The sequence below is a fragment of the Erinaceus europaeus genome, chromosome 13, assembly GCF_950295315.1.
Source record: "Erinaceus europaeus chromosome 13, mEriEur2.1, whole genome shotgun sequence".
Classification (NCBI taxonomy): domain Eukaryota; kingdom Metazoa; phylum Chordata; class Mammalia; order Eulipotyphla; family Erinaceidae; genus Erinaceus; species Erinaceus europaeus.
The window spans coordinates 89,458,718-89,530,806 of record NC_080174.1 but is presented as its reverse complement, the minus strand read 5'-3'; the positions used below and the strand labels follow the sequence as shown (position 1 = coordinate 89,530,806).

The window sequence follows — 72,089 nt, the reverse complement described above, 5'->3', positions numbered from 1 at the left end:
TTCTGCATGTCTCTCTCCAATAAATAAATAAATAAAGACTAAAATCAACAACAGTTGAGAATGTTCCATCCTCCAAAGCGAGGCTGGACAACATACTCTGTGCTACACCTGAGGAAGATGTGTCCTGGTATTGGGGCAACTTGGTACATTCCTACTCAGGACCACAGAATGTGAGCTCAGATCTCAGGGATACAAGGGTCACATAGGCTCCTAAGCTGAATATGGGCCCCCAGATCACATCAAATCGATGGGATTTACAGTCAACAATATTTATACCCCTTTCCCATATTTGGGAACTACTTTCTTCTCTGATCCAGCTTTCTGGTCCTTTTTACAGCCATGACATCACCTCCCCAGACAATAACTTGGATCCACCTGCATATCAGATTTCAGGCTCAGTGTAAAAAAAAAAAAAAAAAAGAAAAGAAAAGAAAAAGAAACTAGTATAGCCCTTTGGAATATAACTAAAATATGACTACTACCTATCTATAAATTAGTCAACTATTTGTTTGGCTTTATATGTTAACTTTCTTTTAGCCACCAGGTCCAGATGCTAGCATGATGCCAACCAGACTTCCCTGGACAGACAGCCACACCAATGTTTCCTGGAGCATTGATTCCCCAGAACCTCACCCCATTAGGGAAAGAGACAGGCAGGCTAGGAGTATGGATCGACCTGCCAACATCCATGTTCAGCTGGGAAGCACTTACAGAAGCCAGGCCTTCCACCTTCTGTGTCCCTGAATAACACTGGGTCCATACATCTAGACAGATAATGAATAAGAAAGCTATCAGGGGAGGGGTTGGGATACTGAGTTCTGGTGTTGGGAATTGTGTGGAGTTGTACCTCTCTTATCCTATGGTTTTGTCAATGTTTCCTTTTTATAAATAAAATAAAATAATATTGGGGAGAATACAGGTCCATGAAAGATGATGAATGACATAGTGGGGGTTGTATTGTTAAATGGGAATCTGGGGAATGTTATGCATGTACAAACTATTGTATTTACTGTTGAATGTAAAACATTAATTCCCCAATAAAGAAATAAATTATTTAAAAAAATAAAATAATAACTCCAAAAATAATAAGATAAAGAATAAAAAATAAAATAAATTTTGCATTAGTGGTTTAATAATGGCTTACAAGATCACACAATTGTTGCAGAATCCCTAATTGTAATGTTTGTTATTTCTCTGGCGAACTATTTTTTTAAATTACTTATTTATTCATGAGAGAGATAGGAGGAGAGAAAGAACCAGACATCACTCTGGTACATGTGCTACCAGGGATCAAACTCAGGACCTTATGGTTGAGAATCCAGTGCTTTATCCACTGTGCCACCTGAATGAACTATTGTTTTTAATGACTAGCAGCTATGCATTATACCAAACATGTCAAATTATTATTTTTTATTTTTTTAATTTATTCCCTTTTGTTGCCCTTGTTGGTTTATTGTTGTAGTTATTGATGTCGTTGTTGTTGGATAGAACAGAGAGAAATGGAGAGGGGAGGGGAAGACAGAGAGGGGGAGAGAAAGATAGACACCTGCAGATATGCTTCACCGCCTGTGAAGCAATGCCCCTGCAGGTGGGGAGCCGGGGGTTTGAACCGGGATCCTTACAGTGGTCCTAGCTTGGTGCCACGTGTGCTTAACCCGCTGCGCTACCACTCCCGTCAAATTATTTTTATTCTCTGCTGTGCTGTATGCAGCTTCAAGGAGATGTTTGGACAACATCAGGGTAAACACAGATAGTCATCAACAGGCCTTCAGGCTAACAGGAAGCTAACATAGACATCTGTAGACCTGCTTCATCTTTTGTCAAGCGACCCCCTGCAGGTGGGGAGCTGGGGCTCCAACCAGGATTGTCATGCTGGTCCTTGTGCTTTGCTCCACATACACTTAACCCGCTGCACTACCGCATAACTCCCAATCTTAGCGTTTTCACCCCCATTTTACTGGATAGGTCAGAGAGAAATGGAGCGGGGAGGGGAGAGAAAGAGCTACCTGCAGACCTTGGAAGCACACACACACACACACACACACACACACACACACACACACACACACACACACACCCGTTGCAGGTGGGGAGCAGGGCTTGAACCTGGGTCCTCTCGTATGGTAACAGATGCACTTTATGGGTCTGCCCCCACCCAGCCCTTCCTAGTTTCTTCGTGCCTGCCTGTGAGTGCTATCACTCAGTATTGATTCTTCTCCATCTGGCTTGCTTTCCTCAGCGTGATTCCGTGCACATGAGGACATGTGTGGACGAAAGAGCAGAGGGTGGGTAAATCACATAATGGTTATACAAAAGGACTATCATGCTCCAAATTCCCAGGTTCAACTCCCCACACCCCCATAAGCAGAGCTGAACAGTGCTCTGGTGAAAAAAAAAAAGACAAAAAAGCAGCAAAACTAAAAGCCTACTGCAAATTGAAGAAATCACCACTAGGGCGCAGGCTTGAGCCATCAATGGATGAGCTCCATGGATGTAACCCAGGCCCAGAGATTTCTGGAATAGTTTTCGGTTTTATTTTAATCTCTCCCTCTCCCTTTTTCCATATATATATATTTTTTTTTTTTTTCAGAGAAAAGAGGTAGAGAACAGAGAGACACCTTCAGATCTGCTTCACTGCTTGCAAAGCTTTTCCTCTGCAGATGGGGACCGGGGGCTCAAACTTGAGTCCTTGTGCTCTGTAACATGTGCACTACCACCTGGCCCTACAAATGTTTATTTCCACATCCCCCCTCCTCCCACTCCCAAGATATGTATCAGTAACTTCCCTCTCTCTTTTCTTTTTCCTCCTAAAATATTTTTCAATTTTATTAGTGACTTCATAGTGATTTACAAAATGATAAGATAACAAGGGTATAATTCCACGTTGTTCCTTGAGTTCTCTGTCCTCAATCCTTCCATTGGAATCAATAGCAGTTCTCACAAGGTTGCAGATATGGGTTAATTATTATTTCTACCACTAACTGTCTATATTGTCATTATTTTTTTTTTCTCATGGTCCCATCTTCTCCTGATTCCACAGAAAATCCTATTTTTCTTTCTTTTTTTTTTTCTTTAATAATGAACAAGATAGGAGGAAAGAGAAAGAACCATACATCACTCTGATACATGTGCTGCTGGGGATTGAACTCAGGACCTCACACTTGAGAGTCCCATGCTTTATCCACTATGCCACCTCCTGGACCACTCTTTTTCTTTTTCTTTCTTTCTTTCTTTCTTTCTTTCTTTCTTTCTTTCTTTCTTTCTTTCTTTCTTTTTCCCCCTCCAGAGCACTGCTCAAGTCTGGCTTATCCTTGGGCTGGGGATTGAACCTGGGACCTCTGGTGCCTCAGGCTTGAAGGTCTTTTCCATAACCATTATACTGTCTCCCCAGCCCTTCTATTCCTCTCCAAGCCACACCTACCCTACGACTATAACCAAATGCTCTTCTTTCCTTGCTTTTCTCTCTCTGGGTGCTGATGGAGTTGGAGTCCAGAGCCCTTTGGTCATTTTCCCTCTATCATGGACCTCTGGGAGAATGGACCAAAATTCTTTCTGGGGTGCAGAAGATGAGATCAATAACTTCTCTCAGGGGCCAGGTGGTGGTGCACCTAATTAAGAACACACATTTAGTGCACAAAGACCAAGGTTCAAAGACCTGGCCCCCACCTGCAGGGGAAAGCTTCACGAGTGGTGAAGCAGAGCTGCAGGTGTCTCTCTGTCTCTCTCCCTCTCTATCTTTCCCATTTCCCTCTCAACTTCTCTCTGTCTCTATCCATTACTAAAGAAATAAAAAATATTTTTAAAAAATAAAGATAAAAAATAACTTCTCTCTCCTTTTCTTTTTAAATATCAGGCTCTAGGATACAAAACAGTGTGGTCAAACATGTCCTGAGCCATTGGGCATTACGCCAGCTCCCCCCTGTTCCATGCTGCATTGCTTGATTGTTGTTAAAATTTGTAGGCTCTTGCTGGCTGGGCTAGCTTCACGGGTGGGTAACAGAGACACGGAAACAACAGCTGGGCAGGGAAGCTGTATTTCTTTATTCAGGAACAACAATTCACAAACTAAGACAAACTAATCACCAAACAGAACTCTGCTGTCTCTTTGCGGCGGCACAAGCACTCCCTCTTACTCTGTAACTCGGGAACTCTCCAACTCTCGAACTCTGGAACTCTCGTACTGGGGAACCCTCTGAAACTCTGGCACTCTCGAACTCTGGCGGGGTCCCTAGGGGTGGGGCCAAGCGGGCCCGCGAAATTAACAAGACTGATGCAATTCTCTTGGTGGGGGAGAACTACCCAATGTAAAGCATACAACACTTGATGCTGTGGTCTATTTACATAATCATTGTTTTGCCTGAGACTCACCCTGCCTGCAGAGTATAGGTTCATCCCCTTGATTAGAACCTTTGCAACAGCTGCTATGGAAGCTTTCTACCTTAACACTCTTTTCTTTTATCCACTCCCCTCTCCTAGCCATTTCCTTTTCCAACCTGCACTTATGATGTCTTCTCCCTGCAGGTGGGGACCAGGCAATTGAACCCAGATCCTTGTGCACAGTAATGTGTGTGCTTAACCACATGAGCACTAGTTAAGCCTGGTGCCATTTTTTATGTTGTCTGTTTTTGTATATTTATTTATTTATTCTCTTTTGTTGCCCTTTTTTATGCTGTTGTAGTTATTGTTGTTGTTGCTAATATTTTTGCATTATCTTTATTTATTGGATAGAGACAGTCAGAAATCGAGAGTAAAGAGGGTGATAGAGAGGAAGAGAAACAAGAGAGACACCTGCAGCACTGCTTTACCACTTGCAAAGCTTTCCCCCTGCAGGTGGGAACAAGGGGCTCAAACCTGGGTCCTTGAGCACTATAACATGTGCACTCATGTGTTGCTATTGATGTCGTCATAGTTGTTGGATAACACAGAGAGAAATGGAGAGAAGAAAGGAAGACAGAGAGGGGAGAGAGAGACAGACACCCCTGCAGGTGGGGAGCCAGGGACTCAAACCCGGATCCTTATGCTTTGTGCTTTGTGCCAGCTGTACTTAACCTGCTGCACTACCGCCTGACTCCCTCTGCTTGCTTTTTAATGCTCTATCTTTGTATAAATCTCATTCAACAAGTATCTAGCAGGCACCTGGAATGGTGGAGAGAGGAAGGAAAGAAAGCAAGAAGAAAGTCTCTGCCCCTCATGGAGTCAGTGTTCCAGTGAATTTTGCCTGTAGGAAACAGTCAGCTTCCAACTCTGCAATCCATGGAAGGTTTCCATTCACTCCCAGGTCATCAGGAGAAAAGGAAGTTATTTTGTTATTTAGATCATCATTTCTGGGTGGTGATAGATAGCATAATTGTTATGCAAAAAGACTCTCAAGCCTGAGGCTCTACAGTCCCAGTCCCCCACACCACTATAAGCCAGAGTTGAGCTATGCTCTGTTAAAATAATAACAATAATAATCTTTAAAAGAAAAAAAAGGAAATCCCTCCTGAACTAGTCAGCCCCTTCAGCTAAGGCATGTTCTTTGCTCAGTGACCTGCAAATCAGCAGCTGGCATGCAGGAGGCTTGGGCACAGACAGGGGTGGTCAGCCCAGGGACTGCCCCCCACCTCACCCCCACTCCCTGAGATCTCACTGTAAGAGGTCAGACTGGGAGTATGAATCGACCTGTTGTTGGAAGATGGAGGTCCAAGCCAACATTACATTGTTCTCAGCATGGGCAATTTATGGGAATAAGAAAAGAACCAGGTGGAACAGTTTCAGGGAAATGAGGCGGAGGAATGTAGTTTGGAAAACAGGTAGTTACTGAAACTTAGATGAAACTGATAGGAAGTTAGAAAATTTTTAGAAACCCCTTGCCCTGACGGGAACTGTATGATGTTAGCTCAATAATTACTGCTTGCTCATTGTGCTTAGAAATTCCTATAAATGAAGCTCAGTAGTTGGGGTCTGGGTCGTCGGCACCTGGAGCAGCTGAGTCTGTGTCCATGACGGGGCGGGACCCTAGCCTGGGCAAGAAATAAAACTCCTTTGCGCTTGCATACTCAATCTTGTCTCTTGGTGGTCTGTTGGGAAGCCTACCCGACACAACATTATCAACGCCCATGGTCAGTGGGGAGGCAATTACAGAAGCCAGACCTTCAACGTTCTGCATCTTACAAGGATCTTAGGTCCATACTCCCAGAGGGTTAAATAGTAGAAAAGCTGTCAGTGGAGGGTTGGTATATGAAGGTCTGGTGGTGGGGATTGTACGAAGCTGTAAAGGGACTAGACTGCAGCAACTCCATGACAGACTCCAAAAACTGCAGAAATAGAATAGGCCTCAGTTTCTTGAAAAACAAGTCCTGGAATTAAGGGTGGTTACTAGAAGCTTGAGCAATTACTGGAAACTAGAAGCAGTTTACCAAAAGTGGTATGAGGAAAACAAGCAGTTTACCAAAACTGAGCTAAAACCTAATGGGAAACTGAAAATTTTGCAAACCCCCTGATATAACCAAAAATAGCAAGATGTTTGCTCAATATATTTGGACACTCCTATAAAAGAGGGCCAGTTGCTGGGGCCCGAGGTCAGCACCAGGAGCAGCTGTGTCTGTGACCCTAGCCGCTAGCAATAAAGATTCCTTTGCATTTGCATACCTAAAAGTGTCTCTTGGTGATCTTTGGATGACTATTCCGGTTCAACAGCTGTACCCCTCTTATCCTATGGTTTTGTCAATCTTTCCTTTTTATAATTTTTTCTTTTTTAAAAATATTTTATTTATTTATTCCCTTTGGTTGCCCTTGTTTTATTATTGTAGTTATTGTTGTTGTCGGTTGTTGTTGGATAGGACAGAGAGAAATGGAGAGAGGAGGGGAAGACAGATGGGGGAGAGAAAGAGAGACACCTGCAGACCTGCTTCACTGCCTGTAAAGCGACTCCTCTGCAGGTGGGGAGCCGGGGGCTCTAACTGGGATCCTTATGCTGGTCCTTGTGCTTTGCGCCACCTGCGCTTAACCCGTTGTGCTACCGCCGGACTCCCATAAATAATTTTTTTAAAAACAATGAATAAGTAAATAAGGAAAAGGCTGGCAGCTTTATCTCCTTTTGGGGGAAGGTGCTCACATGGGCATGGCCCTCCAGGGAGTCGGGGTGAGTGGGCTGCTGCAAGAGGGGTTTGGGCACCCCAATCCAAGCTGGCTTCCTGAGGGCCACAGGCAGCGCCCATTGAGGGGGTTACTGAGAGGCCATGGGACCCCAAAAAGCGGCAAGGGGCATGTGCCAGCCCCCCCATACACCCCTTACTTCCTGGTTTATCAAGCCAGTCTCCCAAATCTCAACCAGGTGTGCCAACACCTGGCCCCTGGAGACCATATTTTATGCTGCATACTATATCTGGTTGGCAGGTTACAGGTGTTGCAAGTTCTGCTGCAGACTATGGCCAAGGAAGTGACTTCACCTCCTACATGTTGTTTGCTATCTTCACTATGAGCATATTTATATCAATATAGTCATTGTGACAGCTCCCTGCTAAGTTCTGGGTGCAGAATATTCAATCCAATGACAGATAATGAACCTAAGACAGATAATGACACTGAGCAACTTCTGAATCTAAATCTTTCTGAGACAAAGTGAATATAATGCAGACACCCAATGAAAGGAGAACCTTTGACTTGCAGTCATTAACAAAAGGCAATCTCTGATAACTGACATAATCACATTGGTCTCTTGTATTGTACCTTTTAGTTAATTTTATGAGGTCTACAAATAGCTTGTTTCTGAATAGTTTCTTTTTTACTTTCTTTATTAGTGATTTAATGGTATTTTAAAAATACCATTTAAAAATTTAATGGTATTTCACAAAAGAGTAAGATTTGGGGGGTATAATTCCGCATGCACACATGTTTATAAATCACCACACTCTGCACCAGTTTTCTTATCTTCCACCTGACAACCCCCATAGTTCTCACAGGAGGAGGACAACCAAAAATGGCTGCCAGATTCAGTGAATATGTACTATTGGTACCAAGTCACAATGATAACTCTGGTGGCAATTAAAATTTAAAAAAAAAAAAAAAAAAGGAAACAAGGTGGGGGAGATAGAATGGTTATGCAAATAAATTTCCATGCCAGAGGCTTCAAAGTTCCAGGTTCAATCCCCCAACCACCACAAGCCAGAGCTGAGCACCTCTCTGGAAAAAAAAAAAGTGTATGTTTTAAGCCAATGCAATTTAATAAAAATATCTAAAAAAAAAAAAAAATTACAGTGCCTGCAGTCATTGTTCTTACACTTAAAAACTAACTCTCCTTATATTTCCACATCTGTAGAATTTGTACTTATATACCTACCCCCACCCATAAGATAGTTATCATCCATATATATATTATTATATATTATCATAACATTTGTGGTGCTTTTTTAGGTCACACATAAGCTGTCTGATCCTTTACTTAGTGATCAAAATCAGTTTCCATCACTCTACCATATAGCTATTAATGACAATTTCCATATCAAAGAAGTGATCTAATTACTACATTATTTTCATTGGGTCTAGGTGGGAATCTTTTAGCTTAGCAGATGTAAAAAATGAGCAATTGTGGTCCAGGAGGTGGTGCAGTGATAGGACTCTGGACTCTCAAGCATGAGGTGCTGAGTTCGATCCCCGGCAGCACATGTGCCAGAGTGATGTCTGGTTCTTTCTCTCTCCTCCTATCTTTCTCATAAATAAATAAAATCTTTTTAAAAAATTAGCAATTTCTCTTAGAGTTGCAGTCAAAGATGTGGATGAAATATTTCTGTGCGGTCTTTACAATGACTTTACCTAACTTTTAAATAAGAGATCTGACAACAACAACAACAAAAGTATAAACCTTAAATGAAGCCATAGATACGACTCTGGCTTCTGGTGGTGCAGGGGATTGAACCTGGCACTTTGGAGCTTCAGGCATGAGAGTCTCTTTGCATAATAACTATTATGCTATTTCCATCCCCCTACTGGCCTTCCTGTTAAATGCAGAGCCAGGTGCATGGAAGTAACGCACTTGTTAAAGAAAAAACTTTAAGCCCGAGACATCATGTTTGAGGGTCAATCACTGGCACTATTGGAAGTGAAAACCAATACGTGCTCCTATGAAAAGAAGAAAAAGAAAGAAATAGACTAAAGTGTGTGGTCTGGGAGGTGGCGCAGTGATAAGGCTTTGGACTCTCAAGCATGAGGTCCTGGGTAGCACATGTGCCAGAGTGATGTCTGGTCCTTTCTCTCTCCTCCTATCTTTCTCATTAATAAATAAATAAAATCTTTAAAAAAAAAAAAAAAGAAAGAAAGAAATAGACTAAAGTGTCGTGAAGGGACCAGGGGAGGAGCAGAAATGTATTAATGCCAATCATGTATGCTGACCCTGCCCACCCACCCCTGGGGCAGCTTCACACCTTCTGGGTGGAGTCCATCGACTCACATTATCTAGAGGCGTGTCAGTGGCTGTTCACTGTGGAGAGCAGCTGGTCTGTCCTCAGAATCAGTAGAGGCACTTCTCCAGGTCTGTGGGTCTAATGCATGTTTGAGCATGGATGGTTGGCCCCCGGAAGCTCGAAGCTCATCTATCAGTCTCCCCCTTGGCATGCCAGCCTTGTGGTCTATCGAGATGGGCTGGAGTACCCTGGGGAATTCCAACCTTCCTATCAGCCTCACCGCAACTCCCCACCCCTCCTCCCTCTGGTGGGATTCACATTCTTTAAATTTCTATTTCCTGTTCCTGCATCACCATCCGTACCTTCTCATTGCCTTGCTCTCTTTTTCCTTATAAGGGGATATTGGTTTCATTGGCCAGCCTGGCTGCTTCCCCTGCACAGCTGCCCCTTTATAAACTTGTAACTGAAACAATAAAGTGTTTTGTTCACCACCATGATGCCCTGAGGTGGTTTGTTGTATCTTCCGCTGCCACGGTACACTGGAAGACCACTCAGCAAGCTCACCCCTGCTGCTGCTGGCCCGAGGCCCCCCGCTCTCTGCATGTCTCTTGTGGCCAACAGGCCAGATGGTGAGCCAGGCTGGCCCATTCCCCCAGGAACCCGACATCTCTCCATTTCTCTCTGTCCTATCTAACAACAAGGACATCAATAACCACAACAATAACTACAGCAACAATAAAAAAATAAGGGCAACAAAAGGGAAAATAAATAAATATTTTTAAAATTTTTTTTAAATGACTCCATGTGTCAGGTGAAAATAACTTAACCTATTGAGATACCAAAAGAGGACAAGGCAGTTGAGTCAGTCTCCTCACTCACCCAGTAAAATGCCTGTTTTGGGTTTGTACTAATGTTTGAGCATAATCCACAAGATTATGTTCTCTCACTGGAATATAGTCCATTTTCCTGTCTTAAAAAAAAAAGAAAAAAAGAGGGAGTTGGGCGGTAGCACAGCAGGTTAAGCACAGGTAGTGCTAAGCACCTAAGGATCCCGGTTTGAGCACCAGGCTCCCCACCTGCAGGGGAGTCGCTTCACAGGAGGTGAAGCAGGTCTGCAGGTGTCTATCTTTCTCTCCCCCTCTCTGTCTTCCCCTCCTCTCTCCATTTCTCTCTGTCCTATCCAACAACGATTGTTATGTCCAGATTTTAGACCCCATTCCCATAGAGTGGAGGCCAGAATCACATGTAAAAGCAAAGAACCTTTATTCAATCAAGCTTAAGCCTGGGCTACATAGTGGCATGTGAGCTCCGAAGAGATGAAGACAGATTTCTTTTATCCACATCAGGAGGGGGACCTTAGGGGTGGGGGGGACTTAGGGAGGCACTTAAAGTTCAGACCTGTTTGTCAGGGAATCTTTGACCACAGTCCCTGGCAGTTTTTGTCAGTTAAGCAAATTTTGGGTTTCGGGGCTATCATGACCTCCGTCTACAGAACTACTGCTGATAGGTAGAAACGTAGAGACTGTTTTTTCTGGGGTAAAGTGCAGCTGTACTGCAGCAGTTGGATGATGAGGTTTTTCTTGGCTGCCTTAGACAAGATGGAGTAACAGTGAACCTCACACAATGACAACAATAATAACTACAACAACAATAAAGACAACAAGGGCAACAAAAGGGAAAATAAATTAAATTAAAAGAAAAAAAAGATTTAAAAATTTTTTTTTAAGTTCAGTGGTCCAGAGATTGGCACAGTGGATAAAGCATTGGAGTCTTAAGCATGAGGTCCCAAGTTCAATCCCCGACAGCACATATACCAGTGATGTCTCGTTTCTTCTCTTTCTCCTATCTTTCTCATAAATAAATAAATAAAATGTTTTTAAAATAAATTCATTTATTATGAATGAGAGAGAAAGCCCAAGCACTATTCTGACATATACAATGCCAGAGACCAGACTCAGAATCTCATGCCTGCAAGTCCAATGCTTATCTACCACACCACCTCCTGGGAGCCAGCAAGCTGAGGAAACTTCAGTGCTGTTCTCGCTCTCTCTCTCTTTCAGAGTCTACTCAGTCAAGTAAAGTCCCAGCAATAACAAAGAGAGAGAGAGAGAGAGAGAAAGAAGTGAAAAGAAAGAGCAGTGAAGTCCCAACAATGACAAAAAAAAAAAGAGAGAGAGAGAGACTCTCATTATGTATTTGCTACATATAGGAAAAAATTTATATATAAATATTTTAATATTTATTTATTTATTCCCTTTTGTTGCCCTTGTTTTATTGTTGTCATTGTTGTTTTTATTGATGCCATTGTTGGATAGGACAGAGAGAAATGGAGAGAGGAGGGGAAGACAGAGAGGGGGAGAGAAAGATAGACAACTGCAGACCTGCTCCTCCACCCCCCTCACACACACACCCCACAAACCCCCCCGTAGTGGGGAGCCAGAGCTCAAACTGGGATCCTTACTCCGGTCCTTTTGCTTTGCAGCCACCTACGCTTAACCCCCTGCAGTTACCACCCAACTCCCATAAATATTTTAATTCCTTAAGTTCCTTAATAGAAACATGATTAAAGATATGAACCCGTGGTCCGGGAGGTGGCGCAGTGAATAATGCATTAGATTCTCAACCATGTGGTCCTGAGTTCAATCCCAGTAGCATATGTACCAGTGATGGCTGGTTCTCTCTCTCTCTCTTCCTATTTTTCTCATGAATAAAAAATTCTTTAAAAAAAAAAAGATATGAACCCAAATGAAAAATGGCCAAAGATAATTTTTAAAAAAATATTTATTTTTTAATTTTTTATATTTATTTATTCGCTTTTGTTGCCCTTGTTGTTTTATTGTTGTAGTTATTATTGATGTCATTGTTGTTGGATAGGACAGAGCGAAATGAATAGAGGAGGGGAAGACAGAGAAGAGGAGAAAGATAGACACCTGCAGACCTGCTTCACCGCCTGTGAAGCGACTCCCCTGCAGGTGGGGAGCCAGGGACTCAAACCGGGATCCTTTTGCTGGTCCTTGTGTTTGGCGCCACCTGCGCTTAACCTGCTACACTACCACCCAACTCCCCAAAGATAATTTTTTTTATTTCTTTTTTATTTAAGAAACGATAAAATTGCTATCCCCATCAAGATCCCAAGCACATTTTTTAGGAGAATAGAAAAAATGCTACAAATGTTTATCTGGAACCAGAAAAGACCTAGAATTGCCAATCTTGAGAAAAAAAGAACAGAACCAGAGGCATCACACTCCCAGATCTCAAACTGTATTATAGGGCCATTGTCATCAAAACTGCTTGGTACTGGAACATGAACAGACACACTGACCAGTGGAATAGAATTGAGAGCCCAGAAATGAGGCCCCACACCTATGGACATCTAATCTTTGACAAAGGGGCCCAGACTATTACATGGGGAAAGCAGAGTCTCTTTAACAAATGGTGTTGGAAACAATGGGTTGAAACATGCAGAAAAATGAAACTGAATCACTGTATTTCACCAAATACAAAAGTAAATTCCAAGTGGATCAAGGACTTGGATGTTAGACCAGAAACTATCAGATACTTAGAGGAAAATATTGGCAGAACTTTTTTCCGCATAAATTTTAAAGACATTTTCAATGAAACGAATCCAATTACAAGGAAGACTAAGGCAAGTATAAACCTATGGGACTACATCAAATTAAAAAGCTTCTTCACAGCAAAAGAAACCACTACCCAAACCAAGAGACCCCTCACAGAATGGGAGAAGACCTTTACATGCCATACATCAGATAAGAGTTTAATAACCAACATATATAAAGAGCTTGCCAGACTCAACAACAAGACAACAAATAACCCCATCCAAAAATGGGGGGAGGACTTGGACAGAATATTCACCACAGAAGAGATCCAAAAGGCCGAGAAACACATGAAAAAATGCTCCAAGTCTCTGATTGTCAGAGAAATGCAAATCAAGACAACAATGAGATATCACTTCACTCCTGTGAGAATGTCACACATCAGAAAAGGTAACAGCAGCAAATGCTGGAGAGGGTGTGTGGTCAAAGGAACCCTCCTGCACTGCTGGTGGGAATGTCAATTGGTCCAACCTCTGTGGAGAACAGTCTGGAGAACTCTCAGAAGGCTAGAAATGGACCTACCCTATGACCCTGCAATTCCTCTCCTGGGGATATATCCTAAGGAACCCAACACATCCATCCAAAAAGATCTGTGTACACATATGTTCTTGGCAGCACAATTTGTAATAGCCAAAACCTGGAAGCAACCCAGGTGTCCAACAACAGATGAGTGGCTGAGCAAGTTGTGGTATATATACACAATGGAATACTACTCAGCTGTTAAAAATGGTGACTTCACCGTTTTCAGCCGATCTTGGATGGACCTTGAAAAAATCATGTTGAGTGAAATAAGTCAGAAACAGAAGGATGAATATGGGATGATCTCACTCTCAGGCCGAAGTTGAAAAACAAGATTAGAAAAGAAAACACAAGTAGAACCTGAAATGGAATTGGAATATTACACCAAAGTAAAAGACTCTGGGGTGGGTGGGTGGGTGGGGAGAATACAGGTCCATGAAAAATGATGAATGACATAGTGGGGGTTGTATTGTTAAATGGGAATCTGGGGAATGTTATGCATGTTAAAAAAAAAAAAAAAAGAAGTAGAAACGCAAAGCAGAAATTGACTGAGTTTGGAGTATGGCACCAAAGTAAGAAAGCAGAAGTACACTAGAGTTTGCAGTGAGTACCCCCCTAACACTTCCTCTCCACTATTCCAAGCTTTGGGTCCATGATTGCTCAACAATTTGTTTGGCTTTGTATGTTAACTCTCTTTTCAGTCATCAGGTTCCAGAAGCCACCAGGATGCCGGCCAGGCTTCCCTGGACTGAAGACCCCACCAATGTGTCCTGGAGCTCAGCTTCCCCAGAGCCCCACCCTACTAGGGAAAGAGAGAGGCAGACTGGGAGTATGGACCGACCAGTCAATGCCCTTGTTCAGCGGGGAAGCAATTACAGAAGCCAGACCTTCTACCTTCTGCAACCCACAATGACCCTGGGTCCATGCTCCCAGAGGGATAGAGAATGGGAAAGCTACTGGGGAGGGGGTGGGATATGGAGATTGGGCGGTGGGAATTGTGTGGAGTTGTACCCCTCCTACCCTATGGTTTTGTTAATTAATCCTTTCTTAAATAAAAAAAAAAAAAAAGAAAGAAACGATAAATTAACAGAACCATAGGGTAGGAGGGGTACAACTCCACACATTCCCACCACCCAATCTCCATATCCCATCCCCACCCCTGATAGCTTTCCCATTCTCTATCCCTCTGGGAGCATGGACCCAGGGTCATTGTGGGTTGCAGAAGGTGGAAGGTCTGGCTTCTGTAATTGCTTCCCCGCTGAACATGGGCGTTGACTGGTCGGTCCATACTCCCAGTCTGCCTCTCTCTTTCCCTAGTAAGATGGGTCTCTGGGGAAGCTGAGCTCCAGGACACATTGGTGGGATCTTCAGTCCAGGGAAGCCTGGCCGGCATCCTGATGGCATCTGGAACCTGGTGACTGAAAAGAGAGTTAACATACAAAGCCAAACAAATTGTTGAGCACAAAGATATTTTTTTAAAAAAATATTTAATTTATTTTATTTTTGAGAGAGATGCAGAGAGAGAACGACACAGAGAGAAACACCAGAGCACTGCACAGCTCTAGCTTATGGTGGTGTGGGGGACTGAACTTGTGACTTTGGAGCCTCATGCATGAGTGTCTCTTTGTATAACCATTATGCTCTCTACCCCTGCCCTAAAGATAATTTAATTTAAAAATAAACAACCAGGACAGAGAAATAGTTCATCTGGTATAGTGAACTCTTTACCAGGTGTGAGTCTGAGCACCACAAAGCCCGGGGAGCTCGGCATAGTGGAGCAGTGCTGTGATGACTCACCTCTCTCTATATGTATCTGAAATGAAGAATGAAAAACAAGTTGGCAGGGGTCAGGTGATGCTTCACATGGCAGAGCACACATGTTACAAAGCACAAGGACCTGGGTTTGAGCTCTCAGTCCCCACCTGGAGAAGGAAAGCTTTGCTACTGCTAAAGCAGGGCTGCAGGTGTCTTTCTCCCCTACCCTCTTGATTTCTGTCTGTCTCTATTTTTTTTTTCCCCTCCAGGGTTATTGCTTGGCTCGGTGCCTGCACCATGAATCCACCGCTCCTGGAGGCCATTTTCCCCCTCTTTTTGCTGCCCTTGTTGTTGTAGCCTCGTTGTGGTTATTATTATTGACATTGTTGATATTGTTCGTTGTTGGATAGGACAGAGAGAAATGGAGAGGGGAGGGGAAGACAGAGGGGGAGAGAAAGACAGACACCTGCAGACCTGCTTCACCGCCTGTGAAGTGACTCCCTTGCAGGTGGGGAGCCGGGGGCTCTAACCGGTACCCTTACACTGGCCCTTGTGCTTTGCGCTATTTTTTTTTAAATATTTATTTATTTATTCCCTTTTTCTTTCTCTTGTTGTTTTATCATTGTAATTACTGTTGTTGTTGTTATTGATGTTGTGTTTATTGGTTAGGATAGAGAGAAATGGAGAGAAGAGGGGAAGACAGTGGGAATGAATGACAACCACAGAAGTGCTTTTTTCTTTATTCTCTTGCTATTTTCTATTAATTGAATTGTCTGAATATAAGAGAACTCACCATATAAAATTCTAACTGTGATATATGTTGCTGAAATTGACATTTTCATGGCTTTTCTCATTTGACCTGTAGGTTTTCACAAGTGAATCTAATATATATATTTTTTAAAATTTATTTATTTCCTGTTGTTGCCTTTGTTGTTTTATTGTTGTTGTCATTGTTGGACAGGAAAGAGAGAAATGGAGAGAGGAGGGGATGACAGAGAGTGAGAGAAAGACAGATACCTGCAGACCTGTTTCACCACCTGTGAAGCGAATCCCCTACAGTTGGGAGAGCCTGGGGCTCGAACTGAAATCCTTATGCCGGTCCTTGCGCTTTGCGCTTAACCTACTGCTACCTCCCGATTCCCGATCCAATATTTTTTTCATACGTGACCCAGCAAGGTTATCTGAGATTCAGAGAGAACAAGCCTAACCGTCCCTACTCCAAATGCCTCGGTGATCACGATTCCCTTTGGATCTAGCTGGAGTAGGACACATCTGAGAATTTCATTACAGGTTTAAGTTGATGTAGCAACTGAACAGTAAGAAGTTATTTTAAGAAACAGTAAGAGTTATTTTAGGTGTATTCCAATGGTCCCATGACTTTATTAATTTTTGCCTGAGCCTGACAGCTAACATGTAAGTAGACTAAAGGTATTGTCTGGAAAGATAGTGTTAAGAGTTGGAAATAGGACTAGAAAACTAGATCAGGGTAGACAGTAGCTCCGAAATATAGGAAAAGTATATAAATATTGTTAACTGTACTAGCTTTTTCCAAAATGGAGACCCCAAATTTCATCTGCTATATTCTTACTTTTAGGTTCCCGATTATTAAACAGTTGGTTTTGCTTTTTTTTTTAAAAAAAAATTTATTTATTTATTCCCTTGTTTTATTGTTGTAGTATTATTGTTGTTGTTATTGATGTCGTCATTGTTATGGATAGGACAGATATTTATTTTATTGTAGTATTGTTGTTATTTATGTCATCATTGTTATTGGATAAGACAGAGAGAAATGGAGAGAAGAGGAAAAGACAGAGAGGGGGGAGACAACAACGATGACAACAATCATAATAACTACATAACTACAACAATAAAACAACAAGGGCAACAAAAGAGAATAAATAAATAATAAATATTTTAAAAATTATAAAAAAAGAAAGACTTGCTGGCAAAGCATATATATGTGTTTATATATATATATACATATATATATATATTATCAAAATGTTGACAATTTTACTCAGGAGCAAGGAGGTCTTATTTTTTTAATTTAAAATCCAAGCAGAATTCACCAAAGCAAGTTTAAAATCGACCACCCACAAACACTGCATACATAACTGAGAAGCACAGTATTCTTTAAAAAGTTATTTTGATACTCTGGAGTAAACAGATAAGCAGTCATTTGTTTGCCAAATATATTCAAAGAAAGCATAACTTTTGGTAAGAGACTATTAATGAAAGCTTGATCCTTAAAGACTGGATTTTTACTAAGTTCATAATCAAAGGCTAGCTTGTAATAAAAGTTCTAAAGGAGGAAGCAAGATGACATTCTGTGGAATGAGAACCATGTAGAACATAGAGAACAGAGCTAAGATAGAACTTGAACAGAACATTCTCTCTGTTGCAAGATACTGGGTGTCACAGATTCTTAGCAAAGGGAGTTGGGTGTTATTTGTAAAAACTATTGGGAACTGTTTGAAATCTGTTATACACAAGTTGGTGAAATTTTTTGTGTGTTACAGATTGGGCTTATTTGGCCCCCAACAAAATAATTTTATGATATTTATTTTTTAAATTCTATTAGTAATTTAATGATGATTAATAAGATTATAAGATAACAGGGCTACAATCCTACCACCAGAGTTCCATGTCCCATCCCCTCCATTGGAAATTTCCCTATTCTTTATCCCTCTGGGAGTATGGACCAAAATTCTTCATGGGGTGCAGAAGGTGGGAGGTCTGGCTTCTGTAATTGCTTCTCCACTCAACATGGGTGTTGGCAGGTGGGTCCACACCCCTAACTTGTTTCTATCTTTCCCTAGTGGGGTAGGGTTCTGGGAAGGGGAGGTTCCAGGACACATTGCTGAGGTCTGCCTGGGGATGTCAAGTAGGAATCATAGTAGCACCTGCAACTTTGTGACTGAAAGGAGGTAAGATATAAGGAAGAACAAATTGTTTAATAAACAGGAACCCAAAGGCAGGAAAAGAGCAGGTAGAATTAAGGATCTTCACATGGGAAGAAGCTAGGAAGTCTACTTTAGATATGTTCCATGTGGCCCATGACTTTAGTAGTTTTTGCCTGAGCCTGATAACTAACCTACAGGTGGACTAAAAATATTGTCTGGGAAGATGGTGTCAGAGTTGAGAATAGGATTAGAAAGGGGATCAGGGCAGAGAGAGCATCTCCCAAACAGGAGGAAGGCATATATTAAGTTCCTAGCTGAAGTTATCAAAGCAGTGCATAGCAGGGCTGGATGGTGGCGTACCTGGTTGAGCGCATGTTACAGTGCTCAAGGACCTGGGTTGGAGCCCCTGCTCCCTACCTGCAAGGGGAAAGCTTTGTGCGTGGTGAAGCAAGGCTGAAGGTGTCTCTGTCTCTCTCCCTCTCTCCCACCCCTTCCCTCTAGATTTCTGATTGTCTCTATCCAATAAATAAAGATAATTAAAAAAAAAAAAGCAGTGCAGTGGTCAGAAAAGCATTCGACTCTCAAACATGAGGTCTTGAGTTCAATCCCCAGCAGCACATGTACCAGAGTTATGTCTGTTGGGTAGTATGCCAGCTCCCCCGGTTTAAAGCTTCTGTCTCTAATCCTGCTTAACTAAGCACAGGCATGCCTGCAGGGCATTGGTTTGATCCCATTTAAAGCTGCGTTAACTAAAGCTGCCTTAACTAAAGCTGAGTGGTGTTAACTAAACACCACCCTCCCTCCAGGGCATTGATGGTTCAGTGGTAGAAATCTTGCCTGCTATGGCCCCTCTCCTTGTCACACCCAGATTTTCACCAATCTCTTTTTTCTTTTTGCTCCACCCTCTCTATGTCACACCCTGTTTCCACCACCCTACTTGGCTAGTATATATACAAGCTGCTTTTCTGAGTAAAATCACTTGGAATTGCTTTCCAGCTCTGCAAGTTCCAGAGTGAATGTTCCAGAGTGAATCTCCTGTGACGATGTTAGCTCGGCACGAGTTCCTGATCCCTCTCCCACGCAGCAGCCTAAATTGGCTCCAGTTGAGTACTCTCCAACCCAGAGAGCACTTGCTCGGGAAGAAGCACCCTCGGGCTATCCCGGCAGATGTCTGGTTCTTTCTTTCCTATCATTTCTCATGAATCAATAAATAAAAATTTTTTAAAAAGCACAGTGCATATCACCTGTTAATTACCTTTCAAATTCTGGTGACCTTAATGGGAGGAAGCAAGACACACAAACATGGACTTCAGTGGTCCGGGATTTGGCGCAGTGGATAAAGCATTGGACTCTCAAGCATGAGGTCCTGAGTTCAATCCCCAGTAGCACATGTACCAGAGTGATGTCTGGTTCTTTCTCTCTCCTATCTTTCTCATTAATAAATAAATAACTTATTTTAAAAAACAAACAAACATGGACATCATGAGGTCTCTCCTGCATTGAAGGAACTAAGATTGCATCCTTCAATGACATTTCAAAAAAAAAAAAAAGTCTGTTTTTCCAAATTAGGACCTCATCCAGACTGCTTTTTCATTCAGGTGGGGCAAAGGAGAAGATAGCACAGCACTGGAGTTTCCTCAATACAAATGTGGTGTGGGGGCTTTTCCTGGGAGGTATGAGAGGCAAAGCATATGCCAGACCTGGTGAGTTATCTCTGCAGATCTGGGGGTTTTGGGGTTCCAGTGTGTGAAGAGGGAAAAGGACTAAGCTGGGGGTGAGAGTGTTTTTGCAGATATTTGTCATAGGGAGACGAGAATTCATACCCATGTGTTAAAAACTATACTCTAAGGAGTCGGGTGGTAGCGCAGCAGATTAAGCACATGTGGCGCAAAGTGCAAGGACCGGCATAAGGATCCTGGTTCGAGCCCCAGGGCTCCCCACCTGCAGGGGAGTTGCTTCACAGGCAGTAAAGCAGGTCTGCAGGTGTCTATCTTTCTCTCCCCCTCTCTCCATTTCTCTCTGTCCTATCCAACAACGACAGCAATAATAACTACAACAATTAAACAAGAGCAACAAAAGGGAATAGATAAATATTAAAAACAAACAAAGAAAACCCTATACGCTATGCTCCACCTGAGGAAGATGGGTCCTGATATTGGGGCAGCTTGGAACATTTCTACTTATGACCACAGAATGTGAGATCAGATCTACAGGGATGCAGAGGTCACATAGGCTCCTAAGCTGAATATGGGCCCCAAATCACATCAAATCCATGGGGTTTACAGTCAGCAATATTTATGCACCTTTCCAATATTTGGTAGCTACTCTCTTCCCTGATCCAGTTTTCTGTTCCTTTTCCCAGCCATAACGTCATCTCCACAGACAATAACTTGAATCCACCTGAACAATAGATTTCAGGCTCAGGGGAAAAAAAGAAAAAAAAAAAAGACTAGTATAGCCACAGACCCTTTGGAATATAACTAAAATATGCCTACTAGCCATCTACAAAATGGAGACCCTCCCCCCGAAATCTTCATCTGCACTATTCCAGCCTTTTAAGTTCATGATTAATCAACAATTTGTTTGGCTTTGTATGTGAACTCTCTTTTCAGCCACCAGGTTCCAGATGCTACCATGATGCCAACCAGACTTCCCTGGACAGACAACCCCACCAATGTGTCCTGGAGCTCCGATTCCCCAAAATCCTGCCCCACTATGGAAAGACAGAGATAGGCTGGGAGTATGGATCAACCTGCCAATGTCCATGTTCAGCAGGGAAGCAATTACAGAAGCCAGACCTTCCACCTTCTGCATCCCACAATGATCCTGGGTCCATATTCCTAGAGCATTAAAGAATAGGAAAGCATCAGGAGAGGGGACGGGATACGGAGTTATGGTGGGTATTATGTGGATTTTACCCCTCTTATCCTACAGTCTTGTCAATATTTCCATTTTATAAATAAAAATAAAAGAATCAAAGCAAATGAACAAGTAAAAGAAAAAAGAAAGAAATTCATGTGACATACAAATTAATCTTTTCAGCTCTTCAAGAACCTGAGGAAATGTGCTTTACACAATGATTTATATGCTGAAGCTACTATTTTGAGGAACCTAACTCAGGGTATTTTCTGTTTTTTTTTTTAATTAATTAATTTTTTTATTGTTGTAGTTATCGTTGTTGATGTCATCACTGTTAGGACAAAGAGAAATGGAGAGAGGAGGGGAAGAGAGAGAAGGGGAGAGAAAGATAGACACCTGAAGATCTGCTTCACCTCTTGTGAAGCGACTCCCCTGCAGGTGGGGAGCCGGGGACTCTAACAGGGATCCTTACTCCGGTCCTTGCGCTTTGCTTAACCCACTGCCTCCTGATGGGAGTCAGGCAGTAGTGCAGTGGGTTAAGCACATGTGGTGCAAAGCGCAAGGAGCGGGTAAGGATCCTGGTTTGAGCCCTGGCTCGCCACCTGCAGGGGAGTCGCTTCACAGGTGGAGAAGCAGGTTAGCAGGTTAGCAGGTGTCTATCTTTCTCTTCCCCTCTCTGTCTTCCCCTCCTCTCTCCATTTCTCTCTGTCCTGTCCAACAACGATGACAAGAATAATAACTACAACAATAAAAAAACAAGGGCAACAAAAAAGAATAATAATAATAAAAATAATAGGTATTGAAGCTTGGATTGTTTAAATAAGTCATCAGAATAAGGTCAAGTAGCTGGTTAACATCTGAACTAGATTTTCAATTCAGAACAATTGACTACCACCACCAAATTTTATTTCCTGGAAGTAATCTTGACTAAAAAAAAAGATGATCTAGGGGCCAGGCAGTGGCGCACCTGGTTAAGCACTCACATTACAGTGCACAAGGACCTGGGTTGAAGCCCCTAGTCCCCACCTGCAGGGGGAAAGCTTTATGAGTGGTGAAGCAGGGTTGCAGGTGTCTCTCTGTCTCTTTCCCTCTGTCTCCCCCTCCCTTCTCAATTTCTCTCTGTATCCAAAAATAAAAAATAAAATAAAAACATGATCTTTGGCACTAATTCATTTAATATTGCATTTATGTCAAGTAAGTGGCCATATAAATATGTTGAGAGTTTTGAAAAAAAAAAAAAGATTTTTGACATTATGTCAAAGGAAATAGCGGAAGTGAGTGTGTTGTACCACGTTAAGACAAATTTTATTTTTACTGCCACCAGGGTAATTGCTGGGGCTTGGTGCTGGCACTATGAATCCACCTCTCCAATTGAGCATTTTTTTCTTTCTCCTTTTTTACCTTCTCTTTCTTCTTTTCTTTCTTTCTCTCTTTCTTTCCTCCCTTCTTCCTCTTTCATTTTGCAACCCTGAAAACCTAGCTTTAGTCCTTTTTAAAAGAAATCTTTTTTTTTTTGTTATCTTTTATTTATTAATTGGATAGAGACAGCCAGAAGTTGATAGGAAGGAGGAGACAGAGAGACACCTACAGCACTGCTTCACCACTTGTGTAGTTTTCCTGCTGGTGGGGACTAGGGCCTTGAACCCAGGTCCTTGTACATTGTAACATGTGCACTTAACCAGGTGTGCCACCACCTGGCCCCAGCCTTAATCCTTAGATCCACCCAAACATGACCAGGCTGTACTATGGTCTTGCACTTTCTCTCAAAGAAGAATATTTTTCAAATTCACGTTAAATGGTTAGGCCCTCTAAGAGCTGGGAATTAAAAGGGCCCAAGAATAAAAGTTAATACCATATAATCCAGGATTATCACAACCAAATATTTGATCACTAGATTTTTTAAAAAAGAATTTATTCATTTATTCATGAGAGAGATAGGAGGAGAGAAAGAACCAGACATCACTCTGGTACATGTGCTGTCGGGGATCAAACTCATGACCTCATGGTTGAGAGTCCCCTGCGCACCTCCCAGACCACAGGTTTTTTGTTTGTTTGTTTTTTAAATTCATGAACAACCTTAAGTCACTAAACCTTTACAATGGGTCTTTTCAAGTATTTGATTTTTGGTTTATGATAATTAAGTGTAAGCCACCATATGAGTCTTGTTTTCAACAAATATGTAAAAAATCACACTCATTGAATAATTTAAGAACACTCATTTAATAATTTAAATTCTTCAGAAAACACCAAAAACAAAATCACCATACCATTATATTGTAAACACGACTGTTTACAGCTACAGAAAGAAAATGCTTCCCCAAAGCAGCACTAATCTCCTCCCTGAGCCAAGTGTTCATGAAAATGAATAAAGCCTCTAAGAGAATTGACCTTTCCATTACAATAAGAGAAACCATTTTTGAAGGATTGTTCCCAGAATATTACAGTTGTGAAAAGCAATGAAGTGTCTTAAAATTTTCACTTGAAAATTCTTCAGAAGACTCGTTAATGGTCCAGTTATTTAGAGTATTTGATCTTCTCAGGAAGTCACTAGTTTCGACTTGCATTTGGAGAGTGCTGTGTGAACAACACACAAGAAAAATGTTATTAAATCTGCTGTGAAGACTTCACTTCCTCCCAGTATGCTTTTATGAATGCTACCTTTTATATCTGCACTTTGCGCTCTACACACTTTATCCACCCTGCCTATGGTTTAGACACTATAAGGACATTCTTTATAAATACAGTGGTCTCCCCTCCCCTCAAAATTAAGCATAAGCACTGGGCAGTGGTGTTCATAGCAAACACATTATAGCACATGGATTCAAGCCTCTAGGCCCCACCTGCAGGGGGCAAGCTTCACGAGGGGTGAAGCAGGGCTGCAGGTGTCTCTCTGTCTCTCCTCTGTTCCTCTTCCCTCTGAATTTCAATCTGGCTCTGTTCAAAATAGAACTATTTTTAATTATGCATATATACAGGCATACAATAAAATGTTAAAGTTTGCAAAAAGACTTTCATGCTCACTACACCAAAGGTCCAGGTTTAATTCTCAGTACCACTGTAAACAGAACTTGTTCCAGTAATAAAATAAAAATAAATAAATTAAAACTTACTGTTTCCCCTTCAACCTAGGAGCTGGCATAGTGGACAAAACACTGGACCCTTGAGCATCAAGTCCCATCCTCAGCAGCACATGTGCCAGAGTGATATTCTAGTTCCTTCTCATTAATAAATAAATCTTAAACAAATATTGGCTGAGGGGTGGCGGTAGCACTGGGATGCATTGGATCGACCTTCTCGTGGTGCATCCCGTGAGTACCCATTCATTGGGGAAACTGACGATCCTTCCTAGCCCTGAATCCACATGGATCCCAGTCACTTTCAAAGCCAGCAACAAGCAACTCCTGACAGCTTTCAACCTGACGCTGTTGACTGGCTACGGAAGAAGGGCAAACGCTAGAAGAAGAAGCGCAGCAGCGGGCTAAGCGCACATGGTGCGAAGCGTAAGGACCAGCTCAAGGATCACAGTTCAAGTCCCTGGCCCCCAAACTGCTAGGGGGCTGCTTCACAGGCAGTGAAGCAGGTCTGCAGGTATCTCTTTCCATCCTCCTCCTCCTCTCTCCATTTCTCTCTGTCCTATCCAACAACAATGACAACAATAACAACAACAATAAACAATAAGGGCAACAAAAGGAAAAAATGGCCTCCAGGAGCAGTGGATTTGTAGTGCACTCACCGAGCCCCAGCAATAACCCTGGAGGCATTAAAAAAAAATAGGGGGCACTGGGTTAAGCACACATAGTACGAAGCACAAGGACTGGCTCAAGGATTCTGATTACAGCCCTCTGCACTCACCCTCTTTTTCTCTCTGTCCTATCCAACAACAACAGCAGCAGCAGCAACAACAACAATGGGGAAAAAAACTGGCCTCCAAGAGCAGCAAATTCATAGTGCAGGCACAGAGCACCCAACAATAACCCTAAAGGCAAAAAAAAAAAAACACCAAAAAACCAAAAACCAACTTACTGCAGCCTTCAAAGCTTGGTCCAGGTCTTCTATTAGATCAGCTTTATCCTCTAGCCCCACAGAGAGTCGAATCAACGTGTCACTAATCCCCAGGATATCTCTGTCACTCTTAGGTACCGAGGCGTGAGTCATGATTGCCCTGGAAGAGACCGAGCATGTTTAGTTACAACAGTAGAGTAGTCTTCAGAGAGGACTAGGGCGGTAGCATAGTCGTTATGCAAATAGGCATTCGTTTCTGAGGTGCCAAATGTCTCAGGTTCAACCCCCTGAAGCACCATAAAGCAGAGGTGAGAAGTGCTTTGGTAAGATAATAAAATGAGGAATAGTCTACAGTATATGCCAAACAAATAGGAACTTGAAAATACCAGAGCTCAAGAGAGAGAAAACTCTCCCAACTGATGTATGATGGAAGAGAGGATTATAACCTATTGGGACGTAATTCATAACATCAGTCCTAATACTCGTCACTTCTCTGCATGTCTCTGCCTGATTGTTACGCTGTACACAGTACAGCAGTTGTAAACACAAAATGAGGGTCCTGGCAGAGACAAGCCCTGACCTACATTCCCCAATCAGTGGCACTGGAATTAAGAGTCTAGCTGGACTGAACACCTCATGGCCAAGAAACTAAATCAAATCCCTAAACCGGTTGGGAGAGGTTGTTTTTCCCCCCCTGCTTTATTTTCTTTTTTCTTTTTTTTTTCTTTTCTGTATTTTGATAGGACAGAGAGAAATTAAGAAGGGGGAAGAGTGGGGAAGACATAGAGAGCTGCAGCCTGGCTTTACCACTCACTCATGAAGCTTTCTCCCTGTAGGTGAGGACCAAGGGCTTGAACCTGGGTCCTTTGAACACCGTAATGTGAGCACTTAAGCAGGTGTGCCACCGCCTGGCCCCTGGTTTGCTTTTTTCTTTGTTTTATGTCATCAACAAGGCTTCACTGATCTGCAATAACTAAGAGAAGGCAGAGGGAGGGGGAGGGATGGGGGACAGGAAGGGAGAGGGAATCAGCACAGATATTTCCTTCAGTATGGTAGGGGCCAGGCTAGAAAACATGCTTTAAAAAAAACATGCTTAAATTTTGTAACTCCTCACACTCTTCATCAAATATAGTTACTTCCAAATATATAGTTACTATAAAATGTCCATAAAAATTAAAAGACAGGCATATCATGCATCTATGATGGGTTCAAGCCCTCAGCTCCCCCACCTGCAAGGGAGTCACTTCACAGGCAGTGAAGCAGGTCTGCAGGTGTCTCTCTTTCTCTCCCTCTCTCTGTCTTCCCCATCTCTCTCCATTTCTCTCTGTCCTATCTAACAACGACATCAATAACAGAAATAACTACAACAACAATGAAAAACAAGGGCAACAAAAAGGAATAATAAATAAATATATTTTTAAAAAGTGATGAGATAGCTTTCTATGTTTTTCTCTGCAAAAGTGTGTCATGACTTTTTAATAATCCAATCTATTTAGCCATGCAGTACTTCAAGTAAGCAGTCATAGGGATATACAATAAAGCTAGGGTGTAGTTTCAGAACTTTTGATGGGACAGATAATTAATGAGTGGAGGATGCCATTACATTAATTATAAACTACATTATTATTATTATTATTATTTTAATTCTCAGTGCTGCTTAGCTCTGGCTTATGGTGATACAAGGGATTGAACCTGGGACCTTGGAGCCTGAAGGTAGTAGAGTCTGTTTACATAACCATTATGCTATTTCCCTTGCCCATAAACTAAATTTTTTTTTTTCCTCCAGGGTTATTGCTGGGCTCGGTGACTGCACCATGAATCCACCGCTCATGGAGGCCATTTTTCCCCCTTTTTGTTGCCCTAGTTGTTGCAGCCTCGTTGCGGTTATTATTGCCATTGTTGACGTTGCTTTGTTGTTGGATAGGACAGAGAGAAATGGAGAGAGGAGGGGAAGACAGAGAGAGAGGGGAGAGAAAGATAGACACCTGCAGACCTGCTTCACCGCCCGTGAAGCGACTCCCCTGCAGGTGGGGAGCCAGGGGCTGGAACCGGGATCCTTATGCCGGTCCCTGCGCTTTGCGCCACGTGCGCTTAACCCCCTGTGCTACCGCCCGACTCCCCATAAACTAAATTTTATACATGGAAAATGTGGACACAGGTGTTAAATCTAGATCCAGATTCCCTTCTTCTTCCTCCAGTGTTTCTTACACAAAAGGCAAAAGTGTAGAAAACTTATCCGTAAAATAAGTCGATAAGTTGTGAAGCTGCCTGCTCTTAAGTTGCTTCATGTTCTAAGATTCCCCTGGGCCTTTGATAAAACTGAGTGAAATCACTGAGTCTGGTATGAAAGGGTCAGGAACATCAAGGAGATTTTGAGGTTATGAGTCAATATAAGTAATCATGGGTGGGGAAGACAGCACAATATGCAAAAACACTTTCATGCCAGAGTCCCAAGTCCAGCCATCCCCTCCCATCCACCCCCCTCAGAAACCAGAGTGGAGCAGTGCTCTGGCAAAAAATTTAAAAAAAAAAAAGCAATCATAAAGCATATAGCAGTCTGACTAGCTTAGATTTGGGGTTTATATTGCAGGCAACATAGTTATTTATTCAAGGTTTACAAAAAGCAAATGGATTTGACAGGATCCTTTTCCGAAAATCAAGAGTGTGTGGGGGTTGTTGAGCCTTAAAGCAGTTCTTAAAGTCTAAAGTCTCCAACCTTTCAGGGCCAAATGGGGTAAGACAAACAGAGCTGCGTCAGAGACCAGAGATCCTTAATTAGAATTACCGTTGGAATGTCCTTCAGGTAGAAGAAAGAAAGGAAGAGAATGGAAGATGCAGCCTATGGCTAAGGAGGTTCCAACAGAGCATACTGAACTCTCCATTTTATTGTGTACTGTCTTCAGTGAATCCCTGATTTTACCATATTCCTCTTCCAGGCAATCACAAAAGCTGACATCCAAGTCAAAATAGTGAGAAAAACAGAAATATACTTACGGAAGCTCAGCAAGACTCTCGTATCCTCCCAAGCTCTCAGCAAGAGTGAATAACTATGACAAAGGAAACATCAATTCAGATCTTCCACTAAAAATAAATTTTTTTATTAAAATGACCATGAAACTAAGAATGTGGAATGACAGCGATCATGTGTGAACTGAAAACTGGGGGAAAAAAAAAAAGGTCCACAGGTGTAATTTCACCAGTCAGACATACTATTAATGTATACGGACTTTTAAAATAGTGTGGCTGAGGGAGTTGGGCGGTTGGGCGGTAGTGCAGTAAGTTAAGCGCATGTGGTGCAAAGCGGAAGGTCCGGCAAGGTCCCTGTTTGAGCCCCTCACTACCCACCTGCAGGGGAGTCACTTCACAGACTCCCCCGCTCTGTCTCCATTCCTCTCTGTCCTATCCAACAACGATGACATCAGTAACAACAGTAGTAACTACAACAATAAAAAAAAAAAGGGCAACAAAAGGAAATAAATAAATGAATATATATATTTTTAATTTTAAAAAATAGTACGGCTGATCAAAGTGAATTCCCTGTATCTTCCTGATTAGGCCTTCTCCTTAATGGTTTCTTTTTTTTAAGAAATAAAGATTCATTAAGCAAAAGAGAGGGAGAGAGATAACTAGAGCAGGACACTCTGGCAGGAGACACTAGAGACTGAATTTGAGATCTCATGTTTGCAAATTAGATGCTCTCTTGGCGGCTACACCCTCCAGGGTCATTACTTGAGCAATTCTTACTTATTTATAGGACAGAGAAATTGAGAGCAGAGCAGAGGGGGAAGGAAGGGGGAGGGGGAGAGAAGGAGGGAGGGAGGGAGAGAGAGATGGGAGAGAGGGCTGGGGTAGATAGTAGATAATGGTTATGCAAAGAGACTCTCAAGCCTGAGGCTCCACAGCCCTAGGTTCAGTTCTCTGCCCCACCATAAACCAGAGCTGAGCAGTGCTCTGGTTAAAAAAAAGAGGGAGAAAGAAAGAGACACCTGCAGACCAGCTTCGCCACTTATGAAGCGTTCCCCCCTACAGGTGGGGAGCAGGGGCTCCAACCTAGACCCTTGTGCTAGTCCTTGCACTTAGTACTACATGGCCCTTAACCAGGTGTGCCACTGCCTGCCTGGTCCTCCACTTAAACAATTCTTAACATAAAATTCAAAATTTCAGGATTACTACATTTGAAACCTACCTCTACGGTTGGTTTTAAATAAAAAGAATTTACATGTCAACCAAGTTACACTTACTTAACAAATGGGCCACTTATGACATTAAAATAACCCCATAACTCTTTCTAACAGTTGAAGGGGAAAGTTCAGTTTTTGTATTTCGTGCTAGTGTTATAATTTTTGGTAAAAATTAATTTTACTAATGAGAAAGAGACACAAGTAACAAAACTTTACAGTAGCTTTAAAAAAAGAGTACTCTCGTAACTATTAAATTTAGTGTCTTTCTGATTTAATTAAATTAATTAATTTATTTACTTATTTACCAGAGCACTGCTCAGCTCTAGTTTATGGTGGTGCAGGGGACTTTGGAGCCACAGGTTAGAGAGTCTCTCTGCATAACCATTATGCTATCTAGCCCCTGCCTGCTTTCTGATTTTAGAGGTAAACTAATTTTAGGTTGATTCTGACCAATATGGCAGCATCCCATTCCTTAGGCCTCTAGTATTTCTGAGTCTGCTGCTACATGAACTGTTTACATAACCATTATGCTATTTCCCCTGCCCATAAACTAAATTTTACACATGGAAAATGTGGACACAGGTCTTAAATCTAGATCCAGATTCCTTTCTCTTCCTCCAGTGTTTCTTACACAAGAGCCAAAAGTGTAGAAAAATTGTCTATAAAATAAGTCGATGAGTTGTGAAGCTGCCTGCTCTGAAGTTGCTTCATGTTCTAAGATTCCCCTGGGCCTTTGACAAAACTGAGTGAACTCACTGAGTCTGGTAGAGTTACAGTCAGTGCAGTTACAGCCCTTGATCCCCAGGTCCCTGAGCACTTTCAGCCACAGTGAAAACAAGAGAAAGCCTCCTCCCCTTGTGCCAGGCAGAAGCAGCATGGGAGGAGGCTTAGGGACTAGAAAGCCACCCAGGCTTCTCAGCAGCTTTGGGACAGCACTCACCACTATGCAGTTTCCTCTGACATTTTATTTGAAGAAGAGATTGATTCACTCTCATGTAAACTTGAAAAATTAACATCTTATCTCACAGTTTGGGAGCTGGAGCCATGAATTGTGGTGTTGGACACTCTCTGGCATAGAAGTCCAGAGCTTAAACTCTGACGATGCATGTAGCAGAGCGATATTCTTCCTCCATTAAAAGCAGAACATTCTCCCACCCCCCTTTCTTCCTCTCCCTCTCTACCTCTCTCCCATGATGGCAGAGCCCGAAGAGTAAAGTAAATAATACAATGCAGTTGTCTGCCACTGTGCTGGGATCCCAACACATATTCTGTGATAGAAGTTTGTAAATAAATAAAATAAAAATAAAAAAGAGGTTTGTGGTTCAGCCTGCAGAGATGAAGAAAACAATTCATCTGGGCTGATAGGAGCAATGGAAAACTCCACATGGTAAGGAGGGCTTCCTGGGACTCGGGAGGTAGCACAGTGAGTAAAGCGCAGGTGGCGTAAAGCACAAGGACCGGCAGAAGGATTCTGGTTCAAGCCCCCACTCCCCACCTGTAGGGAAGGTGCTTCATAGGTGGTGAAGCAGGTCTACAGGTGTCTCTCTTCCTCTCCCCCTCTCTGTCTTCCCCTCCTTTCTCCATGTCTCTCTGTTCTATCCAACAACAATATCAATAACAACAATAATAACTACAACAATAAAACAACAAGGGCAAGAAAAAGGGAATAAATAATTTTTTTAAAAAAAAGAAGGGCTTCCCTCTGCATTTTAAAACCCTATTTTGAAAAATTACCATAAGTTCTTTTTAACTTTATTAAAAAATATTTTTATTGTGTGGGGAGATACCATAATGGTTATGCAAACAGACTCTCATGCCTGAGACTCCGAAGTCCCAGGTTCAATCCTTCTGCACCACATCAGCCAGAGCTGAGCAGTGTTCCAGTGAAAAATAAATAGGTGGGGCCAAGCAGTAGCGCAGCATGTTAAGTGCACACGGCACCAAGCACAAGGACCGGGTAAGGATCCTGGTTCGAGCCCCCGGCTCTACACCTGTAGGGGGTTGCTTCACAAGTGGTGAAGCAGGTCTGCAGGTGTCTTTCTCTCCTCCGTTCTCAGCTTCTCTCTGTCCTACAGTAACAACAACAATAATAACAACAACAACAGCAATATAGACAAAAACAATGATAAACAACAAGGGCAACAAAAATGGGAAAAAATAGCCTCCAGGAGCAGTGGATTCATAGTGAAGGCACTGAGCTCCAGAGATAACCCTGGAGACAAAAGAAATAAATAGTTTTATTTATTATTGGATAGAGACAGAGGAATTGAGAGGGGTGGGGGAAACAGAAGGAGAGAAAGACAGAGAGACTCCTGCAGCCCTGCTTCACCACTCCTGAAGCTTCCCCTCTGCAGGTGGGGAACAGGGGCTTGAACCTACGATCTTGTGCACTGTAGTGTGTATGCTTAACCAGGTGTACCACAGCCTGGCCCCTTACCTTAATGTTCTTGAGGAAATTCTCAGCATGCTGCAGGGCTCCCTTAATATAAAAGGTGACCATCCCCGGGCAGCCTGTGCACTGTCGTTTTGCCAGCTCATGCTGAGGATGAGAGGAAAGCCCTGGAATTGCAACGTTTAAGAAACATCTTATTGCAGAGTCAAACACGTCAGTTCAGAACAACAAAGTGCACTCTCAAGGGCCCGGCCGTGGTGCACCTGGTAGACTGTTCGCATAATCATGAGCAAGAACCCAGGTTCAAAACCAACTCCCTTCCTCCTCGGCCCTGTCCCCACCTGACAGGGAGGAAGCTTCATGAGTGGTGAAGCAATGCTGCAGGTGTTTCTCTTTCTCTCTCCCTCTTTCCCCTTCTCTCTCAGTTGCACTCTATGCTATCAAAAAGAAAGGAAAGAAGGAAGGAAGGAGCACTGTCTGCTTAAATCAACCCAATAGTTTCATGACATTTTCTTTTTTAAAATATTTATTTAATGGATAGAGACAGAGAGAAATTGTGAGGGGGGAGATAGAGAGAGACAGAAAGACACCTGCAGCCCTGCTCCACCGCTCCTGGATCTCTTCCTGGAGAACTACAACAATAAAACAACAAGGGCAACAAAAGGGAATAAATAAATAAATCAGTAAGACCCAGTGTAAGCATATATGCCATAAATTAACGTACCAGGATAAATAACCTTCTCTACCAGAGGGTGTGATTCCAAAAACTGAGCAACCGCCATTCCATTCTCAAAATGCTTCTCCATTCGAATTTGTAGGGTCTTCAGTCCTCTGTTGCACAGGTAACAGTCAAGAGGAGATGGAATTGCTCCGATGGCTGTGGAGTGAAAAAGCACAGGCCAGGTAACAGGTGTATAGGGGAGGCAGGAACTCCTGGGCCCATCTTTATCATGACAGTGATGCTGAGAAGCTAGTTACAAATAAACACCATTTCCGAGGAGAGCATTTAGTCCTCATCTGCAGCCCTACTTTACCACTCGTGTAGCCTCCCCGCCTGCAGGTGAGGACCAGGGGCTTGAACACTGGTCTGTGTGCGCTTAACCAGGTGCACCACAGCCTAGCCCCAAGAAATGGTGTTTAAATATCAGTTTAAAATGTCTACATCGGGGGAGTTAGGCGGTAGCACAGTGGGTTAAGCGCATGTGGTGCAAAGCACAAGGACCAGAGTAAGGATCCGGTTCAAGCCCCCAGCTCCCCACCTGCAGGGGAGTCGCTTCACAGGCGGTGAAGCAGGTCTGCAGGTGCCTATCTTTCTCTCTCCCCTCTGTCTTTCCCTCCCCTCTCCATTTCTCTCTGTCCTATCTAACAACAACTACATCAATAATAACTACAACAATAAAACAACAAGGGCAACAAAAGGAAATAAATAAATATTAAAAAATTTTTTTTTAAAGTCTGTAACTTGGGACTGAGTGGTGGCACACCTAAGTGAGTGCACACAGTACAGTGTTCGAGCCCCTGTCACCACCTACAGGGGAAAAGCTTTGTGAGTGGTAAAACAGGGCGGCAGGTGTCTCTGTGTCTCTTTCCCCTTCCCTCTCGATCTGTGGCTCTCTCTATCCAATAAATGAATAAAAATAATATATATATTTTTAGATAATAAATATTTTAATATGTATTTATTTATTACCTTTTGCTGCCCTTTTTTTTAATTGTAGTTATTATTGTTGTTATTGATGTCATCCTTGTTGGATAGGACACAGAGAAGTGGAGAGAGGAGGGGGAGATAGTGAGAGGGAGAGAAAGACACCTACAGACCTGCTTCATTGCCTGTGAAGCGTCTCCCCTGCAGTTGGGGAGCTGGGGGCTCAACTGGGATTCTTATGCTGGTCCTTGAGCTTTGCGCCACCTACACTTAACCCGCTGTGCTACCACCTGACTCCCCCTAGATAATATATATATATATATATTTTTAATGCCTGTATCTTAAGTATGATTTAAAATGAACCACCGGTAAGAGGCCAGGTGGTGGCACACCTGGTTGAGCGCACATGTTACAGTGCACAAGGACCCTGGTTCAACCCCCCAGCCCCCATCTGCAGGGGGAAAGCTTTGAGAGTGGTGAAGCAGTGCTGCAGGTGTCTCTCTGTCTCTCTGTGTCTCTCTCTCTCTCCCCCTCCCCTTTCGATTTCTGGCTGTCTCTATCCAATAAATTAAGATAATAAAAAATAATAAAAAAGAACCCCCAGCCCAGATAAAAAGAGAATAGTTTTTAAAAAAATCATTACAAAAAAAAAAAAAAGTACATGCACACACACATACATAATATATATGGAGAGAGTAAGCGAGAGAGAGAAATCTACCCTGCCTTAAGACTAAAAAATTCAGTTGGGCTTTACCAAAATTATGATAAAAATTCACATGGGTTTAAAAAGAATATCAGAAATATCCTCTTTATCATGTCAAACAGTCCTGTTACATTACAACTATATTTTCATAAACCTTTTTTTTTTTTACTTTCCTTTTAAAGAATTAGAATTTTCTCAGTGTATCTTTGATTTTTCCCTAAATCAGTAGAATGCTGTTACTTCACATCATTTAGAGGAGCTAGAGAGATAGGCGGGTATAGATACAGATATCAGATGTAGTCTTTCTGGAAGCATCCATCCAACTTTTCAATACTTACAGTTCTGTAGGAAGCGGAGCTTGTCATGGAGGCTCTCAGAATTAAGTGACACTAGGCCCATTACAACATCACTGTGGCCTAAAACAAAACAAAAGCTTCTAAGTTAAAAGTAGTACATGTCTATTCATCACATAATTTCTTTGCTTTTTTTATGATTCCCATGATTTATTTTTTATTTTTTATGTTCTTCACACATTTACTTTGGGGCAACATGAAGTAGGTTCAATATACAGTGATTTAAAAATTATACAAGTTCTCATGTTTCTACTACTCTTTCATGTCTCTTGTATGCTGATAAAAATGTAATCAGACTCTTCTCAACTTTTTTTTTTATTAGTGACTTAATGTTGATTTAAAAATTATAAGATGACAAGGGTATAATTGGAAACTGGAGTAGTTTTTCCGCAGTCACTAATAGGGGTTACTATTACAACTATCTGTCTCTGTCTATAGATATACTTAGCCCACCCCTCCACAATGATCCTGCTTTCACTTCCTTTCTAAGTCACACCTACCATAATTTCTCTTTTCCTTTCTTCTTCTTCTTTTTCTTTTTTTTTTGTTACAGAGCACTGCTCAAGTCTGGCTTATAGTGCTGGAGGGTTGAACCTGGGACTTCAGAGCCTCAGGCATGAGAATATCTTTGTATAACCATTACGCTATCTACTCCTGCACATTTCATGATTTTTAAAATGTGACCTTCACTTGGGAAAAAAAAAAAAAAAAAAGCAAAGCCAAAAAACAAAAGAACTCCCAGGGTGGGGGCCACAAACCCCTATACAAAAAGCTCAATTTAACAAAAATAAATTTCTTCCTAAACTGTTAGTAAAACAAAGTTTAGTTAATTTTAATCTTATGCTTTTAAATCACAAGCATGGTTTTAGCTGCCATAATGAAATTTCATATTTAATCAAAGTTTTTTGTTTGTTTGTTTTTAACTTTCTACATGAGTCACAGGAAAATTCTTGAATAACAGTAGAAGGTATCAAAATGTTAGGGCTAGGTGGTTGTGCATCTGGTAGAACATATGTTACAACACACAACAGTCAGTGCCCCCAGACCCCACCTTTAAGAGGGTACCTTCATGAGTGGTGAAGCAGGGCTAAAAATATCAAGATGAAACTATCTTCAGGAGCCAGGCAGTGGCACACCTGGTTAAGTGCACATGTTACAATGCACAAGGACCTGGGTTCAAGCCCTTGGTCTCCACTTGCAGGGGGAAAGCTTCATGAGTGGTGAAGCAGAACTGCAGGTGTCTCTCTGTCTCTTTCCATCTGTATCTCCCCCTCCTTTCTCAATTTCTTTCTCTATCCAATAATAATAAAAATAGTAAAAAGTACATATTTTCTTTTCTTTTCTTTTTTTAAATATTTTATTTATCTCAATGACAGGCTCAGAGAGAAAGAGAAGACACCAGAGTCCTGCTCAGCTCTGGCTGATGGTGGTGCTGGGGACTGAACCCACCGTCCTCAGAATCTCGGGCACAAAAGTCTTCTGCAGGGGCCAGGTGGTGGTGTACCTGGTTAAGTGCACACACTACAGTGTGCAAGGTCCCAGGTTCAAGCCCCCGGTCTCCACCTGCAGGGGGAAGCTTCACAAGTGGGGAAGCTTCACAAGTGGTAAAGCAGGGCTATAGGTGTCTCTCTGTCTCTTCCCCTCTCTATCTCCCTCTTTCCTGTCAGTTTCTCTTTGTCTCTATCCAATAATAAATAAATAAAATGTTAAAAACAAAAATCTTCTGCAGAACCTTGATGCTGCCTTGCCTCTCCAGCCCAAAGGAACTACTTTCATCTCTCCACGGGAAAAGCATTCAAAGTATAGACTGTGTATGTCTTACCATTCATATATTTTGTTGCTGAATACATGCAAATATCAGCTCCCAGAGCCAAAGGTCGCTGAAAGGAAAAAAAGTCTCCATTTGAATGGGAAACCTTTGCAAAATGTGTTTCCTCACCCACCTGTTTGCTACAGTAAATCCACCTCCTCATTCCCCATTTGAATTTTCAAATAAAATTAAAAGATGAAATTTTTCTAGAATCTCTGATATTACCTTTCCCTTTCACCCTTCTACTGAATACAAATACAAACTATCAGACCTAATATTCTACCCTAAGGCCCAAGTTTTCTGACAATAACATGGAAACTCAGACTGGCAGGTCTCCTGAACCTGTTTCTTTAGATCCTCTGCTGATTGTTCCTTGATATACTACCTACAGCACAGACCTGAGCCTTTTATGACTCAGTGTATGTATATAAAAATGGAGATATAAGCGTTCTCAATTGTTACATCCAGTAAAAACCAATCTTTGATGTTCAATTAACACCTTATAATGTATGCCATGATCTTGACCTTTAATTACAAGTTGTGCCAAGCACAGCCACTTATATACATCTTTATTTCAATTGTTTCACTCACCCAATTGTCCTACAAATTGATCCTTTAGCGTTTCCATTTTCTTTTTCTTCTCTCCCCTCCCCCATTATTGATTATTGTGAGAAAGAGGGTGGAGAACCAGAGCGTAACTATGGCATCAGCAGTGCTGGGGACCACACCCAGGTCCCTGCTGCTTGAGGTTCCAACACCCAGTCCACTGAGCCATCTCCTGGGTCACTCCATTTTCTTAAAAGTGTGTGTGTATGTGTGTGTGTGTGTGTGTGTGTGTGCCATACATGTGTTAACTTCACTAGCTGCTTAGTCTTTAGAAGGTATTAGAATAAAGCGCTAAAAAGGTTGAACATCGAGTGTTTAATGAATTGAATGCAAGATGATGTAAGATGATGTAATGCAAGATAATGTAAGATGATGCTTAAACTACTCTACATGTGTTTGCTCATCTCTAAAGTGATGGGGGGGACAAAGTAATGAGGGCAAAAAAAAAAATCAGTCTAAGTTCTATTTTGACACTGATTTCCTGTAAACTCTGTGGTCAAAAGAAAAAACTGTAGGGGCCTGAGGGGTGGTGCACCAGGTTAAATGCACATGTCACCATGTGCAAGGACCTGCGTTCAAGTCCCCATTCCTCACCTACAGAGGTCTTATTTTTCTCTATCCCTCTCTATCTCCCCACCCCTCTTAATCTCTCTGTCCTGTCAAAAAGAAAGAAAGAGAGAAAAAATAGTGAACATCTGTACTTTGCATAACATAGCTACTGAAGCACCATCTAAAATAATTTACCTAACTTAATAAACTCAGTACTGTAGGACTCTTAATTGTACTGATGAAAAGAAATAAAGAAAAAATACAATACACCATTCCAATTAAAACACTGGCTGAGAGGGAGTCGGGCAGTAGCGCAGCGAATTAAGCGCACATGGCGCAAAGGGCAAGGACCAGCGTAAGGATCCAGGTTAGAGACCCCGGCTCCCCACCTGCAGGGCAGTCACTTTACAGGCGGTGAATCAGGTCTGCAGGTGTCTGGCTTTCTCTCCCCCTCTCTCCATTTCTCTCTTTGCCCTATCCAACAACAACGACATCAATAACAACAATACCAATAACTACAACAATAAAACAACAAGGGCAACAAAAGGGAATAAATACATAAATATTAAAAAAAACAACAACACGTTGGCTGAGAAACCCAAAGGTTCTCCTCTGAGACTCTTCTCTATGCTGGTTTGTTCTTTTTGTCTTCTTTAAGACTTGCAGGAGGCAAAAGGGAGAAGAAGGAAAACATACCCAGTATTTATAAGGAAACTTCTATGGAAGACTTGCTTTGGGGAGCCAATGCCCTGGGGCTGCTTGGGGGACAATGTGACTCCAATTAATTGAACTGGAATGAACTCCAATTGAAACAATTGTTGTCAGCCCCTGATGTGAAAAACATAATGTGGGGGTTCAGAAAGGTGGAAAAACTGGCCCTTCTGAGTGATGGTGACAAAGAAAGCTGGGTCTGATGAGTAACAGACCGGCCCAGCTCAAACAAGTCGAGTAATCTCTACGGGAACACACCGTGACTCAGCCACTTCAACCCTGGGCTGTTTTGACTAGTCGGTTGTGAGTGGCACACGGGAGTAGGAGTCTGAGAGTGAAAATCACGTCAGACAAAAATGATGATGCCAGATTTTTACTTGGAAACAACTGGTTTTACCCAATGAAGGTACCAAACACATAAGCAGCCAAAGGGGGCTCGGACAGCGGCACACTCAGCTGAGCATACATAGTACCCATCACAAGGCTGTGGGTTCCACCCCCACTCCCCACCAGCTTTTAGTAAGATGGTGCTTAAACTTCTTTACATGTGTTTACTCAGCTCTAAAATGATGTGCGGTGGGGTGGGGGACAAAATAATGAAGGCTGATGAAAGCGGGCAGGGCTTCCAGGACTCTGCAACAGAATCGAACTATCGGAAGTGTCCTGAGACTAACTGCAAAGGACAGGCAGGAAAACAGGAACTTGGAGGAAAGAAAGGGATGAGCTAGGTTCCTTATTAGAAAGGAGAGCGTATGGGGGGAGAGAAGGCACAGCAAACGTAAAAGGATCGTACCAAAATGATGTCATAAAAGGAACAAAATGGTGGTCTGGGAGGTGGCGCAGTGGATAAAGTGCTGGACTCTCAAGCGTGAGGTCCTGAGTTCAAGCCCCGGCAGCACATGTACCAGAGTGATGTCTGATTCTTTCTCTCCTCCTATCTTTCTCATCAATAAATAAATAAAATCTTTAAAAAAAAAAAAAAAAAAAAAAGAACAAAATGGTAAAAACCTCTAGCAAAGTAGGTCTAAACAGGAAAGGAACAGGGGGCCCGGCGGTGACTCACTGGGTTAAGCACCATAGTGCAAAGCATAAGGATCCCGGTTTGAACCCGCCAGCTCCCCACCTGCAGTGGAGGTCACTTCAGAGGCAGTGAAGCAGGTCTACAGGTGTCTCTCTCCCTCTATATCTCCCCCTCCTCTCTTTGTCCTATCAAATGAAATGAAAAAAGAAAGAGAAGAAAGAGGAAAGGAAGAAAAGGAAAAAAATGGCCACAGGAGCAGTAGACTCGTAGTACTGCACTGGCCCCCATCAATAACCCTGGAGGCAAAGAAAACAAAACAAAAACAAACAAACAAATGAAAGCAAAGAAGCAGCCTGGAAGCTGGCACCACAGGAAGAAGGATTTACAAGAATGGGGTCTGAAGTTCAATCCGAGCATGGCCCACGCCAGAGTGATGCTCAGTTCCCTCTTTTTTATTTATTCATTTATTCCCTTTTGTTGCCCTTGGTGTTTTATTGTAGTTATTATTGTTGTTAGGACAGAGAGAAATGGAGAGAGGAGGGGAAGACAGAGATGGGGATACAAAGATAGATACCTGTAGACCTGCTTTACCATCTGTGAAGCGACGCCCCTGCAGGTGGGGAGCCTAGGGCTCGAACCAGGATCCTTATGTTGATCCTTGGGCTTTGTGCCACGTGCACTACCCACTGCGCTACTGCCGGACTCCGGCTCAGTTCCCTCTTATCTGCTCTCTCATTAATTCACTGAGTTTTCAGAGGAAAACAATAGAAGACAGAAGGACTTCACTGAGTAGAGGTGTACATAGAGGGGGTGCTAAGTGTCTGTCTTGCCATGAGCACAGCCCAAGTCTGAGCTGTGGGCACAGAGGAGGTGCTGAGGTCATACAGGAATCTGGTGCTAATGTCTCTCCCTCCCTCTGCCCTTCTCCACTCGGTCTGAATGGGAAAAAAAAGACAAATGGCCCAGAGCAGTGAAAGTGCACATGCCCAAAGCTCTAATTCTGCAAACAAACAGTCTAAGAGAAGCACTCAGGCCGTCCTAGGCACCAGTCACTGGCAGGCAGACACCAGCAAGTCTCCAGAAAATGGACACCTCTTCAGAGAACCTGAAAACTATACCTAAGTTATTTTTTTTCTTTTAAAATATTTTTCAAATATTTATTTATTTTGATAGGACAGCGATAAATTAAGAGGGGAAGAGGTGGAGAAGAAAAAAAAAGAAAAAGATACTGGCGAACTCTCAGAAGGCTAGAAATGGACCTACCCTATGACCCTGCAATTCCTCTCCTGGGGATATATCCTAAGGAACACAACACATCCATCCAAAAATATCTGTGTACACATATGTTCTTGGCAGCACAATTTGTAATAGCCAAAACCTGGAAGCAATCCAGGTGTCCAACAACAGATGAGTGGCCGAGCAAGTTGTGGTCTATATACACAATGGAATACTACTCAGCTATTAAAAATGGTGACTTCACCGTTTTCAGCCGATCTTGGATGGACCTTGAAAAAAATCATGTTGAGTGAAATAAGTCAGAAACAGAAGGATGAATATGGGATGATCTCACTCTCAGGCCAAAGTTGAAAAACAAGATCAGAAAAGAAAACAGAAGTAGAACCTGAAATGGAATTGGCATATTGCACCCAAGTAAAAGATTCTGGGGTGGGTGGGTGGGTGGGGAGAATACAGGTCCATGAAGGATGATAAATGACATAGTGGGGGTTGTATTGTTAACTGGGAAACTGGGGAATGTTATGCATGTACAAACTATTGTATTTACTGTTGAATGTAAAACATTAATTCCCCAATAAAGAAATAATTAAAAAAAAAAGATACTGGCAGCACTGCTTCACGACTCATGAAACTTCCTTCTCTGCAGCTGGGGACAGGGGAGCTTGAACCCCAGTCTGCATACAAGGTAAGGAGTGAGTTCAAGAGGCTGGGAATATGGACCCACCTGTCAATGTTCATGTCCAGTGGAGAAGCAATGACAGAAGCCAGAACTCCCAACTTCTGCACCCCCCATAAAGAATTTTGGCCCAGGTGGCGCAGTGGATAAAGCTTTGGACTCTCAAGCATGAAGTCCTGAGTTCAATCCCTGGCAACACATGTACCTGAGAGATGTCTGCTGCTTTTTTCTCTCTCCTCCTATCTTTCTCATGAAAAATAAATAAATAAAAATCTTAAAAAAAAAAAAAAAAGACTTTTGGCCTGTACTCTCAGTGGGGGAGAAGTGATGGGTGGGAAGATGACCAGAGGGCTCTGAACTCCAACTCCACCAGGACCCACAGAGAGAGGAAGAAAAAGGGAGGGACATTTGGATGTAGTAATAGGTGTAGGTGTGAGTAATAGGTGTGAGTTGGGAAGGAGGAGAAGATGGGACCTTAAAAGGGGTGGGGGCAGATATATACAAATACAGACAGATAGTTGTAGAAATAATAGTCAACCCATATCTACAACCTTAGGAGAACTATGTAGCTTCCAGTGGAGGGCGTGGGGACACAGACTCAGGGGGTGGGAACGGTGTGGAGTTGTATCCCTATTGTCTTATAATTTTGTAAAACAATATTAAATCACTGGGGAGTCAGGGGGAAGCACAGAGGGTTAAGCACACGTGGTGCAAAGTGTAAGGACCACTGTAAGGATCCCGGTTAGAGCCCCCGGCTCCCCACCTGAAGGGAGTCGCTTTACAGGAGGTGAAGCCAGGTCTGCAGGTGTCTCTTTCTCTCCCCGTCTTCCCCATCTCTCTCCATTTCTCTGTCCTATCCAACAATGAGGTGAAGCCAGGTCTGCAGGTGTCTCTTTCTCTCCCCGTCTTCCCCATCTCTCTCCATTTCTCTGTCCTATCCAACAATGACTACATCAATAACAACAACAATAATAACTACAACTATAAAAAACAAGGGCAACAAAAGGAATAACTAAATAAATATTAAATCGCTGATTTAAAAAGTATATAAACAAAGAAATAGGGAGTCAGGCAGTAGCGCAGCTGGTTAAGCACACATGGTAGTAGTAAGCGCAAGGACCTGCGTAAGGATCCTGGTTTGAGCCCCCAGTTCCCCACGTGCAGGGGAATCGCTTCACAGGTGGTGAAGCAGGTCTGCAGGTGTCTGTCTTTCTCTCCTCCCTCTGTCTTCCCCTCCTCTCTCCATTTCTCTCTGTCCTATCCAACAACATCACTAACAACAATAATAACTACAACAAAAATAAAAAACAAGGGCAACAAAAGGGGAAAAAATAAATATAAAAAATTAAAGAAAGAAATATCTGCCCTCCTAAAAATAGAGCGAGTTCAACCAGGTGCATCACAACCTAACCCCAAGATTTGCTTGTTTTTATGAGAAGGAGAAAAGAGAGAGATAGAGTTGAGTTTTGCTTACCTATGGTTTCTAGTGGTGCTGGAATTGAACCTGACACCTCTGGGGTCTCAGGAAAATTCTGCACCATCTCCCTGGCCATTAGTCCAACATTTAAAATTTTTATTTCTCTGTCTACTTAATAATTATTATTAAATTTTATAAGTTTGATAAGATATAGAATTAATTTAACTAAGTCATTTCTTCCCAGTTACAGATGTCAGAGAAGCATACTAATAATTACAATACAATAATAATGATAAGTTTCAAATTACCTGGAAGTACGCTGACATGAAAGTATTATCCACCACTAAAATGATGTCTCCATGCTTATGGACAATATGTGCACAGGCTTCGATATCAACCATCTTCAAGCCGGGGTTTGTGGGGGTTTCAATCCAAACAAGCTGAAAGCAATTCAATAACCGGCATCAGTGAGGGGAAAGTCCACAGCACAGACGTGCATCTTACATGTAGCCGCCTGCAAGGCCCCACCGGGAAAGTCTGGGTGAAAGTGAGACTTGCTCAGGTCTGTAGCCTAAGCTCCATATGTCTCACTAGTCACAGCTGAGTAACTAACCCTCTAGGATCCTCAGACTTACCACCAGATCAAAGCAGGGCTTGGCAACATTGACCTGTCAGAACAGGGAGGGGAGAGGGAACAGGGGGCGGTGCACCTGGCAGATTACACAAGTCACCATGTGCAAGGAGCCAGGGTGAAAACCCAGGTCCAAGGATTCTGGCGATAGCACAACGGGTTAAGCGCACATGGCGCAAAGTGCAAGGACTGGCTTAAAGATCCCAGTTTGAGCCCCCATCTCCCCACCTGCAGGGGAGTAGCTTCACAGGCGGTGAAGCCGGTCTGCAGGTGTCTGTCTTTCTCTCCCCCTTTCTGCCTTCCCCATCTCTCTCCATTTCTCTCTGTCCTATCGAACAACAACAACATCAGTAATAACAACAACAAAACAATAAGGGCAACAAAAGGGAATAAATAAATATTTTTTTTAATTAAATAAAAACCCCCCAAAAACCCAGATCCACACCTGCAGGGGCTTGGAGGGAGGAGCTTCACAGGCAGTGAAGAAGTACTTTAGGTGTCTTTCCTTCACCCCTTCCTTCCTCTCTTTTTAAATTTTATTTATTTATTTTACTAAAAATCTGCTCAGCACTGGCTTATGGTGATGCAGGGGACTGAACCTGAGACTTTGGAGCCTCAGGTACGAGCGTCTTTGCATAACCATTATGTTCCTCTCCACCTTAAAATATTTAATTAGTTTATTTATTTGAGAGAGAAAGAGATACCAGAGCACTGTTTAGCTCTGGTTTACTGTGGTGCTGGAGATTGAACCTGGGACTTTGGAGCCTCAAGCATGAGCGTCTCTTTGTAGGTGTCTTTCTCTCCCCCTCTCTGTCTTCCCCTCCTTTCTCCATTTCTCTCTGTCATATCCAACAACAACGACATCAATAATAACTACAACAATAAAACAAGGGCAACAAAAGGGAATAAATACTAAAAAAAAAAAAGACATAAACTCCAAATGACGGTGTAGCTATTTCAGAAGGGAAACAGTCTAAATAACTCAAGTCAAGAAAAAAAAAAAAGCACTAAAACAACAAGGGCAACCAAAGGAAATAAGACTCAGATCAGCTACTTGAATAAGTGTCTTTTCACCCAAGCAAGATAAAAAAAAGTTCCCATTTAAAGGAAATCTGGATCAATCCAAGTTCATGCCCGTGTTAATCTTTTTTTTTTTTTTTAATATTTATTCCCTTTTTTGTTGCCCTTGTTGTTTTATTGTTGTAGTTATTATTGATGTCATTGTTGTTGGATAGGACAGAGAGAAATGGAGAGAGGAAGGGAAGACAAAGAGGAGGAGAGAAAGAGAGACACCTGCAGACCTGCTTCACCGCTTGTGAAGCAACTCCCCTGCAGGTGGGGAGCCGGAGGCTTGAACCGGGATCCTTAAGCCCATCCTTGTGCTTTGCCCCACCTGCTTAACCCGCTGCGCTACTGCCCAACTCCTGCCCGTGTTAATCTTTAAGTAATCAATCACTTGTGTGGAAAGTTTTTCATCTTTGCTAGTCTTCACTGCAACATGATCTTGAACACAATCCAAATCTTTTAATCATTAGCAAAAAAAAAAAAAAAAAAGTTAGAAAAGGCTAACACTGATCTTTCTTCTATGCAAGCAGAATTCATTGACTCAGGAACAACAACCCTTCCAGTGCATCAGAGTTTCCTAGGATGAAGGCTCAGGACTCGTTCTTCACTGTGCTCAAGTATTCCTTACAACTGTTACTGAACCTCTGTCCTCAGGGCTCACAGCCTTGGCAAATTTCCTTTTCTGTAGTCAAATCTTTGTGATGACTTCTCACTCGGTGAATTAAGAATTTCGTGTTCTCACTAATATTTTAACAATTATCATGTTTTTGGGACTCTACTATATGTTTCATTTGCTGTATCCTCCCCCACCCCTTTCTGTTCTATTAAATAGGACAGACAGAAATTGAGAGGGTAAGGGGAGGGGCCAGGCCGTGGTGTACCTGGTTAAGTGTTCACATTACAGTGCACAAGGACCAGGTCCCCACCTGCAAGGGAAGTCTTCACAAGTCTTCTCCCTCTCTCCCTGCAATTTCCTTCTGTCTTTATCTAACTATAAATAAATAAATAAATAAAATATATTTAAAAAGGAGACAGAGAGGAAGAGGAGAGGCCAGGTAATGGCACACCTGGTTGAGCACACACCTTACAGTGTGCAAGGTCCTAGGTTCAAGCCCCCGGTCTCCATTTGCAGGGGAAAAGTTTCACAAGTGGAAAAATAGCTCTTCAGGTCTCTCTCTCTCTCTCTCCCTCCCTTTCTCTATCCCCCCTCCCCTCTCAATTTTCTCCAATCTCTATCCAATAATAAATATATTTTTTTTCTTAGAAAAGGGGAGAAAAGAAAGAGGAGTTAGAGGGGAAAAGATAGACACCTGCAGATTTGCTTTACCGCTCATGAACTGTGCCCCCTGCAGGTGGGGAGTGGGAGTCTGACCCTGGGTGCTTGCACATGGTAACAATGTGTGTGCTCAGTAGTGTACTATATAAAGCAATTTTTCAAAATGAAGAAATTGAGGGGCCGGGTGGTGGCACACATGTTGCAATGTGCAAGGACCGGGGTTTGAGGCCCCCCAGTCCCCACCTGCAGGGGAGAAACTTTGCACGTGGTGAAGCAGGGCTGCAGGTGTGTCTCTGTCCTTCACCTTCTCTATCACCCCTTCCCTCTAGATTTCTAGATATCTCTATTCAGTGAATAACGATTAAAAAATTTTATTATTATTTATTTGTTTGTTATTGGATAGAGACAGAGAGAAATTGAGAGAGAAGGGGGAGATAGGGAGGAAGAGAGACAGAGAGACACCTGCTGACCTGCTTCACCGCCTGTGAAGCGACTCCCCTGCAGGTGGGGAGCCGGGGTCTTGAACCGGGATCCTGACCAGTCCTTGTGCTTTGTGCCAGGTGTGCTTAACCTGCTGCTCTACCACCCGACTCCCAGATAAATTTTTAAGAAAGAGAAAGGAAGAAAGAGAGAGAGAAAGGAAGGAAGTAAGAAACTAAGACTTTGGCTGAAGAATTTGCCCAAAATAATACACCGGTTACGACCCAGAACTTGAACTGCGTTCTAGAAAGGAGACGCCTGACCATTTTGTCATTACGTCAGACCTGTCTCAGTCTTGCTGACTTCTAGTGGCTCCTAGTTCAGTTGGTCATTCAGATTTGAACTGTGTTCTACAGTAAGCAGAAGTGATGGAAATGAGCACAGAGCACACAGAGTCACCTTGGTTTCTGCTGTGATGGCTGCTTCTAACAATTTGGTTCTGGAACAGTCAACAAAAGAAATCTTTAATCCAAATTTGGCTGCCACTGTCCTGAAGTATCTGTTTGTACCTGAGGCAAAGACACATAAAATGGAAAGAAAACTGTATTAAAAGATGTCCATCCTTTACGAGTATAAACGCTTTGAAAACATACAAGTGTTAGGGAGAGTGAACAGTGGTGCACCTGGTTGAGTGACATGTTACAAAGGGCTAGGACTCCAGTTCAAGCCCCCACTCCCTACCTGCAGGGAGGCAGCTTCATGCACACTGAAGCAATATAGCAGGTATCTCTCTATCTCTCTCTCATACTATCTCCTCCCACCCTTGACTTCTCTGTCTCTATCAAATAAATAAATAAAAAGACTTAAAAAAATTTTTTTTTAATCTTTAGTGATTTTGAATAAAGACAGAGAGAAAATTGTGAAGGGAGGGGGAATAGTGCAGAAGAGAGGCAGAGAGAAACCTGCAGACCTGCTTCACCACATGTGAAGCTTTCCCCCTGAAGGTGGGGACGAGGGACCTGAACCCCAATCCTTGTGCACTGTGATGTATGAGCTTAACCAGGTGCACCACCATCTGGCCCCCAATAAAAATATTTTTTAAGTGTGTTAATTACCAACAAATATACAAATAAAAGCAACTCAACTTTGGCAAAATAGCTTGGGAATTTACTTAATAAAGATTATAAGGTCTGGGTTTTAAACTGAAAGTCGAGTCAAATGACATACTTGATATCCACACCAAATAGCAGGAAGCAGAAAATACTTCTTAAAACACACGGTTGTTACTTTTTGAGCACTAAATGACTTTTGTGGTTGTTTTCAGGACCTCAGCCACACATAATTCAGTCAACTTTTTCAGAGAGAGAGAGAGAGAGAAACTACAGCACTGAGGCTTCTCCTAAAACCCCAGTACCCCCATGTGGTATTCTATAGGCTCAAATCTAGGCAGCCACAAGGTAAGACAGGCACCCTATTTCTATAGGCCTTCAGTATCTTCTTTTTTAAATGTCTTCCTAATGCTCAAATCTAAAATAATGAACAAAGGCCAGGGAGGTGGTGCAGAGGATAAAGCATTTGACCCTCAGACATAAGGTCCTAAATTAGATCCCTGGCAGTAAAAATGCTAGAGTGATCTCTGTTCTCATTAATAATAAATAAATAAATAAATAAATAATCTCAGGGGCCAGGGGATGATGCACATGGTTGAGCACATACATTACAGTGTACAAGGACCCAGGTTCAAGCTCCCAGTCCCCACCTGCAAGAGGAAAGCTTCACAAGTGGTGAAGCAGGGCTACAGGTGTCTCTGTCTCTCTTCCTTCCTTGCAATCTTTCTCACCCCTCTCATTTTATCTCTGTCTCTATGCAATAAATAAAATATTTTTAAAAACTTAAATACATGAACACCTATCAATGAAATGTGTCAGTTTTCAATCTGATTATACTTTGATAATAAAAAACTGATGGACTATATACTTTATCAGTCCTTTTGCTATGTCTTTCCCAAAGCTTTGACATAAAATGAGACAATGTAAATCAAACTCGTAAAAGTTTTATGGTGTGGGGACCAGGAGATAAATACTTTAACCTGCTTGAGGGCCCAGGCTCAAGCCTCATGCACAGCACTAGAAGAAGCTTCACAAATGGGACAGTCCCAAGACATCTCCCCTTCTCTATCTCTGCCTACTCCCTCTCTCAGTCTGAAATTAAAAGGAAAAATAAAATAAAAGAGTCCATTAGGAGTTATGTTAGAACCATGCAGACACAAAGTCCCATCAGAAATAGTTTTATATTGCTCAACAATTTGTTTGGCTTCGTATGTTAACTCTCTTTTCAGTCACCAGGTTCCAGATGCCATCAGGATGCTGGCCAGGCTTCCCTGGATTGAAGACCCCACCAATGTGTCCTGGAGCTCAGCTTCCCCAGAGACCCACCCTACTAGGGAAAGAGAGAGGCAGACTGGGAGTATGGACCGACCAGTCAATGCCCATGTTCAGCGGGGAAGCAATTACAGAAGCCAGACCTTCTACCTTCTGCAACCCACAATGACCCTGGGTCCATGCTCCCAGAGGGATAGAGAATGGGAAAGCTATCAGGGGTGGGGGTAGGATATGGAGATTGGGTGGTGGGAATTGTGTGTAGTTGTATCCCTCCTACCCTATGGTTTTGTTAATTAATCCTTTCTTAAATAATAAAAAAAGAAGAAATAGTTTTATTGTGAAAGATAAACCATTCAACTTAAAATAATTTATTATATAAACACTTCTGGATATAGTTTAACCATGCAATTTTAACAGAGAAATTGCTGTGCTTGATGGTATAAATTATGATGCAAGGTGTACTAGATTTGAACCATACCCCCATAATTAAAAAAAAATGTTTTTATTATCTTTATTTGTTTATTGGATAGATACAGCCAGAAATGGAGAGGGAAGGGTGGGATAGAGAGAAAGAGAGACAGACACCTACAGCACTGCTTCACCACTTGTGAAGCTTTCCCCTTGCAGGTGGGGACTGGGGACTTGAACCTGGGTCCTTGAGCATTGTAACACGTACACTCAACCAGGTGCACCACCACCCAGCCCCCCCCCCGTAATTTTATAATCTTTTAAGTCACTAATAAAAACTGGGGGGTGGGGGGATCAATAAGCAGCTCAAGAAAAAAGGCATACTGGACTTTTGCTGTTCCAAATAATAACACTAATGTTTATCATGAGGTTATTAAAATTCGTTATAAAAGTAACCCCAAATTTGAGATGCCTGTGATTCACCAAACTATTATAGACACCTAAAGTAAAATACACAGCTCCTCAAAGCCCCGGGATGGATAAAATGAGAGACGAGTGGAATGTCTAGAATCTGGTTCTCTGCGAGTAACCAGATAGACCTTATTTCACTCAGGGATCAAATCCAACGGCTCATACCTGACAAGAACACACTCATCTAGTGAGCCCTTCCAGGTGAAAACTCTAGCCCTTCCAGGTGAAAACTTCACAGCACATTAGAATACTCTGTTTAAATAGTATTTGCGCTGGCTGGCCAGTAGAGCACCCAGTTGAGCACACATGTTACTATGCATAGGTGCTAGGTTCAAATCCCAGTTCCCCGCCTGCAGAGAGATGTTTCACAAGTGGTGATGCAATGCTGCAGGTGTTTGATTTTCTTTTTTTTTTTTTTAATTCTTTTTTTAAAATTTTTTTATGTTTATTTTTATTTATTTATTCCCTTTTGTTGCCCTTGTTGTTTTATTGTTGTAGTTATTATTGTTGTCATTGTTGTTGGACATTGTTGATAGGACAGAGAGAAATGGAGAGGGGGAGAGGGGAGGGGGAAGACAGAGAGGGGGAGAGAAAGATAGACACCTGCAGACCTGTTTCACCTCGCTTGTGACAAGCAACACCCCTGCAGGTGGGGAGCCAGGGCTTGAACCAGGATCCTTATGCGGGTCCTTGTGCTTAGCGCCACCTGCGCTTAACCCGCTGCGCTACAGCCCGACTTCCAGTGTTTGCTTTTCTTTCTGCTTTTGTCCCCCTTTCCCTCTTATAAAGTATAAGAGAAAAAAAAAGGGGGGGGGGGTAAGGTGGCGTATGGCCACCAGGCTCAGTGGCTCTCATTCTCATGCAGGCACCGAACCTCAGGGATGGAGAAGATGAAGGAGGAGAAGGAGGAGGAGGAGAAGAAGAAAGCTGGGAGACAGCATAATAATTATGCAAAAGACTTTCATGTTTGAGACTGAAGTCTCAGGATCAATCCACAGCACCGCCATAAACCAGAGCTGATCAGTGATTTACTGTTTCTCTCTGTATAGCTTTATAAGTAACATATTTTAATAAATAAAAATAAAGAAAAATGATTTTCTCTAGAGCAAGTATATCTTATTCCAAGAATCTCAAATTAAAAAACTATATATATATATATATATATATGTTGTTGTTTTTTAATATTTATTTTATTTATTTATTCCCTTTTGTTGCCCTTGTTGTTTTATTGTTGTAGTTATTATTGTTGTTGTTGTTGTTGGATAGGACAGAGAGAAATGGAGAGAGGAGAGGAAGACAGAGAGGGGGAGAAAGATAGACACTTGCAGACCTGCTTCACCGCCTGTGAAGCGACTCCCCTGCAGGTGGGGAGCCCGGGTTCCAACCGGGATCCTTATGCCGGTCCTTGTGCTTTGCGCCACCTGCGCTTAACCCGCTGTGCTAGAGCCCGACTCCCTATATATATATGTTTTAATGAGAAACCAGAGTACTGCTCAGCTCTGGCTTATGGTGGTGCAGAGGATTGAACCTGGGACCTCAGAGCTTCAAGTATGAATGTCTTTTTGTATAATTGCTATACTATCTCCCCTACTCACTTAAATAAAATTCTCAGTAATCTCTTTTAATAATACTATCTTTTAAATATTCAATGCTGTGTTCATGCTGCTTCTTCACCAAGTTTGAGCCAGCGTAAGGGCTGATCACACCTCTAAAAGATAATGAATGACAAATAACCATGGAAACGGTGTTAGCAAAACTGAAGTACTAGCCAACGCAACACAAGCAGCAGTAGTCACTACCCACCTCCGTACATGTCATCCATACAGATGATGTGGTCTCCAGCTCTTAAGAGATGGGTAATAGTCATGGTAGCTGCTAAGCCAGAAGCAAAGGCCAAACCTAAAAGAAAAACCATGTTAGAGTAAGCCAAAAAGCCAAACTTACAGGCTAAAAAACACCTATCATAACGACTTGCATTACTTTAGGCCCTTCTCCCTGATGGCAAAATGACAGTCAACAGAAATCCCCCAAATAATACCATTACAAAGTCTCTTTTTATTACAAATCATATTTATACATATATATATTTCTATTTGGACTACAAAAGCTTTATGAAATATCTCAGCACAACAATGCTTTCCAAAATTCTGAGATAAAAAGCCAGCTGTTAGGGCAGGGTAGTGGCGCACCTGGTTGAGTGCACATGTTACAGTGTACAGGGAATCCAGGTTTGAGCCCCTGGTCCCAACCTGCAGGGGGAAAGTTTTGCACCTGGTGAAGCAGTGTTGCAGGTGTCTCTCTGTCTCTCTCCTCCTTCCCTCTTAATTTCTGGCTGTCTCTATCCAACAAACAAATAAAGATAAGTTAAAAAGTCAGTTGTAGGGTCCAGGCAGTGGTGCACTTGGTATATCAGACACGTTACAATGTGCAAGGACCCAGGTTCTAACTCCTGGTTCCTATCTGCAGGGAAAAAGTTCCACAAATGGTGAAGCCAATGTTAAAGATCTTTTTTTTTTTTTTCTTATGAAGGAAGCAAATTGCTGTTAAATCTTTTTTTTTTTTTTTTTTTTTTTTTGGTTACGAGAGCACTGCTCAGCTCTGGCTTATGGTGGTGCAGGGGATTGAACCTGGTGCTGGGGGCCAGCCCCAGCAGGTAATTAGGGTAACATGGAAGAGGAGGGAAGTCGGCATGGAATGAGGAAGAATGAGAGACAAGTGAGTTGATTCTGAATCAAGTTCCAGCGGACATCTCTGTCATACTTAAGCAAAACTTTATTTTTATAGTCTCATAAGGCTTAGATCATTAAAACAAAAATCACCAAGGCTTTGGTTACTAATACATAAATCACCAAGGCCTTGATTATTAATACAAAAATCACCAAGTAAGAACAGCACAGGTAGGGAACACCTCCTGCTTTGTGGAACATTCACATTCCAGGGGCACTTTTCTCCCTAGATATCACATCACAGTTTCTATGCTTTTTGTTATTCCTATACCTGTGTGCTAGGCAAATGTCCTATTGATTAAGATTAATATTCTACCTTGGGAGTCGGGCGGTAGCTCAGCGGGTTAAGCGCCCATGGCACAAAGCACAAGGACCGGCAGAAGGATCCCAGTTCGAGCCCCTGGCTCCCCACCTGCAAGGGAGCTGTTTCACAGGTGGTGAAGCAGGTCTGTGGATGTCTATCTTTCTCTCCTCCTCTCTGTCTTCCCCTCCTCTCTCCATTTCTCTCTGTCCCATCCAATCACAACAACATCAATAAAAAAATCAGAAGCCAGTGGTTCACAGAAAGTTCAAGCTTGGGCAAGGGTAGATAGCATAGTGGTTATGCAAAGAGACTTTCATGCCTGAGGCTCCAAAGTCCCAGGTTCAATCCCCTGCACCACCATAAGCCAGAGCTCTGGTAAAAAATAAATAAATAAAAAGTTCAAGCTTCTTATGTTTCTAGGGGCCTTAACAAATTGAGCCCCCACTATGTTTTATAGAGTCCTTTTTTAATTTCACCAGTTCTTACTTCTTTCCAATCCTGCATTCTGTGACTCTACAATTTTCTTTGTGTAATAGATTCTAGACTTCAACTTTGAAATAGAAATCACTTACTATACTTAGCCCCATCTAGTGCTGCCACGGCCTTTTCCAAGCAGTTCCTGGTGGGGTTTCCAGAGCGGCTGTACTCAAAACCCTGAGGAAAAGAACAATTTATCCTAAGCAATGCTAGTTTATTGTCATTTTTAAAAAAATATTTGTATTTATTATTGGATAGAGAAAGATAGTGAAATTGAGAGGAGTGGGGGAGACAGAAAAGAAAAGAGACAGAGAGACACCTGCAACTCTGCTTCATCACTCATGAAGCTTTCCCCCTGAAGGTGGGGACTGCAGGTTTGAACCTGGGTCTTGTGCACTCTAATGTGAGCACTCAACCAGATGTAACACCATCTGCCCCCCCCCCCCTTTGTCAGAGTCTTAACATGTACATCTCCACAATCCTGAGTTTATCCTCATATGTTTCCTGTAATTTAGTTGCCATTTGTCTTGCTAACAGAGTTCTGGCTGTAGTGCTGTGGGAAGACGTGGAGGCAGCCAAACTAGATTAGAATTCTGTATCTGTCAGCTCTGATCTGCAAGCCAATAGGCAAATTAGTTCATGTTTTTCAGAGTCAATCTTAAGATTATCAAATGGGAGTAAAATACAGATATCTAGATTATGTATAAATTCTGTATGTGGTGCCTGGCACTAGCCACTAGATAAATGGTTATTTTAGTCTAAGAGTATACTGTGTTCAACTTTATCCATTAATCTGGGCAGGTAAAGAATAGAATCACATGAGCCATCAGTCAGCTCAGTTCTATTCTGGTTTCCTTTTCTTTTTTAAAAACTAAGTCACTTAAGTTCTATTTAGCTTCCAACTAAAAATTCTACAAATGCTCAGAATTCAGGTTTCTTATTTTATAAAAGTCATTATAAGGGCTTTGCAATGGTGCACCTGGTTAAGCACACATGCTACTATGTGTTCAAGCCCCTGGTCCTGAACTGAAGAACTGGGGAGGGGGAGAGACAAGCTTCACCAGCAGTGCTGCAGGTGTCTCTCTTTCTCCATCCCTCTCTATCTCCCCCTTTCCTTATAAATGTCTCTGTGTCTACTAAATAAATAACTAAACATCTTTCAAAGTGATTATAGTGTCTTGGGTATTTCGATAAAGCTTTGGACTCTCAAACACAAGGTCCAGAGTTCAATCCCTGTTTTTGCATGTGCCAGAGTAATGCTCTAGTTCTCATACCCCAACCTCATGATTTACTTTTCAAAAGTGATTTTACACATAAGGTGGTAATTCTCAGCAGAGAAGGTCTAGTCAGTACTTTAAATTTTTTTCCATTTTGGGTTTTCACACATAGGATTCCTTACTAGGTGCACTCGTCCAGTCATTTTATTTTATTTATCTTATTTTACTTTATTTTTATCAGAGCACTGCTAAGCCCTGGCTTATGGTGGGATGGGGGGATTGAATTTGGGATTTCAAAGCCTCAGGCTTGGGAGCTTTTTGCATGACCATTCTGCTATTTACCCCTACCCAGCCAGCCATTTTATTCATCCTCACAGCCTGCTTTAAGCAGAGTATAGGCAGATGTAATGATAATTAGGAAGTGTCAGCCAGAATTCAAATAAGGAGTTCAATACTGACTTTTAAAGCCTGCAATTTTATCTGCCAGCCTCACATAACACACACACACACACAACCAGTCTTTAATATCTGTGTTTCTGATTCAGGAGTCCCAAATATTAGTAATGTACATAATAAGGTCGTGCTGCTTTGTTATTTCCTGGTTTCATGATAAACTGTGTCGCCAAGTTTTATAGGAACCAGGGCATCCTCACCACTCCCCACTACCATCTCTTTGCTGTGACTCGCAGGTGAGCTCACCAGACAGAGAGAAAAGAGAAAAAAAAGAAAAAAAAAAACTTGTTTAAATTTATGCCCTGTCTCCATAAATCTTCACTGTATCTGCTTAACTTGGGGGTGGGAGAACAATGTTTCAGTGACAAATTCCTACTCTCTTTTTTAAAGTTCACTGTCTTTTTTAAAAAATTTATTTACTTATTGGATAGAGACAGCTAGAAATTGAGAGGGAAGGGGGAGATAGGGAGAGAGACAGACAGAAACCTACAGCCCTGCTTCACCACTCACAAAGCTTTTCCCTTTCAAGTGGGGACCAGGGACTTGAACTTATGTCGTTGCATATTGTAACATGTACACTGAAGCACATGCGCCACCACCCAGCTCTCCCACTCTCTAGTCCAGTCAATGGCTTTCCAAGTAGAACTGGAAAAATTGATTTTCATTCAGCTCTTCAGAGCCCTTGACCTTTTTTTAAGGTAGTTGGTTAGTTTGTTTTCATGCAATTTGTGGAGTTCATCATCCCTGCTGGATCCCTGAAAACATTGAATTACTCACATTATAGTTAAATATTCAGCTTTTGCACTAAATTCTTTAAAAAAAAATTTTTTTTAATATTTATTTTCCCTTTGTTGCCCTTGTTGTTTTTCATTGTTGTTGTAGTTATTATTGTTGTTGGATAGACAGAGAGAAATGGAGAGGAGGGGGAGACAGAGAGGTAGAGAGAAAGATAGACACCTGCAAACCTGCTTCACTGCCTGTGAAGGGACTCCCCTGCAGGTGGGGAGCCGGGGACTCCCCTGCAGGTGGGGAGCCGGGGACTCCAACCGGGATCCTTTCACGTGTCCTTGCTTAACCCGCTGCGCTAATGCACGACTTCCTGCACTAAATTCTAAGGCTTGGACAGCCACACATCACAAAACCCTACACCAGGAACAAACTCACGCTAGAAAGAGAGGTTGTATACACATGTATATTTCAAAAACCAGTAGTGCAGCTGGAAGAAAAAGTTCAACTAACTAGCATAGCATCAGACTGGCATGCGTGAGGTTGCTGGTGTGGCCTCCAGCACCTACCTGTGCCTTAGGATACTTCTAGCCACTAGCTTTATCTGTGTTGGAGGATTATTTCATTTATTACATTTGAGAGAGAAGGTTTCATGTAAGATCTAGTCAGAAGGGTGAGAGAGAAGACAACTTCTTTTTTAATATTGTATTTATTTATTTATTTATTCTCTTTTGTTGTCCTTGTTTTATTGTTGTAGTTATTAGTGTTGCTGCTATTGATGTCGTCGTCGTTGGATAGGAAAGACAGGGAGAAATGGAGAAAGGGAAGACAGAGAGGGAAAAAAAAAGATAGAGACCTGCGACCTGCTTCACCGCCTGTAAAGCAACTCCCCTGTAGGTGGGGAGCTGGGGGCTCGAACCAGGATCCTTATGCAGGCCCTTGCGCTTTGCACCACAAGCACTTAACCGGCTGAACTACCAAACTTCAGCGTGTCTGTCACCAAAACGGAAGCACAATGTGATTAACAGAGAGCTCCCTCATAAGTCTCTTAAGTCATTTATAACTCTGTTTAATTCTTTTTATTTCTCTAATATTTTATTATCTTATTTATTGGATAAAGACAGCCAGAAATCAAGAGGGTGATAGGGGGAGAGACAGAGAGGGAGACCCCTGTAGCACTGCTCCACCACGCGCAAAGCTTTCCCCCTGCAGGTGGGGCCAGGGGCTCAAACTCGAGTCCTTGAGCATTGTAATACGTGAGCTCAACAAGGTGGGCCACCACCTGGCCTCGGTTTAATCCTTTTTCTATAGAAAATGTGTAAGACCTGCCCTGCTGCAAAACAGCATGAAATACAAAACTATCTAGGTCACCTCTATCTTCAAATCCTCAACAAGTTTGCCCTCTTAATCACTAGACTACACTGTTTGAATGATGCAATGGGTTAGCTTATTGCTAATACTACTGGAGTAGAGAGAGCAAGGTGTATCCCAAATCCTATGAATGCAGCTCTGGGGCGGGCTTGAATTCACCAAGTGGTCTTGGGCTAGTTACTTAACACACTCCCCAGATCTCAAAAAGAAAAAGCCTAGTTCAGACTACGATTATCACGATTAATTGAGATAATAATGCAATACACATGACAGTATATGCATGTTTCTAGCACAGAGTAAGTATTCAATAATTAACTGAATATAGCTTTTAGGAATCCTGATTGTAGGTGTGTGTGTGTGTTTAGCCAAGTCGTCATTATAGTTTTATAATTTTTTGCTACTAAAGGTAATACAGGTAAATTATGACTCCCTTTTGAACTGTAAACCTGCACTAAAAAATCACATTAATTTCTGTCCAAATCTATGTGGCACTTTGGACGAACTGTTCCTTCTAGTCGTGCTAATGAAAAGAAATAGGATCGCTGGACCATCCAATTCAAAGCTTCTCTGCAAGGAGGGCGACAGATATACTAAAACATCCTTTCGGGGGCGGGGGGGCATCTTTCTAATTAATAAAGCACTTTCAACATTGCCCGTGTAGCTTTTCAAATTTGCAAAGCCCCTTTTCCCGCCCGACCTAGGAGCACCACCCCCCACCCCCCACACACACCCAGAGACCCAGCTGACCGAGTGCTGTCCTGGAGCACACTGCTTGAAGGTGGTGGACAGTGAGATCGGGGGCACCACGGCTTGGGACTTCCACTGCTCCGGCTCCTGGCCCTCGTGGATGGCCTGAGTGGCGAAATGCTGGAACCTAGGCAGGAAGCCGTAGGGGGAGGTGTCTTTATTCTGCATGCCGAGCTGCGGAGGAAAGAAAGCGAGGCAGATCCGAACTAGGAGGAAACTGGGACGCTTCCCCGAGACCCGAGAACCACCAGGAAGAGAGCTGCAGTAATGCCCGGCTTGCAACCACAAGCTCACAAAAGCCGGAGTCCACGCGGCTGCTGCAAGGCTTTAGAGGGAACCCAGCCCGGCGAGGGGCGAAGCCAGAGCCAGCCAATAGGCGGAGGTCTGGCTGGAGTCCTCGCCACTCATTGGCTGACATAGGGGGCGTTGCCCGCCCCTTGGCCGCGTCCCGCCCCTCCCAAAGCAGCTGGCGGAGTGAAGCTGGAGCCGGGGTCCACGTGGTGTCTGTCCCTGCCGGCGGAATTCCCGCCGCATCCCTGACCCCGTGTCTCTCTCCAACACCCTTCGACCTGAGGGTGGTGCTGGTGGGCACCAATGACAGTGGAGCTTGGTGGCGAAAACGGTGACCCCAACTGCCAAAAGTGCAGCCTGGATTCTCATTAACTGTGGGCAACCAGCTTTTAAATGTACCTTGAACTCTGCAGTGACCCCAGGGCTTGCTATGGTTGAGACGGGAATGAAGGTCACTTTTTCTTTCTTTCTTTCTTTCTTTCTTTTTTTTTAAAGTAATAGCAAATCTGCTGCAGTGAGACTAAGCATCTCAGACAGCTATTAAAATTTGAGCTTCCATGTATTGCACTAAAGTAAAAGACTCTGGGGTAGGTGGGGGGGGGAGGGTTCAGGTCCTGGAACAGGATGGCAGAGGACATAGTAGGGGAGGTTGTATTGTTGTGTGAAAAAAATGAGAAGTGTTATGCATCTACAAACTATTGTATTTACTGTCAACGGTAAAGCATTAATCCCTAAATAAATAAATAAATAAGCGTTGTGCACATTGCGCCAAGCACAAGGACAAGTGTGAAAGTCCTGGTTGGAGCCCCGGGCTCACCATCTGCTGGGGGGGGGGGGGGAGTTCGTTTTACAAGCGGTGAAGCAGGTCTGCAGGTGTCTCTCTTTCTCTCCCCCTTTCTGTCTCCCCTCCTCTCTTGATTTCTCTGTCCTAACAACAGCAATGGCAACAATAACAACAAACAAGGGCAACAAAGTGGGAAAAATGGCCTCCAGGAGCAGTGGATTTGTAATACAGGCACCAAACCCCAGCTATAACCCTGGAGGCCAAAAAATATGTATATCCAGGCCAAGTAGCTCGATAGTGTACTGCTTTGTCCTGTGCCCAGATTCAAGCCTGATCCCCTACCGCCTTGAAAGAGGCTTTAGTGCTGTGATCTCTTTGTTTCTGCCTTTGTCTCTCCATGTTTCAAATAAATAAATAAACAAATAAATAAAATTGAGCTTTGTCTCCCTTTTTTTAAAAAAAAATGTTTATTTATTTATTTTCCCTTTTTGTTGCCCTTGTTTTTTATTGTTGTTGTAGTTATTATTGTTGTTATTGATGTTATCGTTAGATAGGACAGAGAGAAATGGAGAGAAGAGGGAAAGACAAGAGACGGGAAGCAGACCTGCTTCACTGCCTGTAAAGCGACTCCCCTGCAGGTGGGAAGCCAGGGGCTCAAACCGACATCCTTATGCCAGTCCTTGCGCTTTGTGCTATATTCCTTGCGCTTTGTGTCATATGCGCTTGCTTTGTTGTCTTTTAAAGTACCCAACTAACTGAGAGGACAGCCTAATGGTTATGAAGAAAGACCTTTATGCCTGAGGCTCCAAGACCCTAGGTTCAATCCCCAGCACTATCATAAGCCCTTTCGTCCTTTTTTTTTTTTTTTTTTTTTGCCTCTTTAAGCCCTTTCTTCCTGATGAAAGAAAATAAGTGACTTTGAAAAGTTCATTGGAGTCTCAAATCCTTAGACAAAATACCTTCTTGGAGCTGGGGATATAGAAAGCACAACATTTATGCAAAAGACTTTCATGCCTGGGGCTCTGTGGTCCCAGGTGCAACTCTCAGCACCAGTACAAGCCAGAGCTGAGTAATTAGTGCTAGTGTGTGTATATGTATTTCTCATTTAAATAAACAATGAATTAAAATTTTTTTATTATCTTTATTTGATAGAGACAGCCAGATATCAAGAGAGAAGGGAGAGATAGAAAGGAAGAGAGACAGAGACACCTATAGACCTGCTTCACCACTCATAAAGCTTTCCCTGCAGGTGCAGACTAGGGACTTAAACCCAGGTCCCTGAGCATTGTAACGTGTACTCAACTAGGTGCACCACCACCCAGTCCCACAATAAAATATTTTAAAATGTCTTTCTGTTACACAACTATCAGCAAAAACCTTGTAGTAAAAAGAAAGCTGTCATGTATCACCAGCTCCCAAAGTTGTACTCTCATGACAATCACTCTTTAAAAACAAACAACAACAACAAAAAATATCTTTGTTCCCTAACAATGAAGCATTTGCTCAAGATCTGAAACTTTGTTAAAAAAAAAATAAGTATACAGAATAAAGAGCTCTTAAATTTTATGGGATGGATGAAGGCAATTTGCTTTTCAAATTAGCTACCAGAACAATTAGCCATTAAGCAACAGAGGAGCAGTGCCTAAGGGTCTGGTAGTTTTTAAGAGGCTTGGCAAAAGTTTTATGCCTGGGGAAAAAGTTAATATGTCCTCCTCTGCAGGTGGGGAGCTGGGGGCTCGAACTGGGATCCTTAAGCCAGTCAGTCCTTGCTTGGCGCCACCTGCGCTTAACCTACTACTCCACCGCCCAACTCCCTAGGTTCAATTTCTGTTCTAGGATCACATTAAGGATCATCATGTCTCCTGGGGCTTCTCTTGACCTATGAAGATTTTTCAGACTTGCCTTGTTTTGTGATGTTCTTAATATTTTGGGGCCTGGGTGATGGTATACCTGGTTGAATGTACATGTTACAGTGGCAAGGACTTAGGTTCAAGCCCCCCCACCATCTGCCATGGAGAAGTTCTACAAATGTTGAAGCAGTAATGCAAGATTCCTCTCTCTCTCTCTCTCTCTCTTACTATACCACTGATCAGTTCTGGCTTATGCTGGTGCAAGAGATTGAACCTGGAACTTCAGAGCCTCAGGCACCAGAGTCTCTTTGCATAACCATTTTGCTATCTATCCCCGCCCTTCTCTTTCCCTCTATATCTCCCCACTCCCTCTCAATTTCTCAGTCTCTAGTTAATAAATAAATTAAGAATAAATAAATAAGACTCCATAATTCTGAATACCTATCAGGTTGTTTTTTTAATTTTATTTATTTATTTTCCCTTTTGTTGCCCTTGTTTTTATTGTTATTGTTGTTGTCATCGTCCCTGATCTTTTTCTGTATCTTTATTTTTTATTTTTTTTTAAAAATAGGTGGTACCTAATTTTTTTTAACTTTTTAATATTTTTTATATTTATTTTTCCCTTTTTGTTGCCCTTGTTTTTTTATTGTATTTATTATTGTTGTTGTTGATGTCATCGTTGTTGGATAGGACAGAGAAAAATGGAGAGAGGAGGGGAAGGCAGAATGGGGAAGAGAAAGATAGACAATTGCAGACCTGCTTCACCATCTGTGAATCGACTCCCCTGCAGATGGGGAGCCAGGGCCTCAAACCAAGATCCTTAGGCTGGTCCTTGTGCTTTGTGCCACATGTGATAACCCACCTCGGTACTGCCCAACTCCTGGTATCTAATTTTTTAATTTATTTATTCCCTTTTGTTGCCCTTGTTTTATTGTTGTTGTAGTTATTATTTTTGTTATTGATGTCATTGTTGTTGGATAGGACAGAGAGAAATAAAGAGAGGAGGGGAAGACAGAGACGGGGAGAGAAACATAAACACCTGTAGACTTGCTTCACCACCTGTGAAGTGACTCCCCTACAGGTGGGGAACCTTATGCTGGTCCTTGGGCTTGGCGCCACCTGCATATAACCCTCTGCGCTGCTGCTGGACTCCCTTCTGTATCTCTCTCTCTCTCTCTCCATCCCTCTCTCATTAAAATAAAACAAATGTGACATTCTGTGAGGTGGACCCATAATGAAGGCATTAGATTCTTTTTTCTTAAATCTTTGTATTCATATGTTTTGGATAAAGACAGAGAGAACTTGAGAGGGAGGGGGAGACAGGCTGGGGGGAAGAGATACACACTTGCAGTATTGCTTTGTCACTACAGTGGGGACTGAAGACTTGAGCCCAGGTCCTTGCTCAAGGTTGTGTGCACTCAGTCAAGTGCCCCACCACCTGACGAAGGCATTAGATTCTCAAGCTTAATGTTCCATGTTGGATCCCTGGCAGCGCATATACTAGGGTGATGGCTCTGGTTCTTTTACTCTCAAGCCTCATTTCTCTCAAATAAATAATATTTTAAAATAACAAAATAAAACAAATATTTGAAATAGATGGGAGTCATATGCATATAAACAAGGAATAATGTTCTTCCTCCTTGGGGAAGAGAGGTCTATATAAATTATTTGCAACTTTTCTGCCTAGAGAATTTGTCTCTTCTCTATTTGTACAATATTTATTTATTATTTATTTATTGGATAGAGACAGAGAGAAAATGAGAGGGGAGGGGAAGAGAGAGAGGGAGAGAGACAGAGAGACATCTGCAGCCTTGCTCCACCACTTACAAAGCTTTTCCCCTACAGATGGGGACGAGGGGTTTGAACCCAGTTCCTTGTGCACTGTAATTAGTGCACTTAACCAGGTGCACCACCACCTGACATATATATATATATATATATCAGTATAGACTAACGCAAATTTATCTTACTTTTTTTAGGTTTATTTATTTATTCCCTTTTGTTGCCCTTGTTGGGTTTTTAATTATTGTTGTTGTAGTTATTATCATTGTTGTTATTGATATTGTCATTGTTGGATAGGACAGAGAGAAATGGAGAGAGGAGGGAAAGACAGAGAAGGGGACAGAAAGATAGACACCTGCAGACCTGCTTCACCACTTGTGAAGCGACTCCCCTGAAGGTGGGGAGCCGGGGGCTCCAACTGGGATGCTTACGCTGGTCCTTGTGCTTTGCACTACCTGCGCTTAACCCAATGCGCTACTGCCCGACTCCCTTTTTTAGGTTTTTATGACATATTGTGTTGCTCAAATTATTCTACATTTGACCAGCAGAACTCATTCAGAGGGCAGGGAGATATAATAATAATGTAGAAGGCTCATTCCTGAGCCTCTAAAGTCCAGGCTCGATCCCCAGCACCACCATAATTCAGAGCTGTGCAGTGCTTTAGCTAAAAAATTTTTTTGTCTCTATCTCATTTTTTTATTTATAAAAATGAAACACTGACAAAACCATAGCACAAGAGGGGTACAACTCCACACAATCCCCACCACCAGAACTCCATATCCCATCCCCTCCCTTGATAGCTTTCCTATTCTTTAAACCTCTGGGAGTATGGACCCAGGGTCATTGTGGGATGCAGATGGTAGAAGGTCTGGCCTCTGTAATTGCTTCCTCGCTGAACATGGGTGTTGACAGGTGGATCCATACTCCCAGCCTGTCTCTCTCCTTCCCTAGTGAGGCGGGTCCTTGGGGAAGCGGAGCTCCAGGACACATTGGTAGGGTTGTCTGTCCAGGGAAGTCTGGTTGGCATCATCTTAGCATCTGGAACCTGGTGGCTGAAAAGAGAGTTAACATATAAAGCCAAACAAATTGTTGACTAATCATGAACCTAAAGGCTGGAATAGTACAGATGAAGAGTTGGGGGGGGGGGTGTCCTCCGTTTTGTAGATAGCTAGTAGGCATATTTTAGTTATATTCCAAAGGGTCTTTGGCTATACTAGGTTTTGTTTTTTTTTTTTCTTTCCCCTGAGCCTGAAATCTGATATGCAGGTGGATCCAAATTATTGTCTGGGGAGATGACGTTATGGCTGGAAAAAAGACCAGAAAGCTGGATCAGGGAAGAGAATAGCTCCCAAATATGGGAAAGGTGTATAAATATTGTTGACTGTAAACCCCATTGATTTGATGTGATCTGGGGTCTAGCTAAAAATTTTAAGGGAGAATTAAAAAGGGGGGGCAGGGGTATATGACATAGTGGTTATATAAAGAGACTTTCAAACCTGAAGCTCCAAAGCCCCAGGTTCAATCCCCTTCACCACCATAAGCCAGAGCTAAACAGTGCTCTGGTAATAAAGAGAAAGGGGGGGAGTAGAGAGAGAGAGAGAGAGAGAGAGAGAGAACTTCATTTAAGTTGTCGTTTGTGTTTTTTTCCTATGTTCCTATAATTTCTCTTATCTTCTGTCTCTTATCTTCACTGTTACTGCTGGATAATCTAGGCTTATCCTGTATTTTTCTGGCTCCAGTCCTAAAATCAGAACTCCTAGGAGTTCTGTTTCTCTCTCTCTCTTTTAACCTACTGGTAATTATTTTTTAACCCATTTATACTAGTTTTCACTTTAGTATCATTTTATTGAGGAAATGTTGATTTACAGAGTTACAGGATCGTTGATGTCACAAGGCTACATTTCAACATCTCCCCAAGACAGGTGTCAGTACACCTGGCCCTCCACCACACAGTGATCCTGCAGGGACTTGGGTCCCTGTCCTTCCCTTCCCCTCTCCAAGTCCCTGGTCTGCACAGTAGCCCACAGTTTGTGGAGGTCATGCCCTCACTGTACCTTGCTATGTCCTAGATCCCAACAGTGAGTGAGAACATCTGCAGCAGCTCCTTTTTCTGGCCTACTCAGTCAGCAGCAGGATTCCAGTTCATCTACACTGTGACAAGAGGTTTCATCATTTGAGTCCTTATTCTTTTTATTGGAGAATGATTATTAGAAACCAGCATCTGGACACTATGTTTTGTTTTGTTTTTACTGAACAGCACTGTTTTTAGTCTCTCTCAGCTAAGTGTCCTTCTAGCTACATTTATCTCTAATAAGAATTCAACTTAAAGAGACAGAGAGGGTCACATCCTTCTCAGGTAATAGCAAGTAAGCTCCATATATATATATATATATATATATAGTGGGGTTGGACATGGGCCCTGAATACTGAGAGCAATTGTTCCTTGTTCCAGGTGGATATTTCCACCTGTGTCCACCCTGTGATAACTATAAAAAGGTGCGGGGTCATACCTTTTGCTTGGAAGGCTGTTGGCGGCCTGATCTTAAACTCTCCCTTTGCTTGGAAGGCTTTTGGCGGCCTAAGCTTAAACTTCCTAATAAAGGCTCTTGCTATTGCATGTGATCCTAGTCTTCTTTGCGTGAGATCGGGACTCAAACTTCTGGGCATAGCAATATATATATATATATATATATATATATATATATATATAATTAAACTATAAGATATTTTGCACATAAGAAAATTCCATGAGGATAAACAGGAAACCCAGCAAATGGAAAAAGACATTTTACACACTACATTTCAGAGAAGCAGTTAATATCAAATATAAAGAACTACAGATCTGGTGTATTGCACCAAAGTAAAAGACTCTGCGGTGGGTGGTGGGAGAGTACAGGTCCTGAAAAAGCATGGCAGAGGACCTAGTGGGGGTTGTATTTTTATGTAGAAAACTGAGAAATGTTATGCATGTACAAACTATTGTATTTACTGTCAATTATAAAACATTAATCCCCCAATAAAGAAATTAAAAAAAAAAAAGAACTGCAGATCAACAAAAGGAAAAAAGAAAAACCCAAGGGGGCTGGGTGGTAGTGCATGGGGTTAAGTGCACATGGCCTGAAGCACAAGGACCAGCTTAAGGATCCCGGTTCAAGTCTCCGGCTCCCCATCTGCAGGGGAGTCGCTTCACAAGCAGTGAAACAGGTCTGCAGGTGTCCATCTTTCTCTCCCCCTCTCTGTCTTCTCCTCCTCTCTCCTCTCTCAATTTCTCTATGTCCTATCCAACAATGACAACAATAATAACAACAACAACAATGATAAACAACAAGGGCAACAAAAGGAAAAAAATATCCTCCAGGAGCAGTGGATCTGTAGTGCAGACACCGAGCCCCAGAAATAACCCTGGAGGCAATTAATTAATTAAAAAATTATATATATATATATATATATATGAACCACCCAATTAAAAAGTGGGCAGAAGATATGAATAGAGGGGTCTCTAAAGAAGAATACACGAGGCCCACAAACATTCGCAGAAATGTTCTAACTCACTTATTATCAGAGAAATACAAATCAAAACCACACTGAGATTCCACCTCACACCCGTGAGAATGGGCTCCATCAATAAAACAAGAGAAGAGAAGCGCTGGAGAGGAGGTGGAGAGAGGAGAACTCCATTACACTGCTGGTGGGAGTGCAAACTGGGGCAGCCGCTCTGGAGAACAGTGTGGAGAATCCTTAAACAAACACAGGTGGAAATGCCACACGACCCAGCAATTTCTCTATGAGGCATTTACCCTGTCAGGGACACTGGCCTGAGCAGCACCATAGGATCATCTTAAGAGGAAGCCTGTGCAGCCCTGGTAGTTAAGGTCCAGGGAATACTGTATGCTTACTTCCATGAGGATCTGTATGGTTCTGATGGACAAGGTCCAAGAACACCTTGCTCTGACCTTTGGGCTCATTCACATGGGTTGTATAAAAAAATCACTGGCAGACAGGCAAGGTTATTATTTTATATATATATATTTTTCCTTTTGTTGCCCTTATTTTTTATTATTGTTGTAGTTATTGTTGGTGTTATTGATGTCGTCGATGTTAGGATAGAAATGGGGAAGACAAAGAGGGTGAGAGAAAGACAGACACCTGCAAACCCGCTTCACCGCCTGTGAAGCGACTCCCCTGCGGGGCTGGGGGCTCGAACCAGGATCCTTAAGCCTCTCCTTGGGCTTTGCGCCAAATGCGCTTAACCTGCTGCCCTACCGCCCGACTTCCGGCAAGGTTATTTTGACCTTCAGTACAGGCTTCAGCTGGTTGAAGGGAAAGTCAACAAAAATTCTTGTTGAGTCTTCACTACTTCACGGAGTTGAACTTTGGACCCTGTGTCTTACTGTCTAAACTGATAATTCAAATCATTGTTATTGCTTTACTCTATAAGCTGAGCTCTGCTAAGAGTAAAGCATCAGAAATCAATCTGGTCCTTCTGTGCCCTGTCATTATTAAGCCCTCCTCTCCGGGACCCAGGACCAGTCAATACCCAAAAGATGTAATAACACTGTGGCCCAGGAGGTGGCGCAGTGAATAAGGCATTGGACTCTTAAGCAGAAGGTCCTGAGTTCAATCCCTGGCAACGTATGTACCAGAGTGATGTCTGGTTCTTTCTCTCTCCTCCTTTCTCATAAATAAATATGTAAGTATGTAAATAAAGAAATAAATAAACAAGATGTAATAACACTGATCTCGAAGAGACATATGCACCCCCGTGTTCATAGAGGCTTTATTCACAATAGCAAAAATCCTGGAAACAAAAAAAATGCCCTGAAACAGATGCCTGGGGAGTCGGGCAGTAGCGCATCAGGTTAAGCGCAGGTGGTGCGAAGAGCAAGGACTGGCATAACGATCCCAGTTCCAGCCCCCAGATTCCCACCTGCACAGGAGTCGCTTCACAGGCCGTGAAACAGGTCTGCAGGTGTCTATCTTTCTCTCGCCCTGTCTCCCCTCCTCTCTCCATTTCTCTCTGTCCTGTCCAACAACGACGACATCAACAACAATAATAGCTACAACAATAAAACAACAAGAGCAACAAAAGGGAATAAATAAAGAAATAAAGAAAAGAAAAAAGAGAGATGGGGTCTCTCTCTTTAAAAAAAAGATGTCTGGGTACAAAAATTATGGGACAATATACTTAAAAAAATATTATGCGGCAATATAAAGGGATGATGTTGTGTCTTCTGGGATAAACTGGGTGGAATTGGAGAAGATGGTGCTCAGTGAAGCTAGTAAAGAGGAGGACAGCTACAATATGGTTTCGCTCATATGTGAAACATAAACAATCGAACCTACAAGTGTAAAAATATGTCAATTTTCAGGACTGGGAGAAGGATAGTGGCTATCTATCAGTGTGAGGGTGGTGACACAGACCTTTGGTGATGGGAGTTGTGAAATAAAATAAAATAAAGAAATAAATACAAATTTTAAAAGGAAATTATAAAATATAAATTCAGTGGAAGTTACTGGCACATGCCATGTTTCCTCCTTCTCACAACCATGGTAGGAATTTGCCCTTTGAATATATTTCTTTTTTTTTCTTCTTTTTCTTTCGTAAATTGCCAGCGTGGTTATCACTGGACCTGAATGCCTACACCGTGAATCTACTGATCTGGACAGTCTTTTTTTTTTTCCTTTTTCTTTGAAAGGATAGAGAGAAACTGAGAAGGGAAGGGGAACATAGAGAGGGAACAAGAAAGAGAAACTTTGCTTCACTGGGGACCAAGGGCTTAAACCCTGGTCCTCATGTATGGTCATGTGTGTGCTCAACCAGGTGCGCCATCACTCAACCCCCTTTGAATGTGTAACGTGTTTCTATAGAATGTTCTTTTTCGGTGGTGGGGCAATAGTGCAGCGGGTTAAGCGCATGTGGCGCAAAGCGCAAGGACCCGCATAAGGATCCCGTTTTCGAGCCCGGCTCCCCACCTGTAGGGAGTCGCTTCACAGGCGGTGAATCAGGTCTACAGGTGTCTTTCTCTCCCCCTCTCTGTCTTCCCCTCCTCTTTCGAATTCTCTCTGTCCTATCCAACGACGAACGACATTAATAACAACAATAATGACCACAGCAAGTCTACAACAAGGGCAACAAAAGGGGGGAAAATGGCCTCCAGGAGCAGTGGATTCATAGTGCAGGCACTGTGCCCCAGCAATAACACTGGAGGCAAAAAAAAAAAAAAAGAATGTTCTTTTTCACTCCTTTTTTCTATTTTTATGATTTTGCTCTTCTGTGGTACAGTCCAGTGATGGCTACAATATGGTCAAGGGGTAGACAGGGTCTGCTATGAGTTATGTACAGAACAATGTTCATGCACTGCTTCTTCAAAAAAATGAATTAGCATGTCCCAATAATTTTAGAAAGATAGAAATGAGGAAATCAAGCGGTAGCGCAGCGGGTTAAGCGCACGTGGCGCTAAGTGCAAGGACCTGCTTAAGGATCCCAGTTCCAGTCTTCAGCTACCCACCTACCTACAGGGGAGTCACTTCACAAGCGGTGAAGCAGGTTCTCTTCCCCTCTCTGTCTTCCCCTCCTCTCTCCATTTCTTTCTGTCCTATCCAACAATGATGACATCAATAATAACTACAACAACAATTAAAAACAACAAGGGCAACAAAAAGGGAAAATAAATTTTAAAAAGAAAGATAGAAATGATTTGATGTGCACAGAAATCATTCTAGTGGTAGGGGCATGGATCTATAATGGAGTATTAATCTTTACATATCACTAGCTTTAGTGTTCAAAGTTTATACTGTGGGCATATTTTACTTGTCCAACAATAGTAATACATTTAAAAATAATAATACCCATGCTCAGCAGGGAAACAATTACAGAAGCCAGAACTTCACCTTCTGCAACCCATAATGATGCTGGGTTCATATTCCCAGAGAGATAAAGAATAGGAAAGCTGAGGCTGGGTGGTGGTGCACCTGGTTGAGCCCACATGTTACAGTGTGCAAGGAGCCAGGTTCAAGTCCCCGGTCCCCATCTGCAGCAGGAAAGCTTCATGAGTGGTGAGGCAGGGCTGTTGCAGGTGTCTCTTTCTCTCTCTGCCTTTCTAAAACCACTTTCCCTCTCAACTTCTGGCTGTGTCGATCCAATAAATAAATAAAGATAAAAAAACATATTCTTTAAAAAAAAAAAAAAAGATAGTGACCGGGTGGTGGCGCACCTGGTTGAGTGCACATGTTACAGTGCTCAAGCATCCGGGTTCAAGCCCCTGGTCCCCACCTGCAGAGGGAAAGCTTTGCAAGTGGTGAAGCAGGGCTACAGGTGTCTCTCTTTCTCTCTCCCTCTCCATTTCCCCTACCCTCTTGATTTCTGGCTGTCTCTATCTAATAAATAAAGATAAAAAAAAAAAGAATAGGAAAGCCTTCAAAAGAGGGGATGGAATACGGAGTTCTGGTGGTGGGAACTGTATCCCTCTTATCCTATGGTCTTGTCAATATTTCCATTCTGTAAGTAAAAATGTTAAAATATATAGTAATAATTTAAAACTTCAATTAGGCAACTTATTTAGGAAAATATTTTAAATAAATAAAAGTTATTTCAAAGATGATCAATCTTATAAATTTTGGTGCATATGCTTATTTTTTAGTATTTTGTTTTTATTTCTTTTAATAAGAGAAAGAGAGAGACAGAGCAGAACGCTGCTCAGCTATGGCTTATGGTGGTGCTGGGGATTGAATTTGGGACCTCAGAGCTGCAGACCTCTCCAACTGCTATTTTTCTTTTCTTTTTTTTCATTTTTATTTTAAATACTTTTTAAAAAGGTATTTTATTTTAGTTTATTATTTCAATGAGAAAGAGTAGATACAGAGGGAAAGATACTGAGAGAGAGGGAGAGAGAGAGAGAAAGAATGAGAGAGACTAGAAAGAACACTGCTCAGTTCTGGTTTATGGTGGGGCTGGGGATTGAACCTGGAACCTCAGAGCCTCAGGCTTGAAAGGCTTTTACATAACCATTATACTGTCTCCCCAGCCCCTGTTTTTCTTTTCTTATTTTCTCTTGATATTTTTTCCATTTTTTAATGTTCTACATCACACCCACCACCCAAGTTCTGTGTCCCCACTCTCCCATCTCCCAAAGAAACAGTTTGCTGGCTTCAAGTTTGTGTGTTTCAGTTCTCTGGACTCCACATATGAGTAAAACCATCCAGTAGTTGTCTTTCATCTCTTTGCTTATTTCACTAAGCATAATCTCCTCCAGTTCCAGCCATTTTCTTGTAAATTGGCTTGTAAATAACCAATAACATTGCTGTAACACACATTGGAAAACCACCAAGTGCCCCAGGAGGTGGCACAGTGGACAAAGATTAGAGTCTGATGCATGAGTTCCTGGACTCAATTCCATGTGCCAGAGTGATGCTCTGGCTTTGTCCCTCTTTCCTTCCATTTCTTGTGAATAAACAAATAATCTTGAAAGAGAGAAAGAGGGCAGGGGAGGAAGGAAGGAAAGAAGGAAGGAAGGAAGGGAGGAAGGAAGGAAGGAAGGGAGGGAGGGAGGGAGGGAGGGAGAAAGATTGGGGGGCACACGGGTTAAGGATACATAGTAGAAGCACAAAGACCCAAGCAAGGTTGCTTCACAAGTGGTGAAGCAGGTCTGCAAGGTCTCTCTCTCCTTCTCTATATCCACTCCTCTCTCAATTTCTCTCTGTTCTATCCAATAAAATGGAAAAAATGGCCTATTAGCACTGGCACCAAGCCCCAGAGATAGCCCGGGAGAAAAATAAATAAAAAATAAATTAAAATTAAATTAAAGAAAGGAAGGAAGGTAGGAGAAGAGAGAGAGACCTATTAGTTACTCTTGAAAATAGGATATAGCAAGGGTGGGTTTCCCCCACCCACAACTGAAGTTCTGGAAAGACAAAGAGTGAGCAAGTAGGGGTCAAACTTAAACCAAGGTTGTACACTTGGCAAAGCAGGCTCCTCTCAGGTGAGCTTCTGGCCAACGTGTGTGTGTGTGTGTGTGTGTGTGTGTGTGTGTGTGTGTGTGTGTGTGTGTGTAAAAGGAAATTAGAGACTTCTCATTTCTTTTTTTTTAAACTTTATTATATATATATATATATTTATTTATTTATTTATTTTCCCTTTTGTTGCCCTTATTTGTTTTTATTGTTGTTGTAGTTATTATTGATGTCATCGTTGTTGGATAGGACAGAAAGAAATGGAGAGAGGAGGGGAAGACAGAGAGGGGGAGAGAAAGACAGACACCTGCAGACCTGCTCCGCCGCCTGTGAAGCAACCTCCCCTGCAAGGGGGGAGCCGGGGGCTCAAACCAGGATTCTCACGCCCGGTCAGTCCTTGCACTTCAGCCACGTGTGCTTAACCCGCTTAGCTACTGCCTGACTTCCAAGACTTCTCCTTTCTTTGCCATCTAATCCTTTCTTCTTTTCCTTTTCCTTCTCCTCCTTCCTCTTCTTCTTCATCCTCTTCCTCTCCCTCCTCCTCTTTCTTTTTTAGAACATCTTAAATTTTTAACCCTTCTTTCCAGGTCACCTAGACCACCTTTGAGAAAACTGTAGAAAGTTAGTAGGTGGAGGCACGTGTCAATTTTCCACAGAGTCCTTCCTGCCTTGTGAGGTGTCTGAATGCACTGCTGGGGGTCTCTGCTCACACTCACTGGAATCAGTCATGGCAGATTTTCGTTCACAGGCCACTTTTCCCCATATTTCTTTGTAAACTCTTCAGAAGAGGGAAACACTCAAACACTAATCCACATCTCTGTGGTTCTTTGTTTTTTATTTTCTGCTTCCATGTGACCCCAAAGATCTGATCCCAGCCTTATGGATACAGCACGAGTGCTTCTCTGCAGTCACCTCCCAACCTCTCCCATTTCTCTTGACAATTCCAAGCCACTTCTTAGAGAAGATATGAAATGATTCAGGGGGAAAAAATAAATAGTGGGGGGCCAGGCAGTGGTGCGTCTGGTAGAACGCACATGTCATCAAGCACAAGGAGCTGGCTTCGAGCCCCTGGTCCCCACCTGCACAGGGGAAGCTTCAGAGATAGTGAAACAGTGCTGTGAGTGCCTCTCTTTCTCCCTCTCCACCTCCTCCTACCCTTTGAATTTCTCTCTGTCCTATCAAATAAAAGAAAGAGAGGAAAAATAATGGCTACCAGGAGCCCCAGCAATAACACTACAGCAAATAAAAATAAGTAAATAAATAACAAAAATACAAAATAATTCTAGTGTAAAAAAAAAAAAAGGAGGTTGGGAGTCTGGCGGTAGCTCAGCAGGTTAAGCACACATGGCGTGAAGTGCAAGGATTGGTGTAAGGATCCCGGTTCAAGCCCCCGACTGCCCACCTGCAGGGGAGTAGCTTCACAGGCTG

General features: G+C 42.4%; 1 protein-coding gene across 2 annotated transcripts; it reads right to left on the bottom strand.

Moving 5' to 3' along the window:
* Positions 1–23,231: 23,231 nt before the first annotated feature.
* On the bottom strand, positions 23,232–57,324 carry CTH (cystathionine gamma-lyase). Of its 2 annotated transcripts, none has more exons than XM_060206438.1 (12): positions 57,006–57,322; positions 52,587–52,668; positions 50,788–50,883; positions 46,184–46,293; positions 42,641–42,772; positions 36,129–36,186; positions 34,292–34,369; positions 32,330–32,482; positions 31,651–31,772; positions 28,027–28,079; positions 25,054–25,192; positions 23,232–23,604 (listed from the first exon to the last, which is right to left on the bottom strand). In XM_060206438.1, exons 1-12 carry the CDS (start codon positions 57,171–57,173, stop codon positions 23,578–23,580), a joined length of 1,218 nt encoding a protein of 405 aa, XP_060062421.1. In that variant the 5' UTR covers positions 57,174–57,322; the 3' UTR covers positions 23,232–23,577. The 2 variants fall into 2 exon arrangements, with proteins under 2 accessions (XP_060062421.1, XP_060062420.1); XM_060206437.1 differs by lacking the exon at positions 23,232–23,604 and adding an exon at positions 23,667–23,964 and having other exon boundaries at positions 57,006–57,324.
* Between the last annotated feature and the right edge of the window lie 14,765 nt (positions 57,325–72,089).

Bases quoted from the DNA above. Each gene is read 5' to 3' on its own strand.
- CTH (XM_060206437.1), bottom strand. From the start codon at position 57,173: ATGCAGAATAAAGACACCTCCCCCTACGGCTTCCTGCCTAGGTTCCAG. The intron at 34,370-36,128 runs GTAAGACATACA...GTTTTGTTTTAG, and splicing joins AGCAACAAAATATATGAATG to GCCACAGTGATGTTGTAATG. The intron at 25,193-28,026 runs GTAAGTATATTT...GGTCTCTTCCAG, and splicing joins GAGAGTCTTGCTGAGCTTCC to GGCAATCATGACTCACGCCT.